A 72,089-nucleotide genomic window follows, 5' to 3' on the forward strand; every position below is an offset into this window, starting at 1 on the left:
ATTTGTCTTAGTGAGGCCCTGGAAAGACAAAGTCGCTGATCCAGGGTCATCAAGGGGTCAGTCAGAATTAGTTTATTCATGTCTAGTATTTGGTTACCAAGCACAGTTATCTGATGGAACTTTTCTTTCTCCTTATATCCAAAATAACCAATGTGCTAATATTCTTATAGTGACTGTTCCAGCTTCCAATCGTGTCCCTGGAGATGATACTGTGCCCTTCTTGCGTACAAAGTAAGCCTGAAGTTCAGTTAGTATATATTTGGAGCATTGAGTATCACCTAGGCACCATGCGTTGAGTTGCCATCTAGGATATCAGGCGTTAAAGGTCCTCCCAAGCTGAGAAGTAATGGATGAGTGGTCCTAGATCCCCCTGGGAAGGATCATGATGCCTGTCAGGTGAATGACATCAGTTGCTGGATGAAAAGGTTGTTATATACAAGATTGCGTCTTGTGTCCAGACGAGTTGTGTGTGAATTCTCAGTCTCTGGGGTGCCATGCCCTCAAAGCATCACATCCCCAAGGAATTAATCCAAGACAAAAGTTGTTTGGCCCGGGACAGAGACTCACTGTGGGTGTGCCAGAGGAGTCAACAGTAGGATTGAGGTAGGCATTGATTTCTCCCCGTTATGGTGATTCCATGGAGGAATGTAAGAATGGCAGCATCTATTGCCTTCAGAGCTTAAACAGGTAATTGGGGTAAATATATAGCCACCCAAGAAGTTGTACTGTTGACCTTTGAGAAGGCCCTCCACTCTTTCCAAGCTGTTCTGGTCATTTGAGATGGTGGAGGTCACCATCAATGGAAATGTCTTCTGTAAAGAGCAACCCCTTGGAATCTCTGTGAGAACCCTACATGAAACATTCTGTCATATCCACAGCATTTAAGGAAGAGGCATTATGGTCCCAACCAGTGGGTCTCTTGTAGCATCAGTACAGCAGGCATGACTGATTCAGCAAGGCGAAGGACAGCAGTTCACATGATGTGATCTAGGAGGCTGCACACTTTCCAAGACATAATCTCTAAGTGTGCCCGCAGGGTTAAGGGTGATGGTAGAGTGGATAGTAAATGGGCATAAGTGCTCAAGTTGTTGGATGGGGAAGAGATTGACATATATTTGTATGCAATGAATCTTAACCCACAGTGTATCAATGTATTGCATTCCACATGCAAATGTAAAAAGGATAAGGACTAAAACAAAAACAGAAACAAACCAACGCAAAACAACCACTCCCCCCAACTGTTCCCTTCCCTCTATTTCTCCCCCTGAAGCATATCTTGACCTGGAACACCCCTAAACACAATCCATTTTGCCAAATGTTGGCAAAACATTAGCATGTGGCCTTCTCCTATACAGGACACTTTTACAACGTCTATCATCAGGTTCTGTATGTGTAATTACTTAACATTGGTTCATCATCAATGTGGGCTACTAGAAGACCAGGATGTCCCGAAGCCCCAGTGGAGAGGGCAGGTCCCTAGCCACAGGATCATTACTTGATCTTTGATTGAGTTCTGGGATATGCGAGACCTGATTTCTCAGGGCATCTTGCTGGTGTGGGCTCTACCAAGGTCTGCAGAGGGGCTAGTGGTAGATCTCCTCTCCCTCCATGACCTTGTTCTCTATCAGGGCCTGTTAGATGTTTGTTGATTGCGATGGTATAGGCTACTGCGGTCTAGTGGCGTTTTTTTCCAGAGAATCGTTCATTTAGTCGCTTATTGCCAGGCTACCTCAGAATTTTCTAATAAGTAAGTTTTAGAAGCAAATATCACTTTACGTTTAGCAGGGAATAGTAGCATTTATTTTATGTTTATGGGATGAGGTTTCTGCTAATCCACATTGTAGGATTTTCTCGACTATTGCATGTCCCTAGTGTAATCAGGAAAATGATACTGCAAGCAGATGTAAAGGTCAGGGCCTGCCTGGTATGCTTCTTGGAGGATCACACCCCAGTCACTTTGATTAAGGATGCAGGCTATCAGAGGACAAGGAGAGGTACCTGAAGGCAGCAGCTGGACCAAGACGTGATGTGCCAGTTGAATCACAAACCAGGGCGAGAGGTTTCCCTCTTGTATCCAATACATAAGCTGCATTTCACTTACACTTTCCCCGCCCCAAGTTCAGAGCTTAATTTCAGCTCTGATTCTGGGGAGATCTCACACATGCAGTGACATTTACTCCCCCTAACCAATGGAGTCCTTTGAGACTTCATCCACACTAATTACTGACATATTCAAGAAATATGTTGCATGGCCTATCTTCTGAATCTTGACAACAGCTGTTCTTTACGTATACTATGTATGGTTTACAGAGTAGTCTCAGGATGGAATTTATGGACAGAGTGTTACATGTCCACTAATCATCATTGACAACTGACTGTGAAACCACATAAAGGCCGTAACACAACTAATGGCTCAAGAGAAAAAGTGTCAACCAGCTGGTCACACACCTGCATACCCTTCCCTCTGTATGGGACAATGACCTGGTTCCCTAAATTCAGATTTTTGTGAGGTTTCAGAGGTATGTGTAAGCCTTGACATACTGCAATGTTGTGCAAGACACAACAGGCTACTATTATCTTGCACACAACTTCAGGGGAGTACAGCAGTACCCCTGTACGGTCACAACATCTGAATTGTGACGATAGGAGACCTAAAGTGTTCTCTATGATGGCTTGTGTATATATGTGTACCCTATTGTACCTACACTGAGGTACAGTGATTGTACGTCTGTATGATGTGAGGAGATGAGCTGAGAGTGCATATGCATCATCACCTGAGGAAGAAAATTAGGAAATAGTTGTGAACGTCCTCTTAAATCTGTAGAGTTCATAATGTGTGAAATGGTAAATGCAGTATCTGTTAGGGTCATGTATGTGTCACGAGAATAAGTCATTTGTAATGGTTGTGTATATTAAAAAACATTTATACATATCAGACTTGTCTTGCACTTGGGTACTTACTCAGAAGCCACATGTTGCCAAAATCTCCAGCTGCCAGCCGACAGGCAAGAGATGAGCTGCAGAATATTTAACTGTCATGTTGACGGCCTGGGAATACTGTATACACATTAGTTAAACAGCCACTGGCATCACACACACCCTGCACGTTTATGGAGTGCCATCGTGTTTGTTGCGTAAGATGTATACATTGTGGCAAGTGCCACATTTATGCAATCAATTGCACCTACAACACGAGGAAAGTGAGAAAAGAGGTAGAAATCCCTAGCAACCCCTTGCGTCCCTGCCAGTGATTATGGCATACTTATGCAGAGATACACTCTCCTATTTATACAGCTTAAAACCTGATACAAGCGTCAGGACTAGCTTTTCTGAGAATTGTCCACATTGTCAGTGGACACACTCTGGAATGACCCAGTAGCAAAGAAATGTAGAGCTGCTAGGATCTTAACATAGGCTTGAATGACGTGGGCGCAGCACGTCTCAGAGTCAAGATCCTACTCCCACTCAGAAACCATGTCCAAGATGATATTGGGGAAAACAGAATCTGAAGGTAACATGTTGCCCGGACATCCCAAAGTGGTTGATCCTTTGTCTGACGATCATCTCAGATCTCCTCTTCCTCCTTCTTCTAAAATTATTTTGTCTCATTACAAGGGGCAAACCGACAAAGACATTCAGTAACATCTTGTAAGGTCTGAAACCATTTGCGTGTTACAACTCATATTTTATGTATGCAGCCAGGCTGTGATTGGCTGTTGGGCTAACAACATTCTGCTATAGCTGGGTGGGGCATGGTAGGCACTGACACAGGTGTGTGTGTAGTGTTTGGGAGGAACTTGGAAATCTGAGGTTTCATTAGAGGTTTTGACTTATGTATAGCATTCACATCTGAACTCATTGTAGAAGATATTACATGACAGATAACAATTGTTAAATGTGCAACTGTAGAAGAGATTTTGTAACAAATATACTTGTGTAATGGGGTCATATGAATAGGTTTATGTTATTGTTTCTCACTTGATATGTCTACACATTTGTAGGTGTGTGTTTTTGCCTTCACAATTAACCCTCAAGTACTTTCCCTTTTTTTTTTTTTAACCATATTTTATTGGCATTTAAACAGTGCTGATACATGCATTGTTCCGATCAGATGATTTTCTTAACAGATGTATATGATGTTCTGCTAACATCCGTGGCATGAGAGTGCCAGCCTTCCCATAAAACAATACTACCCCCTCTCCCACCTTGAGTTGTGTTTTTACAATTAGAATTTGTAGTCTGTTTGCCAGCAGACCTATGTGCATGGGGGTCTCGAAGGTCGTGTGGTGCAGCACCAGAATTTTGGCTATTTTAGGCCTGTTTTCCCTCCTGTTCATTGTCTGGGTCCTCTACCACCACTCCAGGAGTACCCGCCTCACTAGTATATATTTTATTATAAATTGTGGTTTTGCATCACTGTGTACATTATAATTGTTCGATTGGGTCCATTATACATTGTAGTTGTATCATTGTATGGTTTGATGGAAGAGGTGTATGTATGAATGTAGGCAAGCAATTGGAGATAACCTTTCGGGAGTCCCGAGAGAGCCCTTATTTTCATTTACTCTCGAATAATAAATTACTTTCTGCTTCCGCCCATCTCTCTAGCTCCCTTTCCAGGTGGTAATCTGTGGTCCTCTTGGGACCTTCCAGTTCCTGGCTATCTCGCTCTTGGCTAGGACATAGGCAAGGTCCTGAAACTTTCCTGTCACCTTGTTCTTGGCTGTATGAGAAAACCACCCCAATAGGAAGTGTTCTGGTGTCTGTGGAAGCTCTTTGTCAAACACGTCACCTATTGCCCTCCAGTACTTTCCCTTTATAGCTAAGTGATCCTACTCCCATCACATTTGTTCAACAACTTTAGTTTTTTCAACTCCAAATACCTCACTCATTGTGCAATCCAATGTTTAATATCAAGTTGTCATACTCTAATATTAACTACTTGCGCATGTCCTACACATACAAATATGTAACAGCCCAGTGCCTACATATAGCTGTTTTCCTATTTTAAGTGAGGCATTTTTTTACTATGTTTGTAGATTACTTGGGTGAATAAAATGAAGGGATCTGGTGCTTGAAAGACCTGTACACCTTTGTTTATATGTCCTGTAATATCCTGTGGTGCTATGAGGTAGGGAGATCTCCCAACTTCCCAAGATGTTACCTAGGTCAACAGTACAAATGATTTTTAACCTCCAGCACACAGTAATATCATCTGCCGGTTATACTTCCGTCCCTGCCTGAACTATCTTCCTGCAATGTGAGCCAGTACGCACTGGTTTTTGCAAAAACCAGAGCGTACTCTATTGCATCGCAGGAAGATAGTTGGCGCCATAACGGGTACACAGGGGAGGAAAAAGCAGCCCTAGCAGGAACACGCTTGAGTCTGGAGAGTCGGGGATTTTACCCGGTGCATAGATATGAAGGCCGGGACAGAAGTATAACACTCAGAAAGATACACAGTAGTTAACAAGTCAACATCCCTGATGGAGTTGCAGGATTGATTCCATGAGGCGACGAAACACGTGTTGGATAAAGTTCTAAGAACCAATTAAAGAACATAAAAGCAAAAGAATTTGTGGACATTTGTTACACTATAGTATTTATTGTATGATGATATTAGTGTGTGCTGGTGGATAAAAAAACATTTTTACTATGTTGGTTGTTCAACTAGATGTCATAGATCTCATTATTTGTGAATCTACGCATACGTGTTGCAGCATACACCAAAGATTGCCCTCCTATTTCACCGAGTTAGGAGCTTCTGGCCAAAGAGTGAAGATTCTGCCAAAAGTGCAGAGATTCTTCCCCAAGTGCAGAGATTCTGACAATTTGGGTCTAACTTTTCCTTTGTGAATTGGGTCTCAGGCTTCTCTTGTTGTCCTGTGTTTATATTTAGTCACCAATATGTCTGCTTGCAGTCCATGTAAAATGCTTTACACACTGCCTCTGAGATACGCTCATGCCAAGGAACCAAAGAGGTGAACAGGGGTTATTTTAGACTTGTAATCCCCTTATCCTGACTAGAGTGGTGGATTCTGCCTGGCTTAGATGCATACCCTAGCCAACCAGAAAACCCATTTCTAACACATAGGCTTAAGCTACTCAGCAAAATGTGGTAAGTATTTATCATTGGGGCATGAAATACTTAAAAACAGATATTTCAGGGGAGTAGCCTGCAACAGAGTGAGCACTATATCCGACGGATGGGCTCCAGACCCCGGCCCCCATAAACAGCTGATTAATGTGCACTCAGTGAACGCTCCTGATCGTGTGTAGCAGATCCCCAATCTCTGATATGTAGTAAGCCTTCAACAGGGGCAAATTGCACCCCAAGAGTGATGGTTATGCAGGACTTGAGAGATCAAACTCCCCTCAGAGTACACAGTAGTGTGGCCATTTTGGAGCCTACACCAGAACTGCAGAAGCGAAAGCATCACCTTCCTAACGTGTGCCTGCAAGCTGATGTCAGTAAACCTGCACAAAAATAAGGAGTGTAGATTAATTTGGAGCACCATGGAGTAGTAGATGGACTCCAAAAGACCTCAGTGTAGCTGGAGACTATACAGGTAGCCCCTCCTCTTGATAAGTTTTAACCTGCAAGTTTTAAATGAGTCCCCCCTTATGGTTATGCCAGAGTGCCTGACTGTGCCTAGCCCCAAGATGCCCTGGCTCTCCCTAGTATTTCTAGCATGCTCGTATCCACGTGTGCTCCATTGTGACGATAACTTCTCTCCCGGCATCAGGTCCATTATTCACCCTCCCCTGTTGCGATCCATCACATTCGCTCCTCAGGGGCCCCTTCAGGCTTACCTTGGACCTTCTACCTTGAAGTGGTCCCTCTCTATCCTGACCAGCAAGCCTTATCCCGCCGCATTTTGGCCTGGCCTGGCCTGGCCTGGCCGTGCCGTCTCTCCCATTGCAGGACCTCAATTTCTCACAGTGCGACTTTTATCTACTTCACCCTGCTTTTAAATTCCATATGTAAATATGAATATTCCACCAATTGCCCTTGGCATTGGGTTGCACATGCCGTAACCCTTCTCTTGTCTCAGGCATAACTTGGTATGTCCTGATGATCCTAATATTTCACTAAAGATTGAAACATCGTTGACTATGGTACTTTGACTCAATTGTTATATTTGCTCATTCCTGTACCCATGAGCAGTGGTACTGAGAAATTATGACAAAACCAATGTGTTTTATTTTGACACACTTATATGCCTGAGTTTGTAAGTCTTATGCAGCTGTCTTGTGTTTGTTTTCCCACAGCAATGTCTTTTATTTACATTACATAAATATTTATGATTGTTTCATTTGGATAACATACATAGGCCTCATTGTATTTCTTTGTATATTTGATTGTCTGTAGTCTTTCCATAAATGACCCCTGTTCCTTTATAAATGGCCCCAACATAGTGGCACCTTAGTGAGGCTCCTTGTGCCAGGTCCACAATCCTGCTAAATCCAAATGCCATTGGGACTCCTTTGCTCATCTATCCAATGCCAAGGTAATCAGAGGGAGCTTGCTGACACCTTGAGCATCCCACTGTGACGAGATCTGCCGTGATAAAATTCACCACCACCTTGGCTGGCAGGCCCTAGACAAGCTAGCAGTGCCCAGATGAAGAACGACCTGCAGTCGCACCTGCTAGAAGGTGTTCCCTTTTCCCCTTGGGGCCTGCACAGTGATTGGATGGAGTGGTCAGGGAGAGGTTGGTGGAGGACCACTGTTGTAAAAATCTGCTGTGGTTGTCTCCACCACCAGGCCGAGGAGCCCTTACCAAGATTGTGTCACCATTACAGTGTGTTATCGAGGGCCACGGTGGGCAAATGATGCCCCTCCCTTCCACCTGAGACCTTCTCTATGGTACCAGAGACTGGCTGTTAATCCTGGCCAACACCCATGTGGTTCGTTGGGCTGTGGTGTGGGGGGAACTGTTAGCACACAGATGGTGACCAGATATGACATGCAACACCCTCCTTTGGGCTGAGGTGAATCATGGTGGGGAGAAGCTGACAGCGGGCTTGATACTTTTGACTGCTGCAAGAACGTTGAGATCCTGCCTCTCATGGACAGGGCATTGGCTGCCCTAAACTGAGTCTGTAGCATCCCCCTTGCTGTTCCATATAAGCCAACGTATAGCCACCCTGCCAGTCCTACAGTAGGAATAGACTACAGCACATATTCAGAACTTTGACCTGACTTCGACTCTGATAGATTTAGCTACCAAACAAGTGAACACACCCAGACTGGCCCTACTTCGGCACTTAAACGAGGACACACCCCACAGTCTTAGTGGGAGATGGAGAAAGGTGACCACAGGCAAGCTAATCTGTCATTTGACATGAGGTGCTGTAGGAGGGCATCTTCTCTGGATAAGTCAGACACCCTTCTATTCACCTCAGATGACGCAGTAGATCTGGACGTCAAGACATTGCTTCAACATATGCAAGATAGCCTTACCACCACAGATAATAGACTGGACACATTCCTGGCAGCAGTAGCTAAAATGATAGACAACCCTGGACAAACATGCCAAGTGCCTAAACACAGCGAAGTCCCACAGACGATGATACAGTGAATCACTGTAAAAACCTTGTGGAGATGACCAAGATATTGGAAGTTATCGAGGCCAAGAATTAAGACTAAGAAGCAAGATCCTGATACAACAATTTACTTCTGGTGGGTAATATGGCATACTGTGTTGAGAACCTGCTGAAGTCTCTTTTGGGTTTTGACAACTTTTCCCCCTTGTTCTCAGTGGAACAGGCCCACAGGTCTCTAGGTACCCTTCCTCTACCGCGGGCGTCCCATGCCCGTAAATTGCCAGTCTCTTTAACTGTAGGGACCACAGTAGGGCACTTTGCATGTTTTGAGAAAAGCAACCACTGTCCCGTGATGCTCATGCTATTTCTATCTACCCAAACTGAAACCTAAACTCCGCAAGACTGGCATACTATATGCTATGCTCTACCTGGCGCACCATAGGATCATGCATCAAAGCAAATCCTACATATTCCGGATTCCGTAAAGTGCCAACTCCTTTGTCAAACAGCTGCTCTCTATGACTAAAGGCATTCCAACCAGTGAACACAACTTATCAGACAATTTGAGTGATGTGGGATGGATTGGCATGTGTTACTATTGCAGCTTATATCATCTCTGTCTGACTCTGTCTGACTCGATGCATCTCATGGCTACTCTACGATAAGATCCATCAAGTTGGTCTTCCCCAGCCCTGTTTGGCCCGTGACTGCACAGACAGATAGTCGACCCTGTCACTGAACTCATTAAACATCATCATTTCCACTTGAGCAGAAACCGAGGCCACGACCCCTTGACAGGACACTGCCATGTATTTGGGACTATTGATCAGAGAAGGTAGCTTACATAGGTAGGCCCCTATGGCTGAGCTCTACTTCATGACTACAAGAATCGATATGGTTACACCTGTGGCTTCTTTTCCTGAAATATGAATGCCTGGCAGATGTCCCCCTATTTGTGGTGACATTGATCGGCTGGTACTCTTTGCTTCCCTCTGGGGTAATCCCCATTAAATTACCTTTGTATTTTTAAGGGAATTTCTAAGGTTTTTCAAATTAAGTGAATTTCTATAGTCATGGCCTTTTTTAATTTTAATTTTTAATTTAATGAGAAGGGGTCTGAGTGTCCCCCCTTCCTGGCCCGGTTTTAGCCTCGGGGACACCATCCACTGTGGCATGGGCTTTTCATTTGATAAGAAAAAACAAGGGGATTGGGTCACGTGCCCTCCTCCCTGGCTGATTTAGACCAGGGGGACCCTATCCTCAGGGCCTAGCCTCTATTGTGGGTGCCCTGGTCCCACCCGGGGCATGCACTCCCCACTGAGAGGGACCGTGGAGGAAGTCTCAAGACACCCACAGTCCCAACTGACAACCCACCATCTCTGCGAGCAGGGAAACAGAGGACAATTCAGCTCTCAGCAAGTGGGAACACAGTTCTAACTTTCTGACAGCCGACTGTTTGTTTTGACTTAGCAGGAGATGTCAAAGTTCCCACCAAATCAAAAAAACAACTATGTCCCGGTGGTGGGCACCCCGGGACATAGCAGGATTTGGCCTGGGGGGGTACCACTATTGGTTCTGGGAGGGGGGCCCACGTGGTCCCCCTCCTTTCTTAAATATAGCCCCATGGAGTTGGTGGTTCCAACGGCTTTGGGGGGCAAGCACCCCCACATTCAATGTAGCAAAAGCCCCATAGAGGTGATGGTCACTGGGGTTGTGGGGCGGGGGTCCACATGGGCCCCCTTATTAAATGAAAGTAAAGGCCCTGGTAGATAGTGGCCCTCTGGGCTGCAAGGATGCCCCCCTGCATTTTTTCAGGTAATGCCACAGGAAGGTGGCAGTCCTCAGGACTCTGGGGGTCTGAAAGGTTCCCCATTTTAAAAGTAAACAAGCCCTGGAAAGGTGGTGGTCCCCGGAGGAATTTTAAGCCCCACAACAGTATGCCCCCTCCCTTATTAAGGAGATGCCCGGGGACCAGGCCCATCGAGGGCCAATAATTAACGAAGCGTGGGAGCCCGTGTTTTATTTGTAAAAAGAATTTCATCTGGATTCATGGATCGTGCTGAATTTATTTGAAAGAAATGCTTGTTTAGCCATGTGGGGTCCCTTTGGGACCACCCCCAAGAAGCCTAGGGGCTCAGGGTATTTCTACCCTGCCCCCTTTACTTTTTTAAATGTCCTTCCTTGTTTGAAGTGTTGGCAGCCAGTCAGATCTCAGCATGACATTGGAAGGGGTCACAATCCTACACGTCCATAGATATACAATTGTAAATTTCTTTAAATCACTCCACTACTTCTGAATGGATTTACACTAATTTACAAAAAGAGCCCTTTCTGGACCCAAAGCTCCTTTTCTGTCTAATTTGGTGTAAGTCCGTTCAGCAGTTCGGGCTGTAGCAATGTCTAAAGTTCCTATGGAAAACAATATGGCGAAAACGTGTTTTGGGACCTGCCTTTTTCTCGGCCCCTGATTGATGGATCATCCTGAAACTTTCAAGGCTGCAGCTTAAGTGAGTAAATTCATCAAATGACGCCAAAGTTATTAGCAAATAAAAAAATGCTCTTCCTGTGGAAACTACATCCTAACTATAACTATACATCTATATCTACTGGCGATTGACAGTAGGTTATATATACACATGGCTCTAACTATAATTATATATATGTGCAAAAATCAAGCAGAAAACTCTAGGTAGTTCCCATGTTTAGGTACAGAGCAGCTCTTTTATACAGCACCATCAACAACAGCGACACTCTAAATTTGCTCACCACAAAATCTGCTTTTCTATCAAAGTCTTTAAGCACAGTGCCATCCACGCCGAGATAGAAAGGGACAAAGTCTTTTGAAATTTCTACAACAAAGTCTTTAAGCATAGGATTAGCCCAGTGCTATCCATGCTGAGCTGTAAAATGGCCAAAGCCTTTTACCACCCTAGGCACAGTATTACAGCTTTTGATTGGTAAAAAAAAACCCAAGCCAATCTGAAATGAATAAAAGCATCCCCTGACATATGTTTTGCTCTCATTAGAGTTCTTCAGAGAGGTATAGTTTTGTCCAGACACAAGGGAGCACCCTGTATAAGTAAAAAAAAAAATCCCTTTCAGGCATAGAGTGATGCCTAGATTATGCAAAAAAGAAGCAGACAACTCTGGGTAGTTCTCAAGTTTAGGTGCAAAGCATCTCCTGTATAGAGCACCCTCAACACCAGTGACACACTAAATGTTCTCACCTCAAATGTCTGCTGTTCTATCAAAGTCTTTAAGCATATGATTAGCACAATGCCATCCATGCTGCGATAGAAAGGGACTAAGTATTTTGCCATTTCAACAGAAAAGTCTTTAACTATAGGATTATAGAGCAGCGGATGGTGGCTCTAAGGATGCTGGTGCTGCCGGAGGGGCTCGATCCCGGACTGTAGTGACTGGTGCACTGAGGCAACCCACAGTCACTGAGGCATTTTCACTGCCTAGCGCCCCACAGTCACTGAGGCATTTTCACTGCCTAGCGCCCCACTTGCCTTTGTTAAAAATATAAGAGAAACCCCCCACAATCCGATGTTAGCAGGAGCTGCTGTGTCTGCTGTGTCAGCCCAGCCAAGCTTGGTTACAGGGCTGGAAGTATCACCCGGACCGGAACAGCAGCCAGAATCTGGCCTGGTTCAGCAAAATGAAAACCTACAGGCGGATCTTGGCCCTTGCGTAGATCAGCCTGAAAACAATACATTAAGTGCATTTATATTACACGGGTCACTGAAGGACAGCAGTTTATCTATAACCACAATACCTACAACCCCTGTATTTGAAAGCGATGATGGTGGCTTAACGGATCTGGCAGAATCATGTGGGATTCAAGTGGGGATCCAAGAGATGAGCAGAGCAGCGCCTGCAGGAATATGCCAACATAGTAAGAATAATATTGACACTGCTGCCATCCAAGGAGGGCTTGTTAGTATAAAGGATGATGCCACCAATGCCACAGACAGGGACTCTAGCAAAATGCCCCAGCTCCCGGTCACAACGGTGCTTGGCTCCCCTGAAGGGGGTACATTTTACTCCCTTAAAGACGATTCTGATCCTGATTCGCTAGTTTTCAACGACTCAAGTATCTCCAGCGGTACAGACTCTGAGGAATCGTTAACAATACAAAAAGCCCATTATAATAAATCGGCATCATTAAAGCGAACAACCAGAGCCAAAATAAACCCTGTTAAAAATACTCTAACCACAGTGAGATATCTGGAATGGGACTACTCGGCCACAAGTATGGAGTATGATAATGTGGGGACTGTAACAGAGGATGGTTCAGCTGTACCCCCGGATTATGCTGCCCCCCCCCTTTGGATTTAATATACTCCACTCTAAAACAAATACAGGGTGAGGCCAGAATCGAAAGTAGGCGGGCGTTACAAGCAACAAAAAAACTACAGGCCTCAATACGCAAGGCAAATAAATTATGCACCGAAATGGCCGAAAGGGTTATTCAAGTGGAGGGCAGGACTGTGGCTTTGGAGGAAGCAGTTGATAAACTACAAGTGTCTAAGGGGCAGCAGGAAAAACAGGCAATGGATATGTGCTGGAAGCTCGAGGATTTTGAGAACTGCCAAAGAAGAAACAACGTTCGACTATTGGGAATTGCGGAAAACGTGGAAGGGGGGAACATAATGCCCTTTGTTGTTACCCTGCTAAAAGGTGCACTTCCAGAACTTGCGCAATGGAACTGGGAGATGGAGGTCCAGCGGGCTCACCGCTTTCCAATCACGCGAAAACGAAATTATCCAGTCGGGAAAGAAGAACGCCCCAGAGCAATTCTGATTTATATTGGAAACTTCCTGCTCCGACAAGCCATAATAGATATTGTTAGACCAGATGCTAAGAGGACTTTTGATGGGCATATTTTTTTCGCACGCCCAGATTTTTGCCATGCTACTGTGGAGCGTCGATGGAGACTTCGCCAAATGATAACCGCATTTCAGGGCCAGGGCTGTGAAGCATATTTGCTTTTTCCTGCTCGGCTTAAGGTTATTGCTAATGGGCGGGTATATATGTTTTTTTCAGAGGTTAAAGCCCAAGAGTTATTGACAGATCTGAAGGTGGCAAAGGGAAAGGGCGGAGTACTGACACGTGATACTCCTTAACCTTTTCTGAATAGCTGGAAATGCGAAAAATAAGTTAATCGGTATGAGAGATAGCCAAATGGTAGAATATCCGCTAATCTGCTGCATGTTACACTCCTGTTCTTTTTTTTTACCTCTTCTGTGCCCATGACAAGATAGTCTCGTCATGGAGCACGGTCGCGCTGTGCCCATGACGAGACTATCTCGTCATGAACCCCACCCGCGTGTGAAACGCCCGGCACAGAAGGGGGAAAGGGCGTGGCACCGAAGGGGTTAATGCTTTTTGGGTACAGGGTCTCAAAATTGGATTTTTTTTGTCAGCTTTGTTATACCTATTTGCCTGTTTGGGTAGTGGGGGGGAGGGGGTGGGGGTGGGGGTGATGGGTTAGTTGGTCCAGGGGGGTGGTTGGGGCACGGGGGTGGGCAAAACACGGTACAGTAAAGTACAATGTATGAGGAAACAAGTTTTCAAAGGTTTTAGACATTTCGGACAGATTACTTACAGAAGAGAAGAGGGGATTAAGATGGTGTTAAGAGAAAAGAGAAACAGTAGGATTATGACGGAGGAAAGAGATCTCAAATTGTTTCATGGGTCCATCAAAGCTTAGAGTTATAACTATTAAAATGTGTGGGCTCAATGACCAAGCTAAACGACAAAGGGCGGCTATCCTATTGAAAACTATGAATGCCGATATCTTATGTATACAGGAGATCCACATAGAAGGTCTGAGGCGTGGAGTTCTTGAACAGCTTGGGTTTAGGCTGCTGGTCGCGACTAAACAAGGCACCCAGACAAGAGGAGTAGCAATTTTAACTCGACGGAACGATATTTTTGTTAAAAGGAAACTATCAGATATATGGGGCCTTTGGGCGATAATAGAATGTGTGTTCGCCAGGGAAGCTTTTACTGTTTGTTCATTGTATGGCTCGACTGCTGATGATCCAGAAGTATTGAAGTATTTAGACATAGAACTAGCAATTTATCCCACACACCTAATTGTTTGTGGTGATTTTAATATCAATGGGCTGGGGGGCTGTGGGGTAGGGTGGGAGATACTTATTCTGGGTGAAAAAAAAGAGTCTTTTAGGCACTGACTAATATGGCTAGCAACCACGGCCTCATTGATTTATGGAATCATGTAAAACTAAATGATCCAGGGAGCACGTTTTCAGACTCGATTATCTCTTTATTTCCCATTCACTTGTACATCGGGCAGGGATAGAAAAGTACCCCAGGATACTTTCTGACCATAATCCTCTGGCTCTTACTCTGGCTTTTTCCAGCGATTTGTGCAGTGAGAGGACATGGACTTTTGAAAGAGGGCTCTTAACAGATCCCGAATATGTCTCTCGTATGAAGGGGTGGATTACCTCATATTGGGATATGAATAGATATAGTGCAAGCTCTGGGAAGGTGTGGGATGCTTTTAAGGCAGGCATTAGAGGGGAGATGCTTAGCTTCACCCTTTCTCCTTTTCTCGACAAAAGAGGGAAGTACGTCGGACGGAAGCACTGTATAAATCATTGGCTAGTATTGAGGAGGAATTGGTAACCGCAGTAAGCGCTGGTTTATCACTCAATGATATCTTACTCCGGTTGGCGTGGGCCGAGGCAGAAATAGGAGATCGAGCTGCCTGAAAGGCAGCCAAACTTTTTTTTAATAAGAGGGAACATTGTTATGAATTTAGTGATAGAATTGGCCATACGCTGGCAGCCAGACTCAGACAAAGGAGTGTCAAGAGCGTAAAAAACGAGATCATAGACGAGAGCGGGAATTTAGTTAAGGATCCACTTAAGATTCAGGAAGTATTTCAGCTGTTCTACCAGCGATTATACGGGGCTGGACCTCTGGCCCAGAAGGAATTAACATTAGGCTATCTTAACAGTATACCACTATCCCGTGTTAATGGTGAGGCTAGATTGAGACTTGAAGCTATTTTGACATATGAAGAGATTTATTGTGCCTTGAAGAATCTCCCCGCACGTAAAGCCGCTGGTCCTGATCAGATTCCTTTGGAATTTTATAAAACTTTTTGGGATGAAATCGGACCTGTATCGGTGGATACGATCTGCCTAGCACAACTTGAGAGCTCGATCCCCGACTCTTGGTCTGGAGCCGATATCATTATATTCCTAAAAAAGGGCAAACCACCCCTAGAGCCCGGATCTTATCGACCCATCCCTTTAATAAATTGAGATGTAAAGATTATGTCTAAAGCTCTGGCGACTAGATTAAACTCTATAATAACGAAAGTAATCCATCTATACCAACACGGATTTATTCCTGGAAGATGGACTACCCAGCATATCCGCCGGGCAATAACTTTATTTGATGCAGCAGAAGTCTCAGGGGACCCTATGGCTATCCTTCTTTTGAATGCAGAAAAGGCTTTCGATAGGGTCTCCTGGGACTACCTATGGCAGGCTATGAATTGGTTCGGAATTGGGCAGGGGTTTACAAAAGCTATTCGTACCATGTATAATGCACCCACAGCTCGCCTTAGAGTTAATGGGAAATACACTCATCCCTTTTCGATTATGCGTGGTACTAGGCAGGGTTGCCCCTGCTCACATTGATCCTCTAATCCCGCAGCTGATGGCATGTCGTGAGATTGAGCCTGTTATTTATCATGGAGCATCCACAAAAGTCCTAGCATATGCTGACGACGTCGCCTTAGTTACTCCCAATCCAGTAGCAGTAATGGTAGCAGTTGAGGAAATTGCTTTAGACTTCGGCTCAATTTCCGGATATGCCCTAAATAAACAGAAGACTCAGATTGTCATGAATAGGGAGATAAGACGCTCAGATTCACGGATGACAGATTCAGCAATATATCTTGGGATTACTATTACTTCAGATTTGAATAACTTAGTGGCTACTAATATCGATCCTATTATTCGGAAGGCCAACAGAGATTTTGATAAATTTTCATAACCTACACTTGTCATTGGTTGGCCGCTGCAATGTGATAAAAATGGTATTCCTACCAAAGATATTGTACTTGTTTAGATCAATACCCTTGGAATTTGAGAAAAAGTGGTTTACTGCACTAGATAATTTGGCTAACAGATTTGTTTGGGCTCACGGCAAAACCCGGAGGGCCTTACGCTTTATGACTCTACCCCAATCAAGGCGTGGCTGGGCTGTTGCGGACTTTAAATTATATTACTGGGCTGCCGCCTTTCAATATATGGCTGGAATACTCGGTGGTAGTCCCAAAAATGTAAGTATGGAAAGTAAGATCCCAAATGTATATAGGCTATTGGTGGGGGAAGACGCTAAAAATTGCTTTATGAAATTTAGCGAGCAAAGCTATTTTAAGCGAACCAAATTTAGAACTCTTCAGGCTGCTTTTAAAATTTGGTCTACTTTTTAAACAAAAGGCTGGTTTAGGGAGGCTGAATTACTACACACAAATGTGTGGCAATCCAACGCTCCCAGAAATCTTTTCAGATCAAACTATGGCACTTTGGGCAGGATGTGGCCTCACAAATATTGGGGATTTATTGGGCACTGCCACTGATGAAATCTATCAGTTTAAGGATATTCAAGATAAATTTGGAATTGGGACAGGGAATTTTTTTAAATATCTCCAGCTTCGGAGCTACCTGAGTAAAAAGCTGAGTGGACCCAACGGGTTCTCTAAGGTAAAAACTATAGAAGTCATAAGAAGCGGGGATGGCTGTACCATCAAAGGAATATATAGTGAACTCATGGCACTTAAACTAGATGATTTAGAAAAACACGCAGAAAAATGGGTAGACAGGCTGGGCATTGATTCGGACAATTTCTTTCAGTCACTAGAGCTGGGACAGACAGTATTATGCTCTGTGGAGCTACAGGCCCAACACTATAAAACAGTATTTTCCCTGTATTACACTCCGGAAAAGATTTTACAATGGAGGGGGCAGCAGGGAACTACGTGCCCACGTTGTGATTTGCTAAAGGCTGATCTAGACCATATGTTTTCAACCTGCCCCCAATTAGATATGTTAAAAAGTGCAATCTCGACTTTCCTAGAGTCCACTTTGGGCCTTAGGGTTAAGTTAACTTCATCCATAATTCTTTTAGGGGTTGATAACACCCAGGGACATACCATGTCTCTTCGCTTTCTCTTTCTCGCTATGGCAGTTCTACGAATTTGTGTAGCCTCAGCCTGGTTAGATCCAGTTGCCCCCACATTTAATTTATGGCTGGCCCGGCTCCTCTCTGTATTTAACCTAGAGAAGGGAATTTACGAGCAAAAAGGCAAGAAAGGGAAATCTCTTGGTAGACGTATTTGGGCACCTTTATATAGCTGGAGGGAATCCTAGGTCTAAAACAGTCTTTGGCCGCATCAATGGAATGGTGCATATATGTTGCCCAGCTACATTTTGTATCTATTTAATTTTCCGTCAGAAAAAATTTATTTTATATTAACTGTAGGCTTTGGGCTTTACTTATTTAATCCTTTTCTCTGCTTTCAAATGAAATGTTCTTTGTTAAAATATGGTATTATGTTTCTTCAGATATAATTGTAATGAATTGTTAATTACTGTGCATAATAATAAAATATATATATATTTTTTTTAAATAAAACAAAAGTAAATCAAATGTCTGTTTTTCAATCAATGTCTTTAAGCATAGGATTAGCACAGTGCCATCCAAGACGAGATAGAAAAGGACAAAGTCTTTTGCCATTTCTACAGCAAATGCAGGGATCTGATTGGCTGCCAACACTTCAACCAGGAAGCATTGGCAGCCATCTTGGGACTAAAAGATGGCAGGGTAGGAATAACCTGACTCCCAAGCCTGGGTCTAGAGATCCCCCTGGGACCATGCCAGGCCAAAAATGAATTGAAAAAAAAAAAAAAAAAAAAGAATGATACAAAGTCGTGATAAAACTATGCTTGCTTTTAAATTACCCCTGGTTTGGCCAGGTGGCGGGCGCATAACATAAAAATATGAGGGAAGAATGGACCCCCTCCTTGGCCTTATGAAAACCATGGGAATTGCCCTCTCCACAGTGCATTGCATTTAATTAATGTGGGAGGTGCCTGCGCAGCAACCTCTGTGCCCTGGGGACCTCCATCTCCCCAAGGAAAATCTGAAATTATTGCATGTGGCCCCCCTGCAATCGCAGAGATCGCAACCTCCCTGGGGCATTTAAAATTATATGTGCAGCAGGCCTGGTGATCCTACCGCACCTCGGGGACAGCCACCTCTCAGGGGCTAGACATATGCAAATTATGTGGGGGCCCATATGGCCCCCTGCAGATCCTGGGGACTGCTACCTCCCCAAGGCTAATCATAAAATTGATGTGGGGGCCTTTCTAGCCCACCCACAGCCCCGGAGACTACCACCTTCCATGGGTTGAAATAAATTCACGTGGGCCCCAGGGATAACCACCTCCTCAGGGCTAACTTCTGGTTAGAATGTGGACCACACGTCTCCCCTCATTGAGCCATTTATGGTCCTAGGGACCCCCACCCCCTAGGGCTGGATCTTGATACCTCCCGAAGTGCCCACCCTTGTGAGGTAGGTGCTTGCTTTTACTTGATGGGACCTGACAGCTCCCACCAAGCAGAAGCAAACATAACTCTGCTTTATGCAAACCGGAGCTGTGAAACAGATTTGGCTTGCAGAAAGTAGAGTTTCCATCTGTTTCCCTGCATGCAAATATGTGTGCAGGGAAACGGATGAAAACATTGGCACTGACAGACAAGGAGCTGCCTTTCAGCAGCCCCTTGTCTGGCAGAGAAATGCCAGCTCCAGCAGGAGGTGGGGATCTGGCTGGGACTGTGGGGGCCTTGAGACTTCCCCCGCAGTCTCATTTCTACTGGGTGCCCTGGCGGGTCCCAGGGGATAGGGATCCTGGGGCGGGAATCAGCCCAGGGAGGGGAGCTGCACGGCCCCCTCTCTAAAAGGCACTTGCTTATGTAAAGTACAAATCATCCAGTGTGTTTTCTTTGCATTTACATCGTAAAAAGTTATCTATAATCCCTGATTAAGGTGCTTGCATTATGGCTTTCTCAAGTGCAATGTCTCAATGTAGTGAATGTGATAAGAGGGTTCTTTTTTATCATCTGCTGCTGAAACCAGAATTTGTGTTCTAAACTTTTAAAAACTAGAGGTATGTATACTTGCCTAGATACCTTGGCCCTGCCCCATATACATTAGCGGCATGTAGCGTATTCCCGCAATTTTCTCAGGATTATGGCCAGCTTACTAAAAGCCCCCCAGCGGATTTCTTGACAATTCTAGAGGTGGGTTCTTGATGCTTGGGAATGCGATCTCATCTCTACCAAACAAAGAAGCACTTACTTCTGTAAAGTACAAATCATCTGAGTGTGTTTTCTCTGCAGTTTCACTTGGTAAAGTTATCAGTTGAAGACGCTCGAATAACAATCACATTGGCAAAATTACAGACATATATGGTCTCTGGAGGCCTTTCCTCAACGTCTTTTGCACAGCTGTAGTGTGGAAGACGCAGTATATATTTACCCACCGAAGTAGCATTTACTAATTAAGCCAGTAGAAAGTACTCCAGATGGGTAGAGGTATTGCACAAAACTGTGGTGTCTTCTTTGATAATTACACCGTGCAGGATTCGTTTTGGCACTATGCGCAATACACAGAAATTAAACCTTAATGGGAAGTACTTACAGATAAACAAGCACACACTCATCCATACAGTCACTCACATCCATTCACTCCTCCATACAACACTTATGCTCCCAGTCACTTACCCATACAGCCACTCAAACACCCCATCACTAAACTTTGCATGCTACTCACATACCCACTCATTCACCATTACACCCCTGACACAACCACTCACCCTCCCATATACCCACTTGCAGACACACTCACCCATCTACTCACTCACTTATACAGACATTCACACAGCGACTCACTCACCCATACAGCTAGTCACACAGCTACTCACTCACCCGTACAGCCACTCGCACACCAATACAGCTACTCAGACCCCCTCTCACAAACAAATACACACAGTCATATAGCCAGTCACATATTATATGTTAGAAATAGTATCACTCAGTACTAGGACACAACTATAGTAATTTAGGTAATGCAGAAGTTTACTGCATGTTGAGGACTCAAGTCTCTGAGCAGAAACGCGAATATCCACCAGGAGCGAAGAGTGAGTCTTTCCTCTCCCCAGCAATACAGTCACTCTCTGGTAACAACTAGACCCAGGAGGATAGAGCAGTATCCCCAGGGAGTGAAGAAACGAGATAGGACCACCAAGGAGCTTCCAGACCAATCCAAGGGGAAGATGGGGCAACGCAGGAGATAATGTGAGCCTGCAGCAACAGACAAGAATAGAAGAACAGATTAAGTAAAACACAACTGATAGTTGAAAAGGTTTAGGATAATGCTTTCATGGGCTTGAGTTGTATACCTTCACATACTCACAGTGGTAATCATGGATGGTGTTTGTAAAGGAAAGCTCCTCATTAATTCCAAATGGTGAAGGTAGTAAACAACAATAAAACAGAAAAATCAGAGAATCCCTTTGACGTGGTGAGGGCGACTTGCCTTCAGTCTTATCACAAAGGCATTCGTCTGCCAACAAGCACAGATGGTGAAGGTCAAACAGAGCGTCCTAGCGCTTACAGGAGGCAAGAGCAAAAAATGAAAACAGCGTGTCCTCGCGCGTTCAAATGGTAGGAACAAAAAATGAGAAACAGCGCGTCCTCGCGCTTACGGGCGATAGAAAGGAAAATAGAAACAGTGCATCCTCGCGCTTTGTTGATGGCCAAAGCTGAATCCAGAAACATCGCGTCCACGCGCTTTGATAAATCCCAAAACAGAACCAGGAAACAGACTAGCATGGAGCAGATAGTGTGAGGGTTTCCAACAGGGAAGGGGCGTGGCCCAAACAGGATGTAAAGCCCATTCTACTGCATTATGGGATGGGTAGTCCACAACCCTACGACACAGACAGGATACAAGAAGCCTGGCGGCTAACAGTGCATATACCTGATACACATAAACCTACAGTTATTTGGTGCAAATCCATTCAGTAGTTGTTGAGAAATTTAAAGGAAAGCAAATAAGTATATGTGGGCGGAGCCTAGCACAGATCTTATGGTGAGATCTGATAGGCTGTCAGCACTTCACCAGAATGTGCTGACAGCCATCTTGGGACCAATATACATGATAGCACCCAATTGAAATTCATTGCTTTGAATGGCAGGTTTTGAGAGTCACAAAAAGGCGAAATAATTTGTTGATGGTATTATACTAATTTTGAGAATTATGGTACGTTCTAAGGTGATTTGACCCTGTGAAAAAGCCTTCTGCTGTGAGTACATCAATCATGTTTGAGAGAATACTGTTTTTTAATGATTTTGCCATAGAGGTTAAAGAATGAGCTCCAGAAGCTAAACTGAGACCATCTTTTCTGTAACTTCACACTATTTCTTTCAGCCATATGATAATGAAGTCTGAAATTCTCAGTAAATCATGTACTTCAACAGGAGCATCCTGTCAGTTGATACCTGTGTGTTCTACTGCAGCCTCAGAGAGTGTTCTAAAGAAATAACTAGAATGCTAACAGTCTTACTTATGACCAACGTATGGCACACCTGAAGCCATCTTGATTGAATCAGACTGATAAAACTTAAAATATTTAATTTAGAAAGGAACAAAATGAGACATTTCATTTTGTCATAGAAAATATGGTTAGTTCTGCAGAAAGAACAATTAGGACACATTTTAAGTGAGTTCTCAAATATTTTCCTCTTACATTTCATTAAATCATTCTGACATGTAGGCTGAAACATGCACTTTCCACACCAGCAGCAGACTGCCAGTTAATTCCCGGGTGATCAGCAGTTTTCTACAGTGTTCTGATGAGTAACTAGAGTGCTAACAATTGGAATTAATGCCAAAAGTGTGGAATATTTGACAGCCATCTTGATGGAATCAAAGTGGACAACTGAAAGCATTTACTACTGTGGATACTGCAGTAAATAAGGAGATTAGGGAGCTTCATAACAAATATGTTTCCCAAGATGGCACCAGAGAGAAAAGAGCCCAAATGATGCACAAATTTCGCCCGAATCTACCCCAAGTGTAGCCCAGTGTTAGAAGTGTGCAAAACACCCACACATATTTGGATTCTTTATAAAAGTGCATGAACACATACTAACCTTTCAGGAATGGAGCGACAACAAAAAAAAAAATGAAAGTTATGTTTTTATTTGTTGTGTTACACACTGTCAGAGGATGCAATGTTGAAAATGCTGCCATTAATGCTTACTTTGTTTAAGAGAGGTCTGCCAATGATTTAAAAGGTAGATGTGTGTGTGAGAAAGTTATTGGAGAGTATCAAATATTTTTGAGAATAGATTAAGAGTTAAACTTTTAGTTTTCAAGGCATTAGAAGATGTGGAAATATTTAGATGTGTATATATGATGTGTATATATGATGTGCTGTTCTCAAAGAGTGTTTTACTTTGAATTCTGGGTGTTGTAATTATGTTACTCTGCTTTGTCAGTCAGCTACAGAAGCACATATACATTCAGTCACTTACCCAGAACCTACTTGTGCATGGAGCAGATTCAAACATAGTTGCACTCAAGTCCCAGCTATATTGCTCTCTTTTCAGTAACACAGGCAATGTGGTGTTTATTTATAGCCACTTACATTGATATTCATAGAGATACTAAAATAGACAGTCACATACCGGCATGCTTCCTTAAACGTTTCATGGCACTGCTACAGGTGTACTCCTACAATTTCTCAGATATGTTGGCAAGTACTGACACAACCTTCTCATTCATGTAGAGAAATACTCTTTCAAACATGGATGAGGCTTGGTAGTACAAGCTCTGTCTGTGCACTTTCACTTGTAGCTTGATTTGCCAGGTGAAAGATGTTTGTCAAGTCTAAAATCCAAGTTTCAGTATGAACAAGTCACATGTGAGAGATGTTGTAGGTGTGCTATGAATCATGCTGGTTTTTGCTTAAAAGATGAGAGATGTTCTTTTCAGTTCACTAAGTTACTTCTGCACTTGCATGCCCCCATGGCAAGTACTACATATAGTATGCCATTCCTAAAGCAACTAAAATGCATGTTCAGAAAAACATAAAGCCTCTGTTTCAGCAATTTAGTCAGCTACAGAAGAACGTATAGATTCAGTCACTCACCAAAAACTATTAATACATGAAAAAGACTCAAAGGTAGTTGCAGTTACACCTACGTAGCTCTGTATTGCCTAACACATGCGCTGAAGTATTTCTGCAGCTCCTTACATACACATTTAGATAGCCATAGAGGTATTATAGCATAGGCAGTTACTTACCAGCATATTTACTTAAACATCTCATGCACTGATAGAGGTGTACTTATACACTCTCTCAGACATGTATGTAAGTACTAAAACAATCTTCTCAACCATGCAGGAAAATAGTATTTCAAAATCGGTGATGGCTACTAGTGCATATCCTGTCTGTGTGCTGTCACTGCAAGCTTCACTTGGCATGTTATAGGTTTTTCTCAATTGTCAAATCTACTCAAAAATTCATGCACCCCGTCACTGACCCGCTCAGACACTCATGCACCTACTTAAACAGCTACTCAATCAGTCATAGACTCCCTCAGACAGTGAGACACCCACTCACACACCCAGTGAGACACTTATGCAGGTAGACCCAGACCCACTCAGAGACACACGCACTCAGTCACACACCCATTGAGACACACACTCAGACACCCACCCACTGAGGCACTCTTGCACTCATTCACACACCAATTTTCAAAGGTTTCAGGTTACATGTAGAAAATATAATGTAAAAAACCTTAGAAATTCACAGAAAAAACAAAGGTTACATAGACGTTATAGTTAGAAAATTGAATTTGAAAAACCATAGAAATTCACTTAAATCAACAAAGGTTATAGGGACGTTATAGTTAGAAAAAGGATTTTAAAAACCATCGAAATTCACTGAAAAAAACAAGTTATAGTTAGTTAGCTCAGGTTTCACTCTAAAATGGTTTCCATAACTGTAATCTCTAAAGTTTCACAGTGGATTTGTGAGCAACTATGTGGGGTTGTTAGTGGGTATATGAATGTGTGTATCGATCTGCGAGTGGGAGTTTGTCATTGGCTATCTGACATTGTCTATGAGTGCATGAGTTGGTCTGTGAGGGACTGTGTGAATGCCTCTGTGGGTTTGTCACTGGTTGTGTCAGAGCCTTTGTGTGTCTGTGAATGGCAGTGTGAGTGCTGCTTTAGATGTTTGGTTGCATATGTTAGTAAATGTATAGGTGTATGAGTGGGTGTGTGAGTGGTTCTATGGTTTTTGCAGATTTCCATACTGTGTATTTAAAAGGCAGAAACATGCTCTCTGCTCTTACAATGAGATGCCATTGAATAATACATTTGTCACACTCACTGAAGTTAAGATTTTTTTCTCCAAAGTATTTATGATGCATTCACTTATGTTAAGGATTTCAAATTTTTTATCAATATGGATTTTTAGGGGGAACGTTTTTGGTTTCTATTCGTCCAGCTTAAAAATATATATTTGTTTCCATTCTTCTCAAGTGAAGTTTTACCTGGGGTACGTGCTATGTTTATATTTGTAAATGTTTCATGTAGAAATTTTATTTATGTAAAATCAACATGAGGATAAGAATGGAGTCTTATTTTTTTAAGACGAATCAACTTGTTTCTGGAAATTGTGTACTCATCTGCATTACTTTGTACTGGGAAATGACTTACTATTTTGGCATCGTGCAAATATCTACTACATATTACGCACTACACCTGCATAATGGACCACTCATTTATGTATTTCCCTGTGTCACTCCTTGTCATTTTTTTCAGGGGATTATTAACTGTGGTTTTTAATCATCACTTCTTCTCGTGAATTCATTGCAAATTATTGTGATGCGTATGTTCCAGTTTCACAGAAAAGGCTTTAAACATGGCGTGTTTTTCAAAAAGTGTAAAACACATATATACATATATTGTAAATAATGTTTGACAATACTGTTTACTAATGTAGTGTTTAAAGTTCTATGTTTGTAATCATTTTTCATGTGAATCACTTTTTAATTGTATTTCTCATCTATGCGACAAAGACGGTTTTCGCAATGACGTCGGTAATCCTGAAGATTATGTGACCATGAAACAGAGATTTGATTGGAGAAGACAGTTTTCAGTAATCTTCAAAGGAGGTTCCCACCCATTTCTCTCTTCTTGAATCTTCCATTCATTTTTGGATCATTGTTTGGATTTTCCCTATGCTTTTAGTATAGCACTCTGATTAGAACTTTTGATTTGTCATTTTTTTATCAACAAGATGGCAACAGGAGGTAGTGAGCAGCACAAGGTTCCACAGCAGTCGGAGGAGCTGGATCAGGAGATAGAAAAACAAGACTATGGAGATAGGGGCATGCACCCAAAAAGTGAAGTATAGCTTGGTAATTTTTTACAATCCCGTCTAGATAGTCAAATCTGTCATGAAATTCATAAAATGCAGTGTGTGCAGCAAGACCCTCTCAAGAGGAACTCGTAAAAGTTATTCCTGTGGTACAACTTCTATGTACGTACATTTTGAAAACATACCATCGCAACACCTTGAAGAGGGCACAGAAGGAGAGAGAGGGAAAGGGGCATTCTACAGCTTTCATAAGTACGGAAGGTGCACTCAGTGTGAAGTCAATAAATCAAGCCAATGTAATCCAAAGTTTCTTCTTTTATTAAGATAATCATAAAAACTGGCACACAGCAAACGCGTTTCGTTCCCTGGTGCCAAAGGGAACTTCGTCAGGGCTTTAGAATATAAAGGATGGATCAATATATAATATATAGAAAATTGTATAAATATCATATCGCGATAGACATCACATCAGAAATGGGCATATATTGTATGATCTCAAGTAAAGGAAGCACATAGTTCATAGAATCGGATGTATACAAAGGTTACAAGAGTCCCATAGCAGGCAAGATTAATGGTTCTTATTGTGAGGTCTTCATGATGCAAAGAGTACGGAAAATGGCATGCTAACTGGAAATTCTACATCTTTGGCTGTACCATCTGTCCCTGGGGAGAGAGTGCCTAGTGAAGTAGAAAGGCATCGTCCCCAAATTACAACTGAGTTATGGTGTGTTGGCACAAATTGCCTTGACTGCAGCACTACACTCACAGCTGTTGAGCAGTCTGCTGACACCATCCTTGAAACTGAAAGGCAAAATTCTTTTTTTTTATCCCAGCTTTTGCACTGTTTTTGTGTTGCTTGTAGCATTATTCCCCCTACGTTGCCATTTTGTTTGATAAAATAATTTAAAAAAACACAAAATGTTAGAAAATCACAAAAAACACAGTTCCAGAAAAAAGAAGAAAAATGGTTCTTGTCAGAACTGCCTTTTACAGTTAAAAAATATAAGATGTGCTATATGGGTGAGTGAGTGGCTGTGTGAGTGGGTGTATGGGTAAGTGAGTGAGTGGCTGTGTGAGCAGCTGTATGGGTGAGTTAGAATGTGTGTGAGTAGTTGTGTGGGTGAGTGAGTATGTCTATCAGTGGCTGTATGAGTGAGTGAGTGTGTGTGTGAGTGGCTGTATGGATGATTGACAGGATGTTTGAATAACTGCATAGGTGAGTGAGTGAGTGGATGTGTGAGTGGCCATATGAGTGAGTGTGTGAGTGCTTGTATGAGTGAGTGAGAAGGTGTACAAGTTGCTGTAAGGGTGGGTTAGCGCCTGTGTGAGTAGCTGTATCAGTGAGTGAGTGTGTGTGTGACTGGCTATATGGTAGAAGAGGTTGTGTGAGTGGTGTAATGGATGAGTGAATGGTTGTTTGAGTGGCTGTATGGGTGAGTGAGTATCTGTGTGAGTAGCTGTATGAGTGAGTGAGTGAGTGAGTGAGTGAGTGAGTGAGTGAGTGAGTGAGTGAGTGAGTGAGTGCTAGATTGAGTCATTTTATGTGTGAGCAAGTCACTGTGTAGGTAGCCACATGGGAGAGTGAGTAGTTGTAGGAGTTGCTGTTTGGGTGAGTGAATGGTTTTGTGAGTGGCTTTATGGGTAAGTGAATGGTGTGTGATTGGCTGTATGGGTGAGGGAGTTGGTACGTGAGTGGCTTTATAGGTGACTGACTAGCTGTATGAGTGGCTGTATGGGTGAGTGAGTGGTTGCGTAAGTGACTGTAAGTGATGAATGAGAGGGTATATAAGTGGCTGTATGGGTGAGTGAGTGAGCAGTTGCATGACTGTCTGTGTGGGTGAGTGACAAGGTATAAGAATGACTGTATGGGTGCATAAATAGGTATGTAAGTTAGTGTATGGATGAGTTAGTGAGTGGATGGATGAGTGGCTGTATGTGTGAGTAAGTGAGTGTGAGAGAGGATTTATGGGAGACTATTTGGTTTTCTCAGTGACTGTATAGGTGAGTGAGTACATGTGTTAGTATAAGTGTGAGTAATTGAGTGGGTATATGAGTAACTGTATGGGTGAGTTATTGACTGTGTGAGTGACTGCGGGTGAGTGAATAGCTGTATGGGTGACTGACTCAATGTGTGAATGGCTGTGTGGGTGAGTGAGGAGAGTGTCAGCAGCTGTATGGCTGAGAGAGTGGGTATATGAGTAGCTGTATAGGTTCATGAAAGGGTGTGTGAGTGGTTGTATGGGTAGGTGAGTAGGCATGTCAGTGACAATATGAGAGAGTGAGTAGTTGTGTGGGTGGTTGTATGCATGACAGAATGATTGTGTGAGTGGGTGTATGAGTGAAGAAGTAGGTGTGTCAGTGGCTATATGGGTGAGTGAGTGCATAAGTGGTGTATGGGTGACTGAATGTGTGTGTTAGTGACTGTATGGGTGAGGGAGTGAATGTGTTAGTGGCTGTATAGGTGAGTGACTATAGGATTGAATGGTTGTATGAGTGAATTAGTATTTGTGTAAGTGGCTATATGGGTGTTTTTGAGTGGATATATGAGTAACCGAATCAGTGAATAAGTGGCTGTATGACTGGCTGCATTGGTGAGAGAGTGGGTATGCCAGTGCCTATATGGGTGATTGAGTGGGTGTGTGACTGACTATGGATGTCAGTGAGTGGGTATGTGAGGGGTTGTTTCAGTGTGAGAGGGTGTTTGAATAGAGTATGGCTGAGTGAATGGGTGTGATGGTAGTTGTGTGACTGAATGAGTGGGAGTGTGATCTAATCTAGGTATGAAATAGTAGGCCTGTTGTGAGTGGCTGTATGGTTGAGTGAATGTTTGTATGAGAGGCTCTATGGGTAAGTGAATGGTTGTGTAAATGCCTGCATTAATAATTGCCTGAATGATTGTGGGAGTTGTTGTGTAACTGACTGTAATTGTGCTCTATTGCACTCAAAGTTTTAATATCAAAATAGGCAAAGCAAATTAATTGGAAGCTATGATAAGAGCAATTTATGATTAAAAATACTCTCCATGGATATCTCTAAGCAATGTATCTGGTAAATAGTATTTTGAGACATCTAACGATGTTCAACTGCAGTAACTATTGAAAAAGAAAAAGAACAGAAAGGTATGTTTAGTTTTAATTCTTCAAAATTACAGAAGCATAACAATATACATTACGTATACTGGAACAGTGTATTAGAATATATCAAAAATATAATTTTCCTTTTTTTACTAGTCTCAGCTTTCATACTTCTTCACCATAAACAGTGGTTTGTATAAAGCATCATCCTCATATAGTTGAGAAAAAATAATTAATGGATTGTAAAAAAAAAGCTGCCCAGTACATCTCTATAAATAAGGGACACTATGCATTGCACTCAGCAGCGGCAGCTGGGGCAGGGACAGGACGCACAGGTGGTGCTGTGCGGAGGGGGAGTGACCTACCTAACAAGGTCAATATTTAAACCTAAAACTATAATGTAAATATTTAAGTTTACTAAATGATTGGAAAATAGAAAACAGCACCACACAGTTTAAAACAATGGTAAAGTGTTTCCAAGGCTTATCCTAGTGTCAATGATTTACATTACATTGTTGGATATTTTATTGTGATAGCAAGCACAACTTTCCCTGACAATGTGTTGCATTCCTGAGATTAAAATGGTGGGGTTAAGGTATCTATTAGCAATATAGTTTCAGCATTGCCCAATATTACAGATGCTTTACACTATTGCAAGTCAATTTCTATTGAGTAGCATGCCATTGTTCTGAAGCCTGATTATTTTATTGTTTATAAGTTTCACACAGAGACTCTTAATACTTAAGGAACAAACTGGTGCATATTTGTTTCACAGCAGTGTATGCATTTCAGAAATAGTAACTGGTTTGTTAAAAATAAATGCTACACATTCCGAACTTGGTAAAAAACTACAACTAATTGCCAAAGGTTTCTGCTCTATGTTCGATCCTTGTAGTGGTTAAATTGTAAACCAAAAAGTGCTGGGGCTCGCACCAGCTAATTTCTCCTGTTAGCGCCATGTAAAACAGAGCCAACTATCATGTGGGAAGAGGATGGGGCATAATGCCCAGAGCTGCCGACTTCGGAGCTGGGGAACCAGGATCGAGTCTCGGCGTTGGCTCAACGCCCTGTGATTCTTGGCAATTCACCTAATCTTCCCATGCCTACCATAAATGAATGTGTCCTTAACTGGCGTTCATGCAGAGCGCTGGTGTTGACGATTAAGTGCCAGTGGTAAGCACCGGAAACCACCAGCTCAAATTAAGCACTGGATCCACGGCTTCAGGGGCAACGCTGGGTCTGGTTGTCTAGTGGCACTGTTGTTTAATGAACTTACTCAAGAAATCTGCTGTGTTTCAAAGTACAGGGTCACAGGCGCAAATCACCACAAGTCATTAATGAGTTGTTTTTTTCTGGGGTTAATAAAGTAATATTAAGCAAACCTATGTTAAAATAGTTCTTAAATTATTATATCTGGCTCTATATTACAAATAAATACAAAACTCTCTTCAATTTTGGAGATCCTTTTGAAAACATCACCCCTAGAAGGCCAAAATATGTTTAAAATGCTGATGATCCATATAGACAAAATCCCATACAGAAGTGTTTTTTTCTGCAAAGAGTATGTAGCAGTTTGGATGGAGAAACAAAACGGTACAATTTCTTGGTTTCAAAGTCAGTTTTTGCTTTCAACTTAACGTTGCTGTAATTGGATTATGTCCATCCAGTTTCAGATTCTGATTAGGGAGTGTAGAATTTGATGTGGTATTAACTCCTTTCTGGGAGATATAAGAACACTTAAATACTTTTTTAAAGACATTACCCACCAGTGGCCGAATAATGTCTAAAACACAGATGAACCATGTGGAAGAAACACCGTAAACCACTTTTTTCTTCAGAATTCCTACTTAGATCTTCGGTTGAAGAAAGAAAAGATAAGATGATAGTTTGAAAGGAATCTCCGGTTTTAATTTTTGTTTGATGTCATTATATTCCATCCATTCAGTTTCACTCTTTAAATACTCAATGTATTGTCCAGAGGTTGTATTAATTGCTTTGTGAAAGATGATAGCTGAAGTAGTAAACATTCTTCCCAAAACTGATATTTGTCTAGCTTTGCAGTTTGACATTTACATTTCTAATTTGCTCTGCTTCATTGTAGCATTACTATAACGTATTTTCCTGTTTTTGTTTGGATTAATGTAAAGCTAACATCTGATCTACAGCTTGGGAATGTCGTATTTAGTAAGCAGTCTTCCACAATTTGTAAAAAGACACAGGTTTGAAACTGGAAATGTTAAATGGAGAAAACGCTCAGAATTTATTTTAGTGATAAATGGATTATCACAATCTTTACAGTCATGGTTCCATGTGTAACTCAGTCTGAATAAATCATCAATATTTACATCTTTTTCTTCTAAAACTAGAAACATAACCATAATAAATTCTTATGTGTCTTGTTGACTGTTGAGAGTAAACATTACTGATCCACTACGCATATCTAAAAGACCTTGAAACTGAAGCAGAATGTATCACATTTCTGTCAGTCAGTAAACATAGGAGCAAGTGATACAGTGCTGAACACAATCTGTTATCTGGTTTTTCTTGTATTTGGTTGACTAGATGTGGTAAATGAATCAGTATATCTGCATTATCCACATCAGATGCTTGACACATATTTTTCACTAGTTCCTTGTATTCGAAGCTTACTCAAATATTCCAAATGCAAATACTGGCCGTAGATTATTTCTTTCATTATGCACAAGTGTTTTGAAAACAGGTTGTCCTTTTACAGGGGTAGGTTGCATAGTCACCAAATAACATTATATGCTTTCCTCCAAAAAGCACATCATAGTTTGTTCTTAATACCTGCTGTATTCTCAAGAGTTTGAAAGAAAACATTAAGTTGGATACTATCTTCACCTCATCAATGATTAAAACCTTCAATTTCTTCAATACTCTTTATATCGTATGACAAGCTTCACCAGATAATTTTTGTCATTCTTGTTTTTTGTCATGATCAACAGGTAGCATTAGTAGGCAATGCAAAGTAATACCTTTAATGTTATGTGTAGCTAATCCTGCTGATGATGTTACCACACATGACATTTTATTCTGTAGTTTTCTGTAGATAGCCTGTGAGAACCTTAATTATGAGGCGTTTCACAGTGCCCGCTTGACCACTGATGTTTTTTTAATATTGGATTATACAAAGAACAGTCACATTGTTTCTTCCCACGGAGAAATCAATGCTCTATTTTATTTTTAATTTTTTTGCAAATTTATTTTTGTTGTTCAGCTGTTTCCTCTCTTGCTTGCTGCATTGCAGTCTACACCTCATTCATAGCTGCAGCGGCTTCATTTTGAATAATTGGTTCTCCAAGGGGATCTTGACTTGCTGGTGCCGAACTTTGGCTGCTTTGTGAACTCTTCTTGGCTATCTCAGTAGCGATGGTTTTATCCTATTGAATGTCCTCTTTCAACATTTGCAAGTAGTTTGGAAAGACTGAACACTCAATGCTGTCTTTCACAGTGTTCAAAGAGTCTTTGTAACAGCCATAGTGTCCAATTAAACCTGACTTAGCACACCATGGCTTGAACAACTGTAAAAGTGCCAAGTAGAAAAACTCTTTTTTCGCTGGGGTTTGGCAACTAAGCTTTCTAGTGGTTAATTAGATTCCCTTTGGTTTGTCTCACCAAACAACCATCACATCCAAGTACTGTATATCTTCCTTTGTCAATATTTTCAGTTAGATTACCTCTATATGTACAGTGCTGAAGTACTTCATAGAGAGACATATGTTTAAGATTGGGACTCCTTCTTCAATATTATGTATTCAGCTTCTTAGTTTTCAGAATGTCTCTACTTTGAGGATCAAATTCTGCAAGGTACTGCATTTCTGGGAAATACTTTAATGCTCTATTTTGACTGCTTGCAAAACCTAGACTTACCCACACAATGTCTCTTAACTTGGAGAAAAAACTAGCAGAGCTGAACCTGTCCGAGCATTCATAGGATGCTATTTCTCTGAAACCATTCAATTTCTTGGTAAGACTATTTTCTGCCGAAATCTCCTCCCACATCTCTTTCATTTCTGTCTTTACTAATTTTGTCATATATGAAGTGATGTAGCGAGCAACAGTGATGGAATTCTCTGCAACAAATTGTAGATCTATTTTTGCATTACACATCTTCAAAATCACAGGGTTGTAGTCATTGATATACTTTAAAGTGTCTGCTCTTCTCAGGTTGCATGTATTTTTTGGTGATTTCCGTGTCCAGGTATGTCTGACTGCAGACAAAAAGCTGTTGACTCTTCCTTGTGAGAGGTCTTGGGAATCCAAAACGACATCTTGTGTAACATTTCCCTTTGCATGTGTATTTTTTTGGTGACGGTACTTCTCACATCTATGAGTTTGAAACCGTAGAATGTTTTGTCTTGAGGTCTTGTCACCAACGTCTTTTGGGATGTTGCATGTCACATCCTGTTGGATGAAAGACAAGACGGTCCCATGAGTGTCTGCTCCAAATACCATATGAATATGTGTATATGTGGAGCACTTCTAGCTTGGTACTCTTTGTGCCAAAAGAAATAAGTTACTTGCTCAAGAGGAGGATTAGCTTTGTTGCAGATGAAAGCCATGAACGCTTGAAAATTGTAGTTAAAATATCTGCAACTGTTTGTAATGTTCATTGAGCAAAGTTCTTTTGGTGTCTTCAGATTGATGTCTTTTATGTTTGAATTTACTTCTTGCAAAATTTGAAGCAGGCCATTCCATACATACACAGCACAACTGAGTGTTAGAAACCAAGTCGGTGTTCCTACTTGCATTTCAGCTCATCATGACGACAATACCAATATTCATTGGTGCCACGTTAGTACTCCATCACACTAATCAAGTTGTATTCCAGGTTGTCATCTTTTCCTTGAACACTGTCAACAAAGTTCCTTGCTGTGATATTTTGCAGATTCAATCCTGTCTTGAGAATGTGGTTTACTGAATAAGATAGGCATGACTAGTCGCTCTCAAATAAAAGAATAAATACATAGGGAATACAATGGAAAATTCTGGGATCATTTGAGGATAGTCTAGTTGATCTGTACTGAGCTGCTGGTAGTTGTACAGGCCAGTCATCAAACCTACCACCCGCTCCTGTGGGAAACAGATGCGGGAAAACATTAAGCTTCTAAACTTTTCTCCCACACACTCAAGGGAGCTCCTCTTGCTTCTTTCATTTGAAAGAGATCAATAGCATCACCAATAATCTCTTTTGAATTCAGAGGGTGGATACTATAGTAGTAATACATTTCTTCTGATCTGGATCAATCTACCATTTCAATCTGACCTCTTGATGGCAATGTATCACCCTCCATAAGTATTATGTCTTGAAGAGCATCTACATTTTTATAATAAATATTATTTTGAACCAGTTATAATGTAGCTTTTGTTACTTTACTGACATCCCCTCACTCCTACCATATTTTTTAAACTTTTGGTAGGGACATCATTGAGTAGAATAATAAGTGTTTCTTCCAAATCTCTCTGCACCACTGCAATTTCAATATTCTGCTTGAAATCTAATGACAAGTGCACACCTCTACTTTTAAGACCTTTCTGGTGCTAAGTTAAAGGTAACTTCGTTGTCTTTGGCGCCATGTGGACTATAGCTTGGAATGGATGTATACATTTTATAAGAATTGATTCATACACATTTAAATCTTGTAGTTATTGAGGGATTGGAACTAATTTTATCTTGTTGGGGACTGCTCTATCTGGCATTCTATTGTCCTTCAACTTATTATAACAGTACTTGCAAATAATTTATCGTGTGGAACAATCAAAGTGTTCCTCTACAAATAAATAAGTTGCAAGTTCTCACCACTTTTCTCTGTTGTGTTCTTCAGTTTTTGAAGGCACAATAACGTAACGAGTTTGAGTTTTGTAGTGAGTGCTTCAACAACATATACAAACACAGTCTTATTTCTTTGAACACACTGTGCTAAACTTTCTAATCTCTTCTTGAAAGTTATCAACAGTAATATCTCTGTCCATTTCTGCTTGCTAGACGTGCAGATACTAGGGGCCTCATTTACAAAACAAAGACACAGCATAGCAGCACAAGCCATTTTACTGCACCGAGCTGCGTCTTTTAAAAACACAGAGATGCGTTGTATTAATAACAATACAACGCATCTGTGTGCTTTCCCCTCCGCTTGCACACAATCGGCTGTCTTGAGCCAGCGCTACCACCGTTGCGGTGATGATTATTTTGTGCAGGATGGGACATCTTCCTGCACAAAAATAATCATTGATGGCATTTTCCTCTTTCTATGAGTGCTTCAGAATATAGCATGTATAGAAAGAGGAAAAAACAAGGAGAAAAAAAAGTATTTCCCGTCGCTGCACCACTCGTATGCCTCCCTTGGGGAGGCGTAGGATTCTGACGCATTCCTAGCTTTACAAAACTTTGTAAATCTGGGAATGTGTCAGGTTCCATGGATGTTGCGTGGGGATACCCACAACACCACCCATGGAATGCCCCTTTCATGCAGAGTTATGCGTGAAAGGTGCCCATATTTACAAGGCCATGAAAATTCATGCAGGGTAACTTTATGTGGCCTTAGAAATCCGGGCAGGCACACTGCGCCTATGGTGCATGAAAACAAGTTACACACCAGTGCCGCAATAGCCTTGTAAATGAGGTCCAAGTCCTCATTTTCCCCACACTGCTCTTCAGGACCAAAGAAACAAAACTGAATATCATCACAAACTTTTTGCACCTCTGCAATTGTACCGTGCAGTAGAGTTCGGTCACTTTTACTAAACATAAGGCAGGAGTTTTCACATAGGAAAGTCTACTAACTAAAGTTCCCATTTCTGAGTCATATACAGCTAACATTCTGAAAGGATGGAAGCTGCTTTGACCCACTTTCTTTGATAGACATGCTAGTGAGTGTCCCTGTAAATTTGTATAACTCCTTACTTTGCACGAATCTAATCCTTGCAAAGCCTCAATTACCTGTTTTAGACTTCTGCTTGGAAACTTAAGTAGATTGCAAACAAAGCTACAGCACCATATATAAAGGGGTCTGCCTACACCTTCCCTTTACCTCTTCAGCTATCACTTCCTCTACATTTCTAGCTACCATCAGCTCTTTTGGATTAGGAGTACGATCCATTATTTCATATCATCCAGATTCATCAATTGCTTGCACTAATGTGCTCTCTTGCAAGTAGCTTTCTTCATTAAAGAAAGGCTTAGTACTAGAAGTATAATCCATTTATTTCTAAAAACTTTGAAAAAGTTACTTCTGTTGACAAGTCTTTTCTTCTTACTTCATTTCCTCATAGATAGAACTATTTTATCCAGTGTCCTCATTCTAATTATAATAAAAAAAATAGCATCCTCTTGAGATCAAAGGCCTCATCAACTATCCCCTCAACAAGTTCCTTTTGTCTGACTGCTTCTCTTCTTTTTTTATAGTTCTCCATATTTTTTATTAGATTCTGAATTACTCTACTACAGAATATTCTAATTCTGATATTCTTAAATGCATCTGCCTCCTCGTTAAACTGTCTTTTTAGTTTGATTTTCTGTCCTTCTTATTTTGTACTTTTTCTTCTTTTTTAGTTGATCACAAACTTTCTTTTATGCACTTGATTAACTGTCTTTGCAGATGTCTTCAAGCTATTTTAAGAAAAGTTTTTGTTTTCCTACAAGCAGCTCTTTCCTCTTTCATCACTTTTTCCACATTTCCCCTTTTGTCTCTCAGTTGTGATGAGTTAGAATCTTTGCTTCTGTTTCTTTCTTATCTCATTTTGATGGCATTGTACCTGTTTGTAGTTAAGTAGAAAGTTATGCTGAGAAGGGGGACAATAAGTACATTTAGCTTTTCTTCATGTGCTATCATATTACATAGTTTCAATATATGATAGCTACCTCTACCCTCTAGCAGTTCTGACCTAAAAATGCACAGATACACTTTGCAGTAGTTGGTAGGTAAGAAAGAGGCTCAATGTTTTGGAAACATGTATGTCAAGTGCATTATGGGTAATATATTCTATGTAGTGCTTGGTGTAGGTGTATGCAAGTGCATGCATAACTTACTAAAACTCCAAAGGATACCTCTCAATATTTTAAGAAACAGGCAGCATTGTAGGATGCTAGCTCTCTATATAGGGCACTAAAATGAATTACACTGTGCAGAGTCCAGGAAGACCCAGATTGGTATACTGAGATATAAGATTGCCTGTCTATACTTTTTTAATCAAATATTGCAGCAAGTGACTATGATTAGCTTTTTTGGCTTCTGTGAGCAAACAATCTGTTGTTCTAAATATGTTCTCAAAAGATGCAATAACCTGGGAGGGAGAAGGATGTTCTTTCAAGCAAACCTCAACGTCAGTTAATGTTAGACCCACCAGATCACCCAGACACTTTTCTGGCTGCATCCCAGACCATTTTAAATGCAACCCATTCCTTCTTATAGATCTTCATATTACAACTTCTTTGCTGATGGTTGATTTTGGGTAAATTTCGTAGACAGCATATTATGGTCACTCCAAACTGTGTAGGCTCATCCTCATTAAAATGGACCCCTTTGATAAGGCCGCTCCTTTTTTATGACAGTTTTTTCTTAGCAAGGCTGTGTGCCTCTCCGTTGGGTAGTAAAAGATTGTCTTAATCTGGTTGCAATGAGCCCCTCACACAGTGCATTCCCGTGCCACTTACCTTGCTCTGCTAATGATAGCCACGCCCCTCTTTTATGCCTTGTCATGGGGCTGCAGAGTTCAAGCCGCTGAGGATTGCACAATGTTGTTCACTCATGCCGTGAAGTCAAACTAGGAGAGACATTGTCATTTTTCACTTGATGTCAAGATAGAGACGAATTGCGGCAGATACCTTTTTTTTTATACATTGCTTATCCATGTGGAATATTTATTTCAGAAATTCCTAATGTCCAAGGAGTAGAAATATTTTTATAGCAAATTGATGGTGTTAAAATAATCTCTATGCATTTTTATTAACTGTGACAAATATGTCTAATTTCGATAGTAAAGCTTCAAAATGGAAAATGCCAGGTTTACATAATTTCCAGCTTTCCAATCGAACACTGAGCTGGGAATCTGAAGACTCAGCAGTGTAATTCATGTTGCCATTAAGTTTTATCTACACTGGCTGACAAAGCTTTGGTGAGCTATATATACATAGTCACTCAAACGTTTCTAATTCAAATGTCTGCAATTCAAATTCATTTTGAAACACCATTAATTATACAGAGAACATTAGTTCAAAGAAAATAAATGTTGATGGGATTTTATTCCTGAATGATTTTTTTCTTTACAGTGATGCCTTAAATAAAACACACAAATGCACACGGAATTGCAATGAAAAAGACAAACTCGCTCTGCAATTTATTTTTCTACGTCCTGTCTTCTTCCAGTGAAAGTGTCTATAAATTTTTTAAAGGAAAGTAGGTTGCTAAAATGTACTTAATTTGCCATGATAGATTGAGTCCATGCTTCAGTGACTGTAATTGAATCTGTGACCTATTTCTTTAGTAAAGTAGAAATAGTCTCTTGGGTTTCTGTCACTACCATCTTTTAATGAAATTCAAAAAGACTGTCAAAACGTCCGCACTTTATCCAGCAGTTGTTAATGTTATTACTTTGCAATTTGTTGCTTTTTAATTAATCTTAATAAATGTGTACACAGACATCTTGGCAGCTGGAAATGCTAGACGTCTTCCCTGTCACACTGTAAAGTAAAATTAAAGGAACTGAAAGGGCATAAAATATTTACAGACAATTTACTTCTAGTCAAATATACAGCAAGTATTTTGAAAAGCGAATCTATCTGTACTCAATACATATTCAGTATAGTATTTCTATTGCTAGACACACATAAATACATACATAGTAACTGAATCTGCTTTATTTTTTTTTTAAATCACTGTATTATAAATATTGAAGTTCAATATGTGTGTGCCTATAAGACTACATTCATATGCCTTTTTTTTACAAAATCAGGGCAGTGTATATTTTTGTCATATTTTCTATAGTCATTTTTGGGTCTGAGGAGAAGGTTTCATGTTGAAAGCGAAAGGTGCATAAATGTTATTTTTCCACATTAGGTGTATATTTGGAAACTCATGCGGCGTTGACGGCAAGGAACGTTCATGAAATGCATCCTTGCTTCCTGAGTAATTGAAAAATCAGTTGCTCTTCAACTGTTCATCTAGTTGGCAAGAGACATAGAAGTGAGTGGAGTCTGTTTGAGATCTTATTACGCGGTTAAAAGTAATTGGGCTTTTAGACCATTTTTGGAGGAGTGTCATCAATTGGGCACGGCCTGCGGAAGAGCAAGCTATCTTTTCAGAGGAGGGATTTCAAGTCACAGTGTAGATTTATTGCGTGTATTTTGTGGGCCAGCAGAAATCACAAGTTTATTGGATTGACTATTTTGGGTGTTCCATGTAGCGGCTTTGTAAATAATACTAGCTATTTGAGGTGTAGTGAGCCCCAATAGGTATTCATTTGAGAGATTTAAGCTCATGTGAAATGTGAGCAACTATCTCCAACATTGTCATTTCCTTTATTCATTGTACACGCCGTCTCTAATGCAAAGCATCTCTGTGGTAAATTTTAATTACCTAGACTTAATTTATGCGGTAAAATTCAATAAGAATAACTCAGTAAAAATAAGAGGCAGAATCCGTGGTATTTGAGGTTTTAAAAGGGGATTTATTCCTTACAAAGGAATTGGTTCGAACCAGGCAATCGGATTCCGTCACCACGAAGGTTCGGGAAGGGATAGAGCAATACTTTATTGACAGGTTGTCATATATATAGTCAATGCATTACAGTAAAGACATATGCAGGAGGCGTAACAATTGAGAAGAGAGAGATAAGAATACACATACGTAATGAAAAAAGGCGTTACAATAGGCGTTACAATAGGCGTTACAATAGGCGTGCATAAGGGCGTGTACTAGAAACGTCATTCTGAGGATGTCACAGGTGGGTGGATCCATAAGAGAATCCTGCAAAGTCAGCAGAAATACATGGCAGAGGTGCGCATGCGGCAGCATGACGTGAGATTGACGTGTAACTGGAGGGTGAAGGGGACTTGACATTTAGCCCTACATGAGGAGACAGAAGTCTGGGATGTCAGAACAACCTAATCCTAAATCGTATCTAATATCTTGTGTTTTAGGAACTGTATTATCTGGAAGGAAAGGTCTCTCAGGCAGAGGCTATCCTATACTGACTGCTAGTGCGTGTATAAGCGTCTACGTGTCTACATGAGATGCGAGGGGGCATGGGCCTACCATGGCAACAAGAGCTATGAGTTACTTGCACGGAGACAGTAAGGCCGGGCCCTTTGCTCTGTAGCTGGAAGGATGTTTACCTAAACTACTAGACAGGAATGCATTTCTCGAGGAGCGGAGCAGATAACTTGAAGGCTGAATACAGTCTTGGCAGGCAACAGGCCGGGCCAGGCACCGTTAGCCGCGCAGGAAGTAAGACAAAGGTCATGGATACAGATGCAGGACCAGGCTGGAGCATTCAGAGGCAGAAAGCAGGAAAAGCTCGATGGCAGAATTCAGGGCCTAACTTGCCAGAGCTGAAAAACGTGAAAGGTACACCATATAAAGACGGTGGCAAGGCATACTTAGGAACGGAATATCCGACCCATTCATGGTGGATCTGAAAGAGGACATGTTAACGTTGGACACAATTGTATTTGCGTCTTCATAGCTTGAAGTGGAGGGAACATACATGTACTTGTAGCATGTACATGAAGCCGTTGGGGTCTAAGATAGGGGACACAATTGATCATAAAAATTCATATTTCCTCATTCCCTCCTTGTCCCCTACGGACCCTTCATGAGATATCGATCCTCAGGAATCCATCAATCTGTTCATGTAACATCATTTGTTCTTCTTTCTTTTCCGGGATTTTGAATTAGAACTTGAGTGTGGAATACATGATGTGGCACACAGGCCGCAAATCGCTGGTCCACATTGTAGACACAGGCAGCAACTGAATACTATGAGAAGGCCAATACCTAGGAAGGATAGGACTTTCCATCCCCAGGCTGACAACATGCTCCAGAACCAACCGGACCACGTCCAGGTGCCTGGATTCTGGTGTATCTGACTTGCAATCTTGTGAAGACGTGTTATGGCTTTATATACTGATGGCGCGTTTTCTGGAATGAAAACACAGCAACTTGATCCGATGACTCTACAGGCTCCGCCCCTATCGGCCAGGATGACGTCAAGGACAAGACGATTTTGGAGAACAACAATCCGCATCGCAGACTGCTCCTCTGTTAAGTTGCCTAGGGCAGAGGTAGTTTCATTCACTACTGCTTCAAGGGTTCTGGTTAATCTGCGTATCAGTTTACTGTTAGAGACAACACCTATGTAGGGGAAGAGACCTTTATTGAAGTCTGTATATTGTTCCCATGCCGTTTCAGTGTAATCGACAATCGGGAGATCTCTCTGGGGTCTATTGTCTACTAGATGGGTGTTTCTATGATAATCAGGAGGGGCTAGGAAAACAGGTGGCAGAAGGAATGCAATGTAACAGGTACCATCCCAATCTAGAGGTAAACGTATATATGCGGTATGACCACAAATGAAGTAGGAATGACGGGAAGCTCTAAATGTAGACTTGCCTTTATCACTGAATTCGATCACAGTTGTACATTTACTATGACCCAAGTGTACTGTACCATTCTTTCTTACACATAATTCACCTTTGACTGGTAATACGGACATAGCAGGCAAGACTGGTGCAGTTTCGGATTCAACATTTAGAATCATGAGGTTAAGTGTAAAATTACCTAATCCATATACTTCATTTTCTAGATCAGTTCCTGTCCTTTTGGGAAGTCCCTCCTTGTTAAGGTAGCAGGCTTTAAGCAAAACTAAGTTCAGGTTTCCCCATACCCAGTTGCTCTGGTAAACTACGGTATTTGAATCTAAGGAATTAATCAAACTAAACCATGCACCACAGGAACCATTGTGCATGAATGGATATGGAAAGAGGGGCAGAACTCCCTTGTATTTCTGATAGGGAGGGAGTCGGCCACATATCCAACAATTTGTAGCGTTGTTGGCCTGATGGGAGTGATGTAACATACTAATGAATGTGTTATTGCGCAGCGCAAGTCTGTAGGGCAACTCATGTGGAGGTAATTCGCTAAAAGAGTGTTCGGCAGTAACATCGGAAGCAGAATGTGCACGCTTGAAAATAGGGTAGTATATGTGCAACAGTATACTTGCAGCAATAATCAGAAGATTTAGGAAAAACATAATCAATAATGTCACTATACAGTGACTATGAAGTGATTTACAATATGCACGTTTCATGAGCTGTTTCTGTCTATCTCTCTCTCGATTTCGGTCTAGAGGATACATGTCAGAGACTGATTTAACCGATTCACCTAGGAGAGGACTTAAACAATCAAATTGTCTGACTTGCTAGACCTTAGTTTCAGTTTATAGTCTTGGGCAGCAGTTTTCTCGACCAGGGGGAGTTTTGAATCATTCTGTGGAGGAGGGTAGGGCTGAGAGTTCAAATCAGAAGGCAGTCCATGAAATTTCTTGATATGGCTCGAATGTAGCCAACCCTTGCAACCCTCAATCTTCACTGCTGTCCTCGTGGTCAGGAGTACTAATTTCGGCGTTTGCCAGCGAGGCTCCAGCGGGCTCCTCCTGTCGAAATTTCTTACGAAAACAAAATCTCCGGGAACCACTTCATGGGGCTTCACCTCGGTGTTGTCGGGAAAGGCTGCAGCTACCTGTGAACGGCAAGATTGTAGTGCAGACATCAAGGAAGCAAGGTAATCTGTCAGCATATTACAATCAACATCAGTGATTTTACGAGGTATAGGCGTCCCCCACATATTTGGTGGCCTACCGAAGACCACCTCGTACGGGGATAGCCCTGTTCGAGAATGTGCTATCATTCTCATGTAAAAGAGCGCAACTGGTAAAGCTACTATCCAGTCGACGCCTTTCTCTCTACAGATTTTAGAAAGTCGAATTTTCAGAGTCTGATTATGACGCTCCACGAGACCTGCTGCCTCGGGATGCCGGACACAGTGGAATTTCCATTGATAGCCTAACAGGAGTGAAATGTGTTTCATTAGCTCGGATGAGAATGGTTGACCATTATCTGAGTACACGATACGGGGCAAACCATACCGTGGGAAGAATTCACGAACCAGCTGCTTGGCAGTGGTTGGGGCAGTGTAATCTGAGACTGGATATGCTTCTGTCCAACGAGAAAGTGCGCATACAACTACGAGGACATATTTGAATCCTCGACAACGTTCCATCTGGATATAATCCATCTGGAGGACTTCAAAAGGGTGATCGGGAGGTTGAAATCCACCTTGTTCTACAGGAACGCCTTTACCTGGGTTGAACTGACAACAAATCATGCAAGTACTCACTTTCTGTTTGGCTGCAGCTCGTAAGTGTTTATTAAACCAAATGTTTTGAATACTGTCTAACAGAGCTTTCTCTCCTAGATGTGCTGGACTATGTATTGTGTTAATGATAACTTGAACCATGGAGTCGGGGAGAAACCATGTAGATTTTCCCTTCGTCATCCATCCCTGATCTGTTTGGATCCCTCCTAGTTCAGTCCATTTCTTGATTTCCTCTGGTGTAGCATGTGTCTGTATGTCAATTACATCAAGGGCGGGATCCCTAACTGTCATGCAGTGTGTCAATGTCGGAACTATTGTCTTTGTCAAGTCAGTTGCATGAGTCCGATTCTGTGCTGTTTGCTTAGCTGTTCGGTCTGCTAGGTCGTTACCCTGGGAAATGATATCGGTAATTTTTGTATGGGCCTTGCATTTCATGATAGATATTGAAGTAGGCAGATGTATTGCATCTAACAGAGCTTGAATGAGGGGACCGTGTTGAATGTTGGCACCGTGAGAAGTTAAATAGCCTCTCTCTCGCCAAAGGACTCCGAAGTCATGTACAACTCCGAATGCATAACGTGAATCTGTGTATATGTTGACTCTTTTATTTTTGGCTTGAATACAGGCTTGTGTCAGAGCGATGAGCTCTGCTGCTTGAGCTGACAATGTGTCAATACAATTCGTTTCAATAACTTCGGTGTCTGTCGTGACTGCGTAAGCGGCCACTAACTCTCATGTACTTGTTCTCATGCATGAACCATCCACATAAAGTGTCAGGTCTGGATCTGGTAATGGAATGTCTGTCAAGTCTTGTCTGGGTTTCGTCGTAATAGTAATGACTTCAATACAATCATGTGCCAATGGGTCTGTTCCACTTAATGGCAAAAGTGTGGCAGGATTTAATGTACTACAGCGTCTGATTTCTATGTGTGGCTGGAACAATGTTAGTACATAACCTGTCAGTCGTGCTATAGTCAAGTGCTGAGTCTGAGTTCGGTTTAAAAGAACTTCCACGGAATGTGGAACTTGCACTGTCAATTGATGTCCTAATACTATGGAATCGCTTTGTCTGATCGCTAAAGCTGTCGCTGCGACTGATTTCAGGCACGTAGGCAGAGCCTGGGCTACTGGATCTAATGTGCTAGAAAAGTAAGCACACGGCTTGTGTGAACCTGCTTGTTCCTGAGTGAGTACTGACAAGGCAGTACCTTCGCGTTCTGTAACAAAAAGTGTAAAAGGCTTACTGTAACATGGTGTCGCTAAAACAGGTGCTTGACATAAGGCTTTCTTTAAGTCTTCAAAAGCTTGTGTATGTGCCTGAGTCCAAGGGAGGACAGTCGAAGTCGCTGCCTCCTGGGTTGTCAACTGAATGAGTGGCTTTACTAGAAATGCATATTGGGGAATCCATTGCCTACAGTACGAAGTGAGACCTATGAAGGCCCGCACCTCCTTTTGTGTCTTGGGTGGTGGCATGTTTACAATTAACTGGATGCGGTCAGGTGTGAGCTGTCTCCCCCCCTTGGACAGCAAGTGCCCAAGGTACACAACTTGCTGAACACAGAATTGCAGCTTCGAAGGGGACACCTTGTGCCCCTTGTCGGCCAGGAAATGTAAAACCGTCAGTGATGCTTTTTCACATTCGGGCTCGCTTCGGGCGGTGATCAGCAGATCATCGACATACTGAAGCAGGGTAGTGTTAACAGGCATGTGGATACTGTCAAGTTGTCTTTTCAGTGCTTGGCTGTAGATGCTGGGGCTTTCTGTGAATCCTTGAGGTGCGCGTGCAAATTTGAAGCTTCGTCCATTTAAACAGAATCCGAACAAATATTGGCTTTCCGGATCGATTGGGACGCTAAAGAAGGCGTTCTTGAGGTCAATCACAGTAAAGAACGTTGCTTCTGAATCAATGGCTGTTAATAATGAAGAGATATCTGGAACCACGGGATACTGTGGTACAATGCATTTATTCAATTCGCGCAGATCAATAATTAATCGATAAACTGGGGGTGCATTTGGATCAGTTCGTTTAAGAATTGGAATAATAGGAGAATTACATACATTGGAGTCGGTTTCCACAACCACTCCTTGTGCAATGAGCTCGTCAATGATTTGCAGCAAAGCCACTACAGCATCTGGAGGTAACTTGTATTGTCGAATTCGTGGTAATACCACTCCTGCTTTGAGTGTAACTCGATATGGTGTAATGTGCATACAACCTACATCTGTGGGGCCTTGTGCCCATAAATGTGCAGGGACATTCTGTAACCGGTGATCCATGTCTCTAAATACATAGTGACCTTTAAAGTCACGCAAAAATAGTCGTACCCCTTCCGGGGAACAACATATTACAGCTCCTAGAGCTTTCAATGTCTTTATACCTAACAAGTTTTCTGGGCATGATTTAGTAAGCAATAAATCGGTAGTCCGTGTCAATGGACCAACTGCAACAGGAAGAGGTTGCGATACTTCATTAACAATAGGTTTTCCTGAAAATCCAAGGGAAACATTCTGTGAGCCTGAGAGGGGTGCCCCTGGAACCTCGTTGTGACTTATAGTTGTTCTGCTTGCCCCTGTATCAATTAAAAACTTTCTGTCCTTCCCTAATACTTGACTATGTACATAAGGACCCTCTTGATCTACAGGAACCTCAATAAGGGGTAGGCCAACCTCCCTCTCTAGGCTGTTTCATGTGTATCGCTGATAATCGGGATAGTCATTTTGTGCATACTGGTACATCTGTTGTGTCGTGTTTTGTGTTGCGACACTAGGCTGTGGCTGTGGTACCGCTACGGTCTGTTGTGAAGCTGGCATAGGCTGTACATTCTGAGGTACTTGTTGTTGGATCTGATCCTGTCTAGGTGGACGCGGTCTCTCCTTGGTTTTACCCGTAGAGATATTATGTTTCAGAACTGCACAATCGTTTATATAATGACCTGGCTGTTTACAATAGTTACATGTCCCTTTAACAGGAACCGCTGAATTACTGGACTGTGTCGCACCCTTTTTATGACTGTCAGCTGGAACTGACTGGGCGACGAGCATTTTCATTTTCGTGTCTTTCATACGTCTTTGTTCGTGTTCTTGTTCTTCTCTAATTCTATTCTGGTACTGTAACATTTGTAACATTTGTGACGGGGTGTTAGCTTGCCAAGAGCTCTCTACTTTCAATACTCTATTCTTAACCTGGGGCAGGGAATTCTCGACTAATTTTGTTACAAAAAGATGTGGATATGAATCGCTACTTGCTTTCAGGCCGCTATTAATACCAAAACATTTTTCAAATCGGGAATAAAAATCACTAGTGTCTTCATCGGGTTTCTGTTTGCAAGCTGAGATTGCTCCCCAGTCTTCCTTTTTCGTAGTTAATAAACGTGGCAATACTTGTACTAATAATCCTGGTAATGCTTTAGTTTTGTCCCCAAGCCCTAGGACTGCAGTTCGGGCATTTTCTTTGTTTTTTAATGCTGTCCAATCAATCTTTTGTTCTCCCACCTCCCATTCTTTTTCTTTTAGTTTCTCGTAAATACCGGCAGGCAATAATACTTTTAATATTTTCATAATGTCAGGATAGGTATAATCACCCATGAGTAACATGTCTTTTATTTCACGGTGAAAACCTGCTGGATCTCTGTCATGGCTGGGCACCAATTTTTTCATTTCCAATAGTTCTATTTTAGTTATAGGCGTGTACACAAACACGCGTCTAAAAGTATTATCATCATTTCTAACTGGGTGCACTTCGCGTAAGGGATTCTGTCTGTCTATGTAATACATTTTTCTTTCCATGGAGGGAGCTGGATCAAGCTCTGGACACAAAAAGGCACTATATCTGTGTCGATATTCTAGAATTACTTTAATTAGATCGGTACCTAGACCTCTCCATTTATTCATGAGTAGTTCTATCAGTATGTCAGGTAGGGGACCAGGATCGGAGTGTTGACCTTTATACAATATAAGGAGGTGTTGTATCATGTATATACCAGCTAAACGCTGTTCGTTTGGTGAAAGATTCAAAAACGTATGTACTAGCGCATCATCACTATATTTATCAGAACTGTCAGCCCATTGTACTGCTGACCTGGCTAATTCTTGTTCATCCATAGAATCGAGTACATGGTAACCCATTCGTTCTTGAAGTATTTTATCAGTAGCCTGAAATAGGTGTTCAGGGGTCTTTGGATTTGACATGGCTGCTTGAAAAATTCTCTTACTTTCTGGACGTATCGGACGTATTGAATTATTAAAGGATCTTCCTTTACCTACATAAGCTATCATTTCTCTAGCCGGTAATTGTAATTGTCCTGTTGTCATTTCTAGTTGTTCCTCCTCCCCCGAGGACTCAGTCTTATCTGCATCTGTTTCTCTTTCAGGTTGTTCTCTTTCACATATCTGTTCTACTGTTTTTCGGATCCTTCGGTACATACTTTCTATACTATTCTGTTTATCATGTTTTCCGTCTGCTATATTCTGACCCCATTTGTTAAGTGCTTTCATTTCTTCCGGGTCTACACCTGGCCTATCTCTGTGTCTTATCAGGCAGTTTATGAAGAAGCGTAACAACAGTTTTTGCGTGTCCACTTTCTGGTATGCCATGGCCTCGCCAATACTTTCAGGACCTTGCCCTGTTTGGACAAAGTGATATATTTTGTCTAGATGATCAATCATTCCTGGTAGTATCATTAAATAATTCGCAACTCGTCGTAGACGTACTGATGATAGCATCATTCTGTCGTCTTTACCGGGTACTGGATCATATCTACAGTCTGTGAGAGGCTCTTTATATATGTCATAATTCGCTGTTTGAGGTGTACGTTGGTGTGCTAAATCCCTATAAGTCAATCGACGCGCTGATGGCGGCGTATGAAAACTTCCTGTCGCACCTCCTGAGGTGCTAGGTCCAAAAGGATTCATTGGGTGTAAGGTAGGAAGAGTAGATGCAGGAAGGAGTGAAGGAACGGGCGGAAGGTTTGAAACGGAAGGAGGAGTATGTTGCTGCGGAAGTGGGGGCAGATTATCTCGGGGTCGAGCGTCATTAGCAGGTGGTGTGCGTGGCGGCGGAGCATTAACATATTCGGGGGCTACATCGTCTAAATAGGAAGAAAGGAAAATGTCCTTTGCGGTCTTGGGGTGCAATTTAGTCGGAAGCAATGGAGGTGGCTGATCTTTCGGTACTTCCAGGGTGGCCTTAGGTAAACCCTCGGCCAGAAGAGGATACATACCATTCATAAGATTGTTTCGTTGCCTGTCTACTTGTTCTGCTTTTACTCGGATACCTTCCTCAATTAATACGTTTTCTCGGGCTTTGTCTGAATCCTCCCTACTTTTCTCTTCTTTTCTTAGTGCTTTCTCTGTGCGTCTATGCGATTCTTTACGCCATAATTCAATGGCATCTTTCTGTGACTGTCTGGCTTTCTTTTTCCATAATGCTTCTTCTACTCTCATGATGCAATCTGCATCCCATGTCCCAGCGGCGGGCCATCTCTGATTCTCTGCTAAATCCTTGGTGTAGTCTACCCACAAATCGAGATATAATACGGCATCTAGGCCATGTTTATGGTACATAAAGTACCCTGGAGTGTCTCTAGGTGGAACGGGAACGGCTTCCTCGAGTATCCCTTTTCTAGTTCTAATCTGTCTTAATTTTGAGAATAACGGCATCTTAAACCTTACTACTTGATTCTTTCTCGGACTTGAACACAATTAATACAATAAACACAGTAATGAAGATCGAACAATCACTCATACCGCGACATTTAAAACATATTAAAACATTTTAAAACGAACAATAATAATTAGAATAAAACTAGTTAACTGCATAATACTAGATATACTGCTAAACAGTACAGATACACTGCTAAAACAGTGCAGACCGGATCTGTGTACCCAAACCCGTCTTGACCGGCACAAACCAATGCGCACGTCTAGATGCGTCCCCAGCAACGGTACTCACCGGGAAGCACGGAACGGAACAGAAGGCCTCGGAAAGTCTGGACTGGACTAGACCAAACTGGACTGGACTCGACTCGTGACTTAGTTACTTCGGAACTTCGGAACCTGGTGGGCCTCTGTATACCTCGGATCTTGCTCTCTCAGCTAGGCTCTGGTCGGGATCCTCCGCACTCCTCACCGCCTCGTCTGGGTGTTGATCGCAGCCTCAGTCACCTCCGTTGGCCTGAGGGAGGTACAGGAAATCCTGCGGGTACGCGTAGTTGTCCGTCCGGCTGTGGCAGGAGACCGGGTCTGCAATGCACCTCCGGCGCGTGGGGTGGGGGAGGTGTCCCTATTCGGGCGCCAATTATGTGGTAAATTTTAATTACCTAGACTTAATTTATGCGGTAAAATTCAATAAGAATAACTCAGTAAAAATAAGAGGCAGAATCCGTGGTATTTGAGGTTTTAAAAGGGGATTTATTCCTTACAAAGGAATTGGTTCGAACCAGGCAATCGGATTCCGTCACCACGAAGGTTCGGGAAGGGATAGAGCAATACTTTATTGACAGGTTGTCATATATATAGTCAATGCATTACAGTAAAGACATATGCAGGAGGCGTAACAATTGAGAAGAGAGAGATAAGAATACACATACGTAATGAAAAAAGGCGTTACAATAGGCGTTACAATAGGCGTGCATAAGAGCGTGTACTAGAAACGTCATTCTGAGGATGTCACAGGTGGGTGGATCCATAAGAGAATCCTGCAAAGTCAGCAGAAATACATGGCAGAGGTGCGCATGCGGCAGCATGACGTGTGATTGACGTGTAACTGGAGGGTGAAGGGGACTTGACATTTAGCCCTACATGAGGAGACAGAAGTCTGGGATGTCAGAACAACCTAATCCCAAATCGTATCTAATATCTTGTGTTTTAGGAACTGTATTATCTGGAAGGAAAGGTCTCTCAGGCAGAGGCTATCCTATACTGACTGCTAGTGCGTGTATAAGCGTCTACGTGTCTACATGAGATGCGAGGGGGCATGGGCCTACCATGGCAACAAGAGCTATGAGTTACTTGCACGGAGACAGTAAGGCCGGGCCCTTTGCTCTGTAGCTGGAAGGATGTTTACCTAAACTACTAGACAGGAATGCATTTCTCGAGGAGCGGAGCAGATAACTTGAAGGCTGAATACAGTCTTGGCAGGCAACAGGCCGGGCCAGGCACCGTTAGCCACGCAGGAAGTAAGACAAAGGTCATGGATACAGATGCAGGTCCAGGCTGGAGCATTCAGAGGCAGAAAGCAGGAAAAGCTCGATGGCAGAATTCAGGGCCTAACTTGCCAGAGCTGAAAAACGTGAAAGGTACACCATATAAAGACGGTGGCAAGGCATACTTAGGAACGGAATATCCGACCCATTCATGGTGGATCTGAAAGAGGACATGTTAACGTTGGACACAATTGTATTTGCGTCTTCATAGCTTGAAGTGGAGGGAACATACATGTACTTGTAGCATGTACATGGAGCCGTTGGGGTCTAAGATAGGGGACACAATTGATCATAAAAATTCATATTTCCTCATCTCCATGGCGCTCCTGCTTGGTGATTCAGCCCTGCACCCAAGAAGTACAATTCCAGAAGAATGCTGATCCACTGTTCAATTTGTATTTAGTTTCATGTTTCGCTTATAATAAATATTTTTTTAATTGTTAGATCCTCCCTAATTTGCATTTTTTGAGCCCAGGCAATAAATTGTAATTGTATTTATATAGAGCTTACCACCCCAGACGAGGTGTGTAAGCACTTTTCAGCGAGTAGTACGCTACTCCGGAACTCAGAGGATTAGGGGTGGATTAGTATAGGGAAATATAAGTTGTTAATTTGAGAGGTGGACATGTGAGTCTGTTAGTTTAACTGAACAGGAGAAAGGAGGGATAGAGAAGGGAAGAGTCTAGATAGTTTTATTTGGGAGATCATATTAATAAGATGAGGTTTGGGATGAGTCAAAGGAGGGATAAAGGAGGGAACATTCTTGAAAGGGTAATTAAGGAGTTCATAGTAGTAAAATGTGGTTGGGGTGAGTCAAAAGAGGAATACAGGAGGGTTGAGTCAGGAACACATTTTAGGGAGATCACAGTAGTAGAAGAGGTTTTGTATTAGTCAGAGTGTGAAGGTTGAGTATATAGTGAGAAAGGTATAGGATGAAATGTAGAGTAATGCATTGGAGCAAGTTGAATGTTTTTTTCCCCCTTTCTACAGTAGGAGTAATGTAATAAATATATAGATACATAACTAAATAGAAAGGGTATACATGCATAAGGAAAATAACAAAGAGGTATAACATTATATTGTATAAAGTTCCATATGTGCATGTATGGATATATAGTTAGAAATTCAGACTTTCAAGTGTTTCTGAATGTAAATCTAATTTATCTGTGTATTTTCATAATATATATATGTATATTTTAATTATTATTTACATTTTTTATATTTATTAAATGTGTATATTTCCCTCAATATTTCAATAGTGAATTAATTATAAATAATTATAGATAAAATTGTTATGTGACCCAGTGTGTGCCTAGGAGGTAGACTGACGGCATCAGACAAGCTTATCTGAAGAGGAATGTCTTCAAGCTTCTTCCTATAGAGACTTGTAGAACGGACATCGTGAAGCTCCACCGGAAGTTGGTTCCAAGCCAAAGCACCCAGATGGAACAGGGAGCTTCCACCAGACAATTCCTATGATTATAACATATTGTGATAGATAAGTAACATGAACAGAGACTCATAAGCAAGTAATGAAATAACTTTTATGAAAACCATGCAGTCACTTATATACATGCTAAGCATGAAATAATGTATTCGGGCTGCAGGCATGTCTAAAGAGTCTATGGGAATTAACATTGGAAAGGCACCGTTTGTGACACCCCTTTTTCTTGGCCCCCGCTTGGCAGATTACCCAGAAACTTTCCATGAGCAACAAGACTCACTATGACACTTTTTTGTAGAGACTTTCGGAAAGATTTGTCAAACAGCGCCAAAGATATAGGCAAGTCAAAAAATGCTTTTTCTATGGAAACATTTTCCACACTATGACTACACCTGGGACCTCAGACTCCATTGTCTTCTTACTGCTCCTACAGTCTGTAACCCGTGCTGATGCGGAATACATGTATACAGACTTGTGATGTCTAAGGTGACAAACAGAAAGTTCCCTTCTCATACAATGTCCTAAACTATTCTAATACAATTGTCAGTATCCTTTATGTTGAGAATTACACACAGGAGGAGTACCTCACTAAATGACCTATTGGTCGACAGTCGCTAAAATGAAAAGAAAGCTTAGAAATCAAAGGTGGTTGGGTTCTTTCCTAGCAGTAAATGCAAGGTGTGTAGGAGCAGTAAGAAGACAGAGTATGAGGTCTCAGGTGCCAAGAGGCCAAACAAATCACAAAACTCTTGAACTGTAACTCAAACTTTGTAGTCGTTTGCCTAATATGCCCATGCAACAAGAAACTAGAAGAAGCACAGTGCACCCAGCGATGAAAATGGTACTAGAGGAGACTTGCGTAATAACAAACATGGATGATTCATTCCCTGTAGCGAGGTACTTTGCTGCAGAGCATAATAGTGACAGCAGCCTCCAATGCTTCTTATGTGTGGATTAGGTACTGCAAAAAGAGAGCGGAGGAGACAGAATCAGGGCACTGAGACGTCTCGAATCAAGGTATATCATTGAAATGAGAACTCAAACCGCATGGGGTTTGAATAGTGACGAAGAGCTGTGAACACACATAGGTTAACACTGTTTTTTGCATTAGCACTGTTACTTTCTAGAGACACAATTAGACATTTTAGGATTATTGGGTTCTAATCTTAGGTTTTGCACAAGGCATGCAGTCACTTTATTATTAGGCATGGTCACTTTCAACTGAGGCCTTAGGGTGGTAATCTAAGCCCATACAGGACATAATAACAATGCAGCTTTTGCAAATCTCTTTGTGATTACGTGGCCATTGAGGGCAGCAATGTTGTATTTGTACTATATGATTGATGGCAGGCTATAGTGAATTGGATTGTGCATTAATGGCATTAATTTGATATATGTAGAAATTAATTTATCATCATTATGGTACATAACTGAACAATCTTTTTGACTGGGCAAGGGTGAGTATAATCTGGTTAGGAATGGATTTGAGGGAGGGAAGAGATAAAATATTTTATCCAAACTATTCAAAATGCTTTTTTTAAAAACATGGTTTTAGATTAGGTATTTATGAAGTATATATGGAAATGTACCTTTTTATTAACCCCGGATGGAGACCTCTACTACGCCCATTGAGTGTGCAGAGATTTGAGTTCTCTGCGTTCCTCGGAGAACACGGAGAAGGCAATTCTCCATACACTCTGCAGCGGAGTTGGCTCCCCCGTGGGCGCGCACGCACATGCAGTTTTCACAAGGGTTAACGAGATGGCGAGGAAGAGGAGGAGGGCAGCCCGGGGACACCGCAGTACAGGTAAGTGGTTTTAAATTTATTTTGTATTAATGTTTAATTACTTGGTATAATAGAGGGGGTGGAGGCGGATGGCATATAGGAGTTTGACGGAGTTTGTTTGCAACTCCATGGACCTCCGCGTAGCCCCGCTGCGGACACTATGCCCAGGGTTACTTTTTATGCATGTTTAGAACCTTGGAGTCAATAGCCTACGACCCAGTGTGTGGACAGTGTGACATCGATGGTAAAAAATAATGATGTACAATGAATTTCAACACATTTCGAAACGGCCGCCCTAATAACATATGTTTGTCTAAGAGATGTTGGTAGCCCATAGTTTGTTTCCATATAACTCTTGCTGTCCAATGGTGTTGTTTGAGTATTTAACATGGAGATTGTCAAATAGGCACTGATGGAAACGGCCTTAACAACCCAAGCAGAGCCCCGGGTGCCATTTCCCTGCAAGTTCTACTGCACATACCTTACCCATGCATATGCCTCAACCACGCACATGCTTGGTTAAGGCAGTGAGCAGTCTGGATGCTAGGATGGACGGGACCAGGAGCAGGAAGGATTGGGAAAGAATGTGGTGAGGTAAGTGAGGCTGGGGCTGAGAGTTTTGGAGGGTGGGGGATCATTTTTAGGGATCAAGGGGAACTGAGGTAGTGTTTAGGGCTTGGGGGTTGAGGTAGTCTTTAGGGCTCAGGGGAGTTCGGGGTAATGTTGAGAGCTCAGAGAGGTCGGGCAGTGTTTAGGGCTCAGGGAGGTCGTAAGTGTTTAGGGCCTAGGGGGATCAGGTAGTGTTTAGGGCTCAGGGTTGGTCAGGAAGTATTCATGGCTCAGGGCGGTGTGGTTGGGATGTGATCCTTAACATACATCCCTTTACAAGTCATGCCTTTACCACAACATTGCGTGGTAAAGGCATGCATTTTAAAGGCATGCATGGTAAAGGAATGCATTGTTTAGATGCATTAATTTTTGGGTCTGCATAGTAGAGGCTTGTGTGGTTTAGCCATGCATGTCACTGTCATAAAACCGGAGGGTGACATTGACAAAGGCCAAAACGTGTCTGTCACTTTGCTGTAGTGGCTATAATGTAATAAAGATTAATAATCGCTTGTGAGTGCATGACATTCCTATGTGGAGAAGAAAAAAATATATATATATATATTTCTTTACTCCGCCACCTTCCGTTGTCTCGAACAGACAAATGCAGACCCAGGAATATGTTCAAATTATTTCTTTATTGAGGAACACCCTGCACCTCCGCCATTACGCGTTTCAGCCTACCCGAGGCCTTGATCACATGACACACTATGGGAGTGCTCTCATCATCTTAAAGTGCTAGTGCAAATCACATGATTCGGATGTTCAATAACCATGAAAACATACTATTACTGGCATAGTCTGTCTTCTCAAACCCAGATCTCATGAAAAACATTGTGTAAATACAATAATTAATCACCATCATTCCATATACATCAGAATCATTTAAACGCAATAATCATGTTGATACATAGAAAATTGGTGTTTAAAAGAACGGACTGGCAAATGCATCATTAAAATCAATATAAAAATGTCAATATAGTGATAAAAGTTGCATAAATTTGATCATTTCACATCAACGAGTTGGAATTAAATAGCCCATTCTATACCAACATAAATAAGCATCTTATATAAAACTACATATAATTTAATGCTTAAAAACGTCATCAATAAAAATTATAAATTGCAGACGTTTAGTTTGACCTCATTTATGCCTTTGTCCATTAAACTTAAATGTTCATGTTTTTTGAATGATTCGGTTTGTTTTATAGAATAATGCCCACAGTGGGCCATGATTGCTTCATCCCACCCCTATCACTGTACTTGTGCCTAAAGTGCAAATTCAATTTATCATGCTAAATCACAGCCGTGATTTAGTCTGTGCAAATGTGCAATATTATGTAAATTAAGTTAAGTGAAAGCTAAAACTAATGTCAGCAGCTGCAATATATCAGTTGGTATAAATAAAGACAATGTTTAAAGATCGATGCAGTTTAAGAACAATTATAGACAGGTGTGAAAGTCCTCACTGGAGTTAAGACCAGATGGTGTTTTGCTATCTAACTCCAATATATACCTCGTTTCAAGTCTCCTAAGCAGCGCCTTCCAATTCCCTCCCTTCCTTAGGGGAAGAATAGAGTCCACCACATAGTATTTTAAATCCTCCAATTGCCTATTGTGGAATTCATTAAAATGCCGTGCAACCGGGTAGGTCACGTCATTATTAACGATAGCTCTTATGTGCTGGAGTATTCGTTTGTGGACCTGCAACTTGGTACTGCCCACATATTGCAGGCCACACGAACACTCCAGCACATATACTGCAAATTCTGTTTTGCAGTTAAGCATTTTAGTTATCTGGACCGGTTTGGGCTTGAAAGGCATTGCGTATGAAGACTTGTTACTAGCATATTTGCAAGCCTTGCATGAGGTACACTTATAGAACCCCTTCCTAGCACTTAGCCAACTTTTACCCGTCCTCACCTCAGGACTACTGCTCACAAAGGACTGTCTCATTGATGGAGCTCTCCTAAACGTGATTTTTGGAGATTTAGTGAGCTGGCCTCCAATAATGGGATCATTTTGTATTAAGGGCCAATTTCTGTTTCTTATCTTTCGTAAGGAGTTATGTTGCTGGTTGTAGGTTAAAATCAATCTTGTAGGTTGATCAGATTGATTTTCTTCAGATATTATAGTCTTGATAGGGCTTTTATTGATCAATGGCATTGCTCTACCAATTTTGTTTACTTTCTTGATGGCACTATTGAACACTACTTCAGAGTATCATCTTGCTCTAAATCTAAGTTTGCTTTCAATCTGGGCTTTATGACAATTAGAGTCTGTACTACAGCTCCTGCGTATCCGCAGCATTTCCCCGTAGGGAATGCTGTGGATGAGATGTTTAGGGTGATGACTTGAGGCGTGCAATACCGAATTGCCCGCAGTTGGTTTCCTATACATTTTTGTTTCCAATTTGTTGTTCTCAATATACACTTCTACATCCAGAAAGATTATAGATTTTTTTGCTCATTTGTGCCGTAAACTCCAAATTCAAATTGTTGACATTGATCTGTTCGATAAAATTCTAGGCACTCACATAATTTCCTTTCCAAATTACGAACAGGTCATCAATACATCTGTACCAACAAACAACATGCTTTAAAACAGTTTCACCATGAGTTGCCATGAGGACCCGCTCCTCCCACAACCCAATATGCAAACAAGCATAGCTTGGGGAGAAGCAAGCCCCCATGGCAACACCTCTCACTTGTTGAAACACTTGATTTTGAAATAAAAAGAAATTGTTTTCCAAACACATTGTAATCATTGTGCTCAACATCTTATTATGCATGTACATATTCATTGGTTTAGTACTTAGATGATACTCAGCAGCTTTGACCCAGTCTTGATGGTATATGCTGGTATATAAACTTGTGACATCCTGGGACATAAGTATGAAAATATATATATATAAGTAGTATAGGTAGTTATAGTTAGGACCAAGTTTCCATAGGAAGAAAATGTTTTGTTTTACTTATAACTTTGGCGTCATTTGATGAGTCTTCATGAAAGTTTCCAAACTAATTCTTTGTTCACATCAGCTCCCATGTGGGAAGTTTGGTGGTGATTCGTCAAGGGGGGGCCGAGAAAAAAGGGGGCTCCCAAAACGTGTTTTCTCTATGTTAATTTCCATAGGAAACTTTAGACAAGGCTACAGTTCGAACGGGTGAACGGAATTGCCCCACTCCCGCTGACTGCTGGTCATATGATGGGGAATTGTTAGAAGCTCCCGCCAATGGGAGGGTGCAGGATGTCATCATTGATATCATTTGAGATGTCATCAGTGATGTCACTGACCATGTCATAAATGATGTAATATGTGACATCATCAGCAGTGGATTGCGGGCACGCGAGATGTAGTTAGTACAACTAACTATATCGGAGGAATTTCAATGGATTTGTTCGAGTGAAATGTCCAGCTGGCTATAACACCCCTAAAACCTATTGTTTTTTCAGTGAATTTCTAAGGTTTTTAATTGCTAATTCCTAACTATATCAGGCCTGAAACCTATGGTTTTTTCATTGAATTTCAAAGGTTTTTTAATTGCTAAATCCTAACTATATAAGGCCTGCAGCCTATGGTTTTTTCAGTGAATTTCAAAGGTTTTTTAAATGCTAATTCCTAACTATATCAGGCCTGAAACCTATGGTTTTTTCAGTGAATTTCAAAGGTTTAGTAAATGACAATTTTTAATGTAGTAATTGTTATACTGATTATTTTGATTCTGATTTACTACATTTTGTAAACTGTTTATTTTTAGATATTTTATTTTTTTAATTACATTATACATTACAATACAAAATATACTTTCTCAGAATGAATTACTTTAGTTTAAATACTTTGAAAAAAGGCAATAGACTTTTAAGTACAGTAGTTACAGTTGTTGCAATGGGCAACACAATTTCAAACACAATGCAACATTGAGCTCAATGTGAATTTCTAGTCAAATGCAATTAGTTACTTTATGGATTACTTTTCTAACCAGAGGACTGGATCCTAGATTCAGTCCTTGGACATCTCCTGTAAACAGTTGAGTAAAAGCCTTTTGGTTACAGTAGTAATTTTAAGGAACATTATTGTATTTTAAAAGTTGACACTTAGAACATTTTTCACATAGAATCACCAATGCTATCCTATGGCAGAAAATCCACTTAGCAGGTAAGTAGTGTTATCGTTACTTTTTCTTACTCAGTGGTGGATCCTGGATCCAGCACTGGCCAATCTCCTGTAAACAGTTGAAAGAATGTTTTTAAGTCATACAGACGATTTTTTAGGAATATTTTTAGTTTGTGAAAATAGACACTTAGAAACTTTTCTGGTGAAAACCACACAATGGATTCCTATGGAAGGAAATACAAGTTACTGGTAAGTACGCTTAGAATTACTTTTCAGGATCAGTGCTGGGCTAACAGATGCAGCCCTGGGTTCTTTCCTGATAAGAGGTGAGTAAATCGGAATTCGTAGTTCGGCTGATTTTAGAGGAATTTTTGTACGTTTCAAAAATGGACACTTAGAAACTTTTCTGGTGAATACCACACAATGGATTCCTGTGGAAGGAAATACAAGTTACTAGTAAGTACGCTTACAATTACTTATCGGGGTCAGTTCTGGGCTAAAAGATGCAGCCCTGGGATCTCTCCTGATAACAGGTGAGTGAATCGGAATTCATAGTTCGGCTGATTTTAGAGGAATATTTGTAAGTTTCAAAAATGGACACTTAGAAACTTTTCTGGTGAAAACCACACAATCGATTCCTATGGAAGGAAATACAAGTTACTGGTAAGTACGCTTAGAATTACTTTTCAGAGTCAGTGCTGGGCTAAAAGATGCAGCCCTGGGTTCTCTCCTGATAACAGGTGAGTAAATCGGAATTCGTAGTTCGGCTGATTTTAAAGAAATATTTGTACGTTTCAAAATTGGACACTTAGAAACTTTTCTGGTGAAAACCACACAATGGATTACTATGGAAGGAAATACAAGTTAGTAAGTACACTTAGAATTACTTTTCAGGGTCAGTGCTTGTCTAAAAGATGCAGCACTGGGTTGTCTCCTGATAACAGGTGAGTAAATTGGAATTCGTAGTTCGGCTGATTTTAAAGGAATATTTGTACGTTTCAAAAATGGACACACAGGGCCATATGTAGGTAGGGACACATTTACCACTTCATAAATACCGAATTTTACCGATTCGGTATTTATGAAGTGGTAAATGATATGTAGGTAATTGGTCGGTAAATATTACCGATTCGGAATAATTCGGTAATTACCGAATCGGTATTTACCGATTCGGTAATGAGGCATACCTTCCCATTGATGGGAAGGTATGCCTCATTACCGAATCGGTAAATACCGATTCGGTAATGGGGGGAACACATGCAAGGGTGGCAGGGTGTCACATTGACACCCTGTTGCACCCCTGAAACGGCCATGTGTGCACATGTGGCACACATACATGCCCGAAGGGCATGTATGTCTGCCACATTGCACACTTGTAGGCGCTATAAAATGCATTTCACCATCCATACTTTATTTACCACCAACTATTAGTTGGCAGTAAATACCGACTCCAAACATCACCCACACACTCCCCCTACATCTCATTTCTGTATTTGGAATTTACCGAATCGGTAAAATTACCGAATCGGTAATTTTACCGATTCGGTAAATTCCGAATACAGAAATTGTCCCCCTACATACCAAAAGCCAAAATACCGGTCGGTAACGGTATAATTACCGAAAATCGGCCGTTACCGACCGGTATTTGGTTTCCTACATGAGGCCCTTAGAAACTTTTCTGGTGAAAACCACACAATGGATTCCTATGGAAGGAAATACAAGTTACTAGAAAGTACGCTTAGAATTACTTTTCAGGGTCAGTGCTGGGCTAAAAGAAGCAGCCCTGGGTTCTCTCCTGATAACAGGTGAGTAAATCAGAATTCGTTGTTCGGCTGATTTTAGAGGAATATTTGTACAATGGTGAAGGAAGGGGGCGGGGCCTGAGGTGACGTGTGCAAACATGCTCTGTGGCGCGTTTTAAGTTGGGGAATTAATTCCTCTTCAATCCAGCAGTCCCCTGGGGGCCAACTAGCCCACCAGGTACCTCCAGTATGCGCCAGGGAGCTGCGTTGCAGAGAGGTGTTCAGAGGCCACGCCCTTTTTTACAACACTCTGCAACGCAGCTCCGTGGCGCTTACTGGAGGTACCTGGTGGGCTAGTTGGCCCCTAGGGGACCTCTGGATTGAAGAGGAATTAATTCCCCAACTTAAAACGTGCCAAAGGGCGTGTTTACACACATATCACCTCAGGCCCCGCCCCTACCTTCACCACTGTGCAAACGCGACCCGTGGCGTGTTTTAAGTTGGGGGATTAAGTCCCCTTGAACCCTGAGGTCCCCTGGCAGCCAACTAGGCCACCAGGTACCTCCAATAAGCGCCACGGAGCTGCGTTGCAGAGAGTTGTAAAAAGGGGCATGGCCTCATTACACCTCTCTGCAACGTAGCCCCCTGGCGCATACTGGAGGTTCCTGGTGGGCTAGTTGGCCCCCAGGGACCCCCTGTATTCAAAGGGAATTAGTTCCCCCTCTCCAAACACGCCAGGGGGCGTGGCCTCCAGCCCGATCCAGGGCTGTGTAGCCCCCCTTCTTTTTCCATTTTTTTGGCCCTGGGGACCCCATCCCCCAGGGCCTGCCCCAATTTTTGTTTATAAAGAAATAATCAGTAAGGGGGCTGCGTGGCCCCCCTCCCGAGGCCATAATTTGCCCTGGGGCCCCATCCCCCGGGCATGGCCCTTTATTTTTTTATTTTTTATGGAGGGGGCTGTGTAGCCCCCCTCCTCTGGCCACTTTAAGGCCCCGGGCACCCCATCCCCCGGGGCCGGCCATTGTTTTTTTTTGTTTACATTTTTTAATCTGGGAGGGGGCCGCGTGGCGCCCCTCCTAGGCCACTTATCGCCCTGGGGACCCCATCCCCCGGGGCCTGGCCTCTGTTGGGGGCTGTGGGGGGTCCCCAATCCCCCCACGGTCCCAGCCAGCCAGCCAGGTTTCCCTGCAAAGCAGTTTGCAATGACAGGGCTGGAGCAGCGAGGCTCCCGCCCTGTCATTGCAAACTACAGTGTCCAAGGGGTGGGCACCCCGGGACACTCCAGGGCCTATTCAAAGCTCATTGACAAGTTGCCCCGGGGGGGTGGTGGTCCCTGGGGCTGGGGGGGCCTGACAGCCCCCCATCCCAAATTACTTCAAGCCCCGGGGGGTGGCAGTCCCCGGGGCTGGGGGGGCTCCGAGCCCACCCCACCCATTTTCAAGAAATTTTAATCTGTATTTCACGCTGGGTGCGCGAATCTCGACGATTTTTTTTTTTTTTTAAAAAGAAGCTTTTTTTGGGACCCCCTGAGCAGGCCTAGGGGGGTCAGGGTGTTTCTACCCTGTCCCCTTTTTGCGTTTTTTGCATTTGTTTTATAGGTTTCTTGTGCCTCGGTTCTACTGAGGCACAAGATGGCTGCCAACACTTCCTGATCTGGAGTGTTGACAGCCAATTAGAATACAGCTCGTGCACGGCAGGGTGCGCGCTGGGTGCGGGGAGGGTGCGCGAATCCTCCGAGGCCATAGATATATCTAGGATTTTACTTTTGATTCTCTCAGGAACTACTGAACGGATTTACACCATTTAAGCAAAAGGCATGAGTCTGAACTGAGGACTACCTCTTTGCCAAATTTGGTGTAAATCCGTTCAGCAGTTCAGCTGCGTCAACAGGTCCTATGGGAAAATGCATGGGGAAGACGAGTTTTGGAACCCCCCCTTTTTTCTCGGCCCCCGCTTGACGAATCACCGTGAAATTTTCAGGATAGGAGTGGACCGGAGCTGGTCAAAAGTTTGGAATATTTTGAGAAGATTCGTCAATCGGCACCAACATTATTCCAAATAGAATGTTGCGGATTTCCTATGGGAAATAGGTCCTAACTAGTGATGTCATTTGAGATGTCTTCAGTGATGTCATGAGTGATGTCACTGACCATGTCATGAGTGATGTAATATGTGATGTCATCAGCAGTGCATTGCGGGCGCGCGAGTTATAGTTAGCTGAACTATCTATAACGGGGGAATTTCAACGGTTTTGTAAGAGTGAAAAGTCCAGCTAACTATAACGCCCCTGAAACCTATGGTTTTTTCAGTGAATTTCTAACATTTTTTAAATGCTAATTCCTAACTATAACGTGCCTGAAACCTATTGTTTTTTCACTGAATTTCAAAGGTTTTTTTAAATGCTAATTTCTAACTTTGCCTACAGAGATAGGACATGTGAAGAAAGAAGAAACAACACACAGAAAGAAAAAAAAGAAATGCAGAAAGAAGCAACAGAAGTCCTCAAAGACGAAGAAAGTGCAGGAAGGAAAACGTGCAGAAAGAACAAACAGAAGAGCAGAAAGAAGCCTTGTTGCAAAATCATCCTGTACCCTCAACTTTTTCAGACAGATACTGGTGGTAACTCAGAATACAGTGAAAACACCTACATACACTAGGGAACACTATGCATTGGGGTCCCCCTGTGTTAAGCATGACCTCCTCTGTAAGCCCCTAGTATATAGTAGGACAGGGGATTAAAACTACCTCTTAAAACACGCCACAGGGCGTGTTTGCACACGTCACCTCAGGCCCCGTCCCCTCCCTTCCCCACTGTGTAAACATGCCCTGTGGCCGTTTTAAGTTGGGTGATTATGTCCCCTTGAATCCTGAGGGTCCCTAGGGTCCAACTAGACCACTAGGTACCTCCAGTAAGTGCCACAGAGCTGCGTTGCAGAGAGGTGTAAAAAGTGGCACAGCCTGGACCCCCTCTCTGCAACGCAGCTCAGTGGCGCTTACTGGAAGCACCTGGTGGGCTAGTTAGCCCCCAGGAGCTCTCAGGATTGAAGGGGAATTATTTCACCAACTTAAAACGCGCCATAGGGCGTGTTTGCAACGTCACCTCAGGCCCCGTCCCCTTCCTTCCCCACTGTGTAAACACGCCCTGTGGCCGTTTTAAGTTGGGAGATTAAGTCCCCTTGAATCCTAAGGGTCCCTAGGGTCAAACTAGCCCACTAGGTACCTCCAGTAAGCACCACAGAGCTGTGTTGCATAGAGGTGTAAAACGGGGCGTGGCCTCAGAACACCTGTCTGCAACGCAGCTCCCTGGTGCATACTGGAGATACCTGTTGGGCTAGTTGGCCCTCAGGGACCCTCAGTATTGAAGGGGAATTAATTCCCCAACTTACAACTGGCCAGGGGGCGCGTTTGCACAGTGCTGCAAGGAGGGGGCGTGGCCTCCGGCGCGATGCCGGTCTTTTATTTATTTTATTTTTTTAAGAAGGAGGGCTGTGTGGCCCCCCTTCTTTTTCTAATTTATTGGCCCTGGGGACCCCATCCCCCAGGGCCTGCACCCTATTTTTTTGGTTGAAAAAAATTAATTTGGAAGGGGGCCGCGTGGCCCCCCTCCCAAGGCATACTCGGCCCCGGGGATCCCAACCCCCGGGTCATGGCGTTTTTTAGTTTTTTAATTCTTTAGGAGGGGGGCTGCGTTTCCCCCCTCCTCAGGCCACTTATGGCCCCGGGGACCCAATCCCCCGGGGCCGGCCTTTGTTTTTTATTATTTTTTAAAAATATATATTTATAGAAACACCTAGGACATGCTGGACAAACCATATGTACCTATCACCATGACGATTTGCGTGATATTCATTAAAAGGCGACTATGCATACAATGAATCCACGTGGAATGTATTTACACCAGTAGTGAAGCTCTGACATGTCTGACGCCCTACCGTGCCTATTCCCGGCTCCCCCGCCGGTGGGTACTCTCCAAGTAGACACCCTTGTCGTTTATTTATACAAACATGGGTAGCTATTGATGGGCACATTTAATACACACACACACCAAGCCATTCAAAGGGGATTCGACAAAAATTCGACCAAACTATGCAAGAAACCCCCCTCACGGTTAATAAAACATACATCCACCGCCGGATGTGTAATACTTTTTATTTTAATCTCTGGAAAGGAGACGAACCTCACTTGAAAGTCACAGCGTGCTCCTGGCTGAGCCCACCCAGCTGTGTTACACCCACCAGTGCCCCCCGAGTGCCATACACCTCTGTGTTGTATTCCACCAGCTAGTGCGTATGCTATGACACTCTCTAGCCCATTTGCACTGTAACACCACCCCGTGAATATGTCATGCCACACTTGCCTTCGCACAGGTTATATTACCCCATCTAACTTGCCTTCCTCGATGCCTATGTTATAACGCACAGCACTATGCAATACATCTTACAATCTGGGATCCATATCTTTGGCACAGTGCATATGCAACGTTACCCTCCCCAGCACATATTTTATATTACAACTTTAGAGACTAGTTAGGTTACACAACACTGCCCTGTGCATATTACACTCAAAAGCGCATATCGCATAGCACCCGCTAGTGCCTGTGCTATCTCGCGCTCTCCAATAAATCTGTCATTGCGCACAATGTATTGCATATTATATTTCACGCCCCGGTTCATCTTATATCACACTTTTTGGTGCATAGTTTATACCATAAACTATATCTAGTTTTCATTTTCAATCGTGCTCTCAGGACTATGTTCTATACCACTGCGTCCACCTACTCTTTTCACAGGCATTACATTTTGCGATGGGGGGTGGAGGGTCAGGGGGTGTTTCTGCCAAGTGAGCCCGGAGTCACAGTCACATACGTCCTCTTCTTCCTGAATAAAAGTGAGATTATGCTGCATATGTGTTCATATTTTAAGTAGTTCGCACAGACACACATTTTAAAAACAATAAAGTTCCTAATACCCAGCTTCTCTGAACAGTCAGCTTGCTGCTCCATCCACCTCCTCCCTATTCTCTGTTGTCTGAATCCATGGACTAGCCTCCTCCCTCCTGCCATGCATGGTCTGATGTGCAGCCACTGCCCTCCATTTAGCATGATGTACCAGTCCACTCCTCCTGCCCTCCATTGCCCAATTCTATGGCCCATCATTTACCTCCTGCTTAGTCTCTGTGCTTAGCTTGCTGCCCCTATTCTCCTTCCCCCTGCCTTCCGATGTCTTTGTGCATGCCCCTGCTCCATCCTTTTTGCCCACCATGTTCCATGGACCTGCCACTCCTATCTACTCTGAGTGTTCTGTTGAGCTGCCACTCCCCTCCCACCTGCCTAGCATTGTCAGATGACTGTAACTTTTCCCTGCCACCTCCACTCTGCCTGTCCACATGCCATGCCCCTATCCCCTTCCTCCTGTCCTCCATGGTCCATTTTACTGCCACACCCTTCTGCCCTCCCTGGTCTGTTGTGCTGCAACTGCTCCTCCTGCCTGCCCCGCGCAGTCTGTTGTGAGGCCCCTTCCGCTGAACTCTCTTGTCTGTGCCCAGGTCCTGACTCTCCCTTCTATCCTCCATGGTCCTTTGTGCATGCCCCTGCACCCTCCTTCTTGCCCATCATAGCCATTGTGCTGCCACTAACCCTCCCGCTTGCCATGCATCATCTTCTGTGCTGCCATGGCCCCTCCCACCTTCCCTGTGTGGTCAGCTAGCTGCCCCTGACCCCCTCCCACCTTCCCTACATGGTCTGTGTGTATGCCATCATAGTCTCACTGTTGCTCTCCATGGTGTGTCTTGTTTCTAGTGCCCATCCTGCCTGAACTCCATGGTCATCTTGCTGCTCCTACCCTGCCCCCTTGCCCCCAGCTCTCTGTTTCCATGTGCAGATCCCTATTCCCTCCCTCCTGGCTTGTCTGTTCCATTGTAATGCCCCTGATCCGTCCCTCCTGCCCTTTATGGTCTGTTATGCTGCAGCTTTCTCTCCTGTCTGTCCATTATGGTCAGCTAGCTACCATTGCCTCTTTCCCCTCTGTTCTCTGTTGTCCATGTGCATGGTCCTGTCCCCTCCCTATTGCTTTCTATGGATTGTTGTGCTGCACTCCCGTCCCACATGCCCTGTGTGGTGTATTGTGCTGCTGCAAACCCTGATGCATGCCCTGTAGGGTCAGTTTGGTGTACCTCTCCATGTCCCTCCTGTCCTCTGTTATCCGAGTCCATGTCCCTACCCCAATTCCTCCTGGATACCATGATCCAATGTACCATACTTGTGAACATTTTGAACTTGGTAAGAGGGAGATTTTGAAAAAAAACTGGGGTATTGATTTTCCCCTTTGAGTTACATTGAAAAAGAGGAGATTGTAGACAGGAGACAGATCAAATAAAGCCCATTTGAGCTTAAAAACATTGGACGTTTCCTGGCTGAAACGGGTCTGTTGGCATGTATGGTTGTACTACCACTGCCTCTTCCTTCTGCCCATAATGGTCTATTATATTGCCACAGCCTCTCTTGCCAGTCCTGTATTGTTGGTTTGTTGCCCCTGCCCCACTTTCCACTGCCCTCCATAGTCTGTTGTGTTGCCACTGCCCTTCCTGCCTGCCCAGTGTGGTCAAATTGTTTCCTCTGCACTCTCCTACCTGCCCTCAATTTTCAGAGTCCGTGCCCCTGGCCTCTGCTTCACAACAGTATCCCAATGAACAACTAGATTGCTAACATTCTAAATTTCTTACAAAAGTGTGGAACGACTGACGTCATCTTGATGTAATCAAAACTGTAATACCTAGAGCATTTCCTTTAGAAATTACATATATGAGAGGGTCTAATTTGCATCAAAATTATGGTTAGTGCTCTAAAAAACTAAAATGAGGACATATTTTCTGAGTTTTCAATTAGCGACAAAGAACTTTTAAATTATTTGTACTCTTTATGTTTTTTTATCCAGTTGATCACTTGTTTAAATGTTGCACTTAGGGGAGAGGATATGGTGTTACTTCCAGAGCTGCAGACTTTGCAACTGGGGAACCAGATGGGAGTTTTTGCTTCAGCTCAACATTCCGTGATTCTGATCAAATCACTTAATCTCCCCATGTCTACAACCAAAATGAATTTGATCTTGTGTGATGTAACCAATGCTCATGTAAAGCACTCCAATACCTGACAAGTCAGCACTATATAAAACTGCAAATACACAAAAAATAAGTGTTTTGCACACTTCTGTCATTGGGCTACATGTGGGCTACATCTGGGTGATATTTGTGCTGCATTTGGCCTCTTTTTTCTCTGGTGGCCATCTTGGGAGATTTATTTGTTATGAAGTTTCCTAATTTCCTAGTTTACTGCAGTCTCCTCAGTAGGAAATACTTTCAGTTTTTTACTTTGGTTCCTTCAAAAAGGCATTCTGATGTGTCACACATTTGCCATCAATTCTGAATGTTAGCACTCTAGTTGCTCATTAGATCACTGTAGTAAAGCTACTGCTCACCAGGGAAGTCTGCTGCTGGTATTCAAAGTGCATGTTTCAGTCTGCATGTCAGAATTTGTTTATGAAATAGAAAAGGATTTGAGAAGTCAAAATGTGCCCTAATTTTTCTTTCTGCAGCACTAATCATAATTTCTATGGCAAAATGAATCCCCTCATTTTGTTCCTTTGTAAATTAAATGTTTTAAGTGTTACCACTTTATTCCAATCAAGATGGCTTTAGGTGTGCCATACTTTTGTCATAATTAAGACTGTTAGCGCTCTTGTTGTTCGTTAGAACACTCTGGTACATTCTGTCATTGGGCTATACTTGGGCTACATCTGGGTGATATTTGTGCTACATTTGTGCTCTTTTGTCTCTGGTGGCCATTTTGGGAGACTTATTTTTAATGAAGTTTCCTAATTTCCTCATTTACTACAGTCTCTTCAGTAGGAAATACTTTCAGGTTTTTACTTTGATTCCATCAAGAAGGCATTCAGATGTGTCACACATTTGCCATAAATTCTGAATGTTAGCACTCTAGTTGCTTATTAGATCACTGTAGTAAAGCTACTGCTCACCACGGAAGTCTGCTGCTGGTATTGAAAGTGCATGTTTCAGTCTGCATGTCAGAATTTTTTAATGAAATAGAACAGGATTTGAGAAGTCACTCAAAATGTGCCCTAAGTTTTCTTTCTGCAGCACTAATCATACTTTCTATGGCAAAATGAACCCTCTCATTTTGTTCCTTTTTAAATTAAATGTTTTAAGAGTTACCACTTTATTCCAATCAAGATGGCTTCAGGGGTGCAATAGGTTTGTCATATGTAGGACTGTTAGCGCTCTAGTTGTTATTTAGAACACTCTGGGAAGCTGCAGTAGAACACAAAGGAATCAACTGTCAGTCTCTGCCCTTGTTGGATGTGCATATTTTACTGAGAATGTCAGACTTCATTCTCACATGACTGAGAAAGATAATGTGAATTTACAGAAAATATGCTCTCAGTTTAGCTTATAGATCACCTTCCAAACCTCTGTGGGAAAAGCATGAGAAAATAGTTTTCTCTCAAGCATGATTCATGATATCACAGCAGAAGGCTTTTTCACATAGTAAAATCACCTTAGAACACACCACAATTCCTAAAATGAGTATGGTACCCAAGTCTTAAAACCTTCTATTAACTGCAATGCTTTTTAATGAGGTGCTATCATGTATATTGGTCCCAAGATGGCTGCCAACACTTCTTGGATGAAGTACTGACAGCCAATCAGATCTCACGATGAGATGTGTGGTTAGGCTCCGCCCAGATATATCTATCTTTTTAACTCTAATTTTCTCAGGAACTACTGAACGGATTTACAGCATTTAAGCAAAAGGCACGAGTCTGAACCGAGGACTACCTCTTTGCCAAATTTGGTGTAATTCCATTCAGCAGTTCGGGCTGTAGCTGCGTCAACAGGTCCTATGGGAAAATGCATGGGGAAAACGTGTTTTGGGACCCCCCTTTTTTCTCGGCCCCCGCTTGACGAATCACTGTGAAAGTTTCAGGATAGTAGCGGACCGGAGCTGGCCAAAAGTTTGGAAAATTTTGCAAAAATTCATCAATCGGCACCAACGTTATTCCAAATAGAATGTTGCAGATTTCCTATGGCAAATAGGTCCTAACTATAACTACGTACTGGCGACTGCCAGTAGGTAATATATATATATATATATTCACTTAAAAAACCATAGGTTTCACACATGTTATAGTTAGCTGGACATTTCCCTCGTAAAAAACCAATGAAATTCCCCCGTTATAGTTAGTGCAGGCAACTATAACTCACGCGACCGCAATCCTCTGCTGATGATGTCAGATATTACATCACTGTATTTAGACACCTATTTACCCATGTCTTCTTCCATTAATCTTTAGCTATACATATATTACAAATATTTATTTTTCAGAAACACACATATTTAATCAGTGATGTAATATCTGACAGTAGATAATATATATATATATATATATATATATATATCTCTATATATATATATATACATATATCTATATATATATATATATTATCTACTGGCGGTCGCCAGTAGATAGTTATAGTTAGGACCTCGTTTCCATAGGAAATCCGCAACATTCTATTTGGAATAACTTTGGCGCCGGTCGACGAATCCTCGCGAAATTTTCAAAACTAATGGGGCGCTATGCTCCGCTCCTACCCTGAAAGTCTCGGGGGGATTCGTCAAGCGGGGGCTGAGAAAAAAGGGGGGTCCCAAAACGCGTTTTTCCCATGCATTTTTCCATAGGACCTTTAGACACAGCTACAGACCGAACGGCTGAACAGAGTTACTTGAAATTTGGCAGAGAGGCAGTCTACAGGTCAAGGAAGTGCCTTTTGTAGGTTTGGTGTAAATCTGTTGAGTAGATCCTGAGAAAATAGCCTTTAAATCAATATATATATCTGTGGCAGCTTACGGTGCGCTTACCGTGCGCTTACGGTAAGCTTACCGTACGCGTACGGTGATGTGCGCGAGCGCGATTCTGATTGGCTGTTACATCTTAGTAAACATTCGAATTGGTCGAAACCAGGAAGCGGCGGGCGCCATTTTCTACCTTGCACTCTGAGGGGGAGGAGGAAAAACAAAGGCAAAAAACATATAAAGGGGCTGTTAAGACTGCTCCCAACCACCTAGCCATGATGAAGGTGTCCCCTATGTACCCCCAAGGCAAAAAAATCAATTTGAATTTTTTTTGAAAAATCGCCGATTACGCTTACCGTACGCGTACGGTAAAAAAAAATTTAAAAAAACAAATTATCCACATTCTCCACACCCCGTGTGCAAATGGTGCCCGAAGTGCACCATGTGTGCATGGCATATTATAACACTAAAAAAATCAAACATTACCTTTCACAACGATGCGCATAATATGTCCTCCATGTGCGCACGGTGCGCGAAGCGCATCGTGCGTACATGGCCCATCCAGCGTAACGTGGGCACGCGGTGCGCGTAGCGCACCGCGTGCCCACCGTGCGTGCACGGCACTAACTGCGTAAAGTGGGCGCGCGGTGCGCGAAGCACACCGCGTGCTCACTGTGCGCGCACGGTGCGCGCACGGAATGAACTGCGTTAAGTGGGCGCGCACGGCACGAATGGCGTAAAGTAACTTAGCATTTAAAAAACCGTACAAATTCACTGAAAAAACCATAGGTTTCACACACGTTATAGTTAGGAATTAGCATTTAAAAAACCTTGCAAATTCACTGAAAAAACCATAGGTTTCACACATGTTATAGTTAGCTGGACATTTTACTGATAAAAAACCAATGAAATTCCCCCGTTATAGTTAGTGCAGGCAACTATAACTCACGCGACCGCAATCCTCTGCTGATGCTAATACTGTATTTAGACACTTATTTGCCCATGTCTTCTTCCATTAAATTTTAGCTATACATATATTACAAATATTTTTTTTTCATAAAGACACATATGTCATCAGCAGAGGATTGCGGTCAATGCGTCGTTGTGTACGCCAGGCGAGCATAAGGGTGTGAATAATAGTTCCGGGGACCTGGGCGTTGTTCAGTTCCTGCCTGGCCATAAAGTGTACTTATGTGTGTTTCTGTTGCAGTTTTGACGTCACAGAATGAGCAAATTACATTAATGTAGCATGTACCGGGAGTGCGGCAACTATCGATAATGAGATGCTGTCGGAAACATTGAATGGCCAACATCACATGTCATTGTCAAGGTTGTGGATATGCGCAGACACTCATGTGAATGGTGTGCGGTATTATTGAAAGTGTTGCTATCGCGAAGCGCACACATGTGAATGTGCTCGGAACGGAAGGAGGGAGGATCAGCAGTGAGGCTACGTCATAAATACTGATAACGTTCATTATAGTTAAGCAATGCATGCCAAACGTGAATCTGAAAGTCTCAAAGCCTGACAACAGAGAATAAAGCAATACAAATGTACACATTACTGTTTACCATTTGTCACATGTAATCTAGGATGTGCACTCTGCCTGTGGCAGATGATACCCCTTCGGGCCAGCAATACCCAGGCCGAAAGGCAGCACAATAATGTGCACACACACGCACCAGGGGCATCGTGAAACTCACATTTGATTTTTGATGTAACATTTAAGATGCATGGCGATCACATGTGGAAGGCTGATGTACAGACCATGAATATTGATCAAGATGATCGTT

Source organism: Triturus cristatus, chromosome 12, assembly GCF_964204655.1.
Source record: "Triturus cristatus chromosome 12, aTriCri1.1, whole genome shotgun sequence".
NCBI classification, from domain to species: Eukaryota; Metazoa; Chordata; class Amphibia; order Caudata; family Salamandridae; genus Triturus; species Triturus cristatus.